At 43.6% G+C, this 72089-nt stretch overlaps 1 protein-coding gene across 1 annotated transcript; it reads left to right on the top strand.

Moving 5' to 3' along the window:
- The first annotated feature begins 26708 nt into the window (after nt 1-26708).
- On the top strand, nt 26709-65133 carry LOC124777156 (hexamerin-like). The gene is made up of 11 exons (XM_047252458.1): nt 26709-26738; nt 55778-55970; nt 57780-57913; nt 58001-58159; nt 58919-59096; nt 61905-62212; nt 62309-62467; nt 62553-62717; nt 62807-62935; nt 63024-63339; nt 64619-65133. The coding sequence occupies exons 1-11, from the start codon at nt 26724-26726 to the stop codon at nt 65014-65016; spliced, it is 2154 nt and encodes a 717-aa protein (XP_047108414.1). The 5' UTR covers nt 26709-26723; the 3' UTR covers nt 65017-65133.
- Nucleotides 65134-72089: the final 6956 nt, after the last annotated feature.

Below are 72089 nucleotides of genomic sequence, written 5' to 3'. Positions count from 1 at the left end.
ATATTCACAGTGCATTGCAACTGTTTTTACGTCCACCCCCATCCCTACAAGACGTATGTGCTTCTTAACCACAAAGTGCATCTTTCGAAATTGCAAGTGATGCATTTGTCAAGATTGTTTGAAATAGACTCAGAAGTTTAGGAGCAGATGTTTCACATGGGTACTTATAACCATCAACAACGGCACTACGTATGATATGGCGCAAATTTCATCCTTTCTATGTCCGCATGATGAGTGTCCAGGATAATTTACGACCCAGTTAGAATAACTTCAATCTGATCACATACTTTATGATCTTATTAGCATAATTTATTCATATTCATCTCTGAACTAGAGTAATTTATGATCCTGTTAGCATAATTTGATTCTTATATCTGAATTGTTATCTTCATTAACATAAAAATTTATTCCCTCTCCACCACCTCCATAACCCCCTCGCACAACGTTAAAGGGCCAGTCGGATGGTGGACCTACTATCTCATAATGACAAGTGGTGGATCCGAGACGCGGAAAGCCAAAAGATCACCAAGATGTTGGGTACATAAAGTGAGTCCAGGTCTACGACATCATGGTTCCTTGAAGGTTTGAAGCGTCCATGCTCTCTCCCCAAAAAGAAATCTGATGTGTTGCCGGCCGAAGTGGCCGAGCGGTTAAAGGCGCTACAGTCTGGAACCGCACGACTGCTACGGTCGCAGGTTCGAATCCTGCCTCGGGCGTGGATGAGTGTGATGTCCTTAGGTTAGTTAGGTTTAAGTAGTTCTAAGTTCTAGGGGACTGATGACCACAGCAGTTGAGTCCCATAGTGCTCAGAGCCATTTGAACCATTTCTGATGTGTTTTTTTGCATGAGTAAATAGGGAAGTCACCCCGTGGACGTGGGTCTATGTTATTATTTATAATGTCAGGAAGGATAGGGCCATTTTCATGTACAAGATCGCTCAGATATCTTTCAACAGAAGTACGCCGTGACTCATGGAGGTTAGTACACTGATTGTATGGAGGACAGACTTTTCCTTATGTGTTCGGGTATGGCAGTACCGATTCTGAGGATGATTTACAAGACTGCTTAGTGACTTCTTAAACATACTGAATTGTATTTCATTTTATTTACATAGTAATTACATTTCAAAAACAAAGACACCGGCTCTTTATCCTGCACCTGATTTACTATTACATGAAAAACTGGGAGAGGATATCTAGAACACTAGTAGGGTAATTTACAAGACCACTTGTATATGTGACTTTTTTTATTGCAGTTTCACAGTGATTCATTACAGTTACGGGACAACTACAGTGCATATGCAAAATACAACGGGTCTATTTCTGAAGGCCGGGTGATAGGACGTTTTTATTGTGCAGCATACAGTGCTCACCAAATAGTAATAGGTGTTATCAGTACGAGCTGCAGAAATGTAACGTAAGTACTTGATACAAACGGGTTGTGACACCATATATATATACTTCAATAAAGATACGACTCAAAAAATCTCCTCTGTGTTCTGTAAAGGTAGAAGACAGAGCTCGATAGCAATAATCTGTCAAGATGTTGGAATACTTCTTAAAAAAAAATTCTTTCACCTCAGATCGCACTCGAAATCGGTGTCTTTGCGTCGAAAGCAATGAATTCTGTGTTAAAGACGATTCGTGGACCAGAGTCTTTAATAATTTCCGATAGCATTCTCGGATACTGATAGGTGAACAGAATTACGATTTACTGCAGGAAAACAACCGGAACAATCAACTCTGTTGGCAGCAATAATCTTAGTTTGAACACCATTGGGTAGTCGTGTAGAATACTATTACAATCGCGCTGTAGTATTTGTATGGAAACTGCATTGGTACCATCTAATTCTTTGTAGCAACAAATAATTCGAACTTGCGGTTTGTGTTATTAACATACATAATATTTCGAGTATACTCTCTCTCTTTCTCTATCTCTCTCTCTCTCTCTCTCTCTCTCTCTCTCTCACACACACACACACACACACATTTCGATACTGTCTTAAAACAAAAAATTACGTGAATGACATATTGGCACTACTGATAAAATTATGTTACTTTATTGACTGGTTATGAGATAGTCCCGAAGCAGTATGAAGATGGGTAATACAGAAATACATAGGTAGCTAGGGGCTTATGCCGTTTCAATGCTCCTCCGTTATATTCAGCTGCCGGTTTTTCGTACAGGTCAGTGTAAGTGATGTCGACAAGGCATGATTTATGGATAAATAGTAATTATTGCAGATGACCAAGTTATGTCTTACTGGGAAAGTAAAGGCACGTTGGTGCTTAGTTTCAGAAATGTTTAATATACTGATAAAAAAATCGTTTTTTGTCCTGGATGAATGGACTCGTCTGTGTGATACACTAATGTAAACAACGTTACAAGGTACCCCGTGGTATGTGAAAAGTAAAAGTGGCCGGAAATTCAAAATGGCCCACTTGCGATAGGTAAAAATCTAGAAGCTGACGATAGTTTATTTGTAAAAACTATAGTAAATGCAGGCATCTTGTGTTCCCCATTTGTTTCTGTATTAATAGTCATATACTATGCTGAAAGTTGAAAGTTCCTTGTCTTGTGGTTAAACTGTGAATTAATCCCAGCATATGGCCGACTTACACTTCTGAGGGAAGTAGATTCAACCCTCCCTAGTTAATAAAATCCAATCCTAGTTGTAGCCCCTACAAGACGAGTGAGTGCAATGCTCGTTGCTGTAAAAAAAAGAGTAACTTATCCTTTTACTTGGCCACTGCGCACAAGGACAACGCAACAACTGGAAAGTTCATCAATTAAGTGTACAGCAAGTTATATTCATTTTCAGTGGGTTATCTAAGCAGGAAAATGTGTAGGACAAGTTAAAAGTCTACCGATAACTGGAGTTTCTTTGCTCTGTATGCTTTATGAAATTAACAATAAATTTACACAGAGCAAAGTTATCTGGTAAAGAATTATGTTTACGTTGTGCGAGGTACCAAAATTTAGGAAGACCACCCATATCCTTATCTCTGCACATCGCTCAACCAAAGTTAAACGATAAAAATTACATTTAACAATAAATTAAATCAGGAGGATAAGTTGCGAATTAAAAGATACCAGTAACAGAGTTACTCAGAATATACAGTCATGCTCGTAAATTAAGGATAATCCCGAGGAGGAGGAGGAGGAGATTAGTGTTTAACGTCCCGTCGACAACGAGGTCATTAGAGACGGAGCGCAAGCTCGGGTTAGGGAAGGATGGGGAAGGAAATCGGCCGTGCCCTTTCAAAGGAACCATCCCGGCATTTGCCTGAAAGGATTTAGGGAAATCACGGAAAACCTAGATCAGGATGGCCGGAGACGGGATTGAGCCGTCGTCCTCCCGAATGCGAGTCCAGTGTGCTTACCACTGCGCCACCTCGCTCGGTGATAAACCCGATACATAGTGAAACAACGCTCTGGTGGGCGGTTCGTGGGCTTAAACCACCTCAGGGTATGACCATGCGGTGCATTGGACCTGCGGTCGTCGCACGGTGGCGCTGACAGCAGTCCACATATGGAGAGGTGTGCTGGTGCATGTCAGAGTACGGTGCAGCGAGTAAGTGTGCAGACGTTTTCAGACGTGCTAATGGTGACTGTGTGTGGAAAATGGATCAACGAACACCTATTGATGACGTTATGAGGGGTAGAATACTGGGGTGATTGGAGGCTGGTCAAACACAGCAGGTCGTTGCACGGGCCCTACGAGTGCCACAAAGTGTGAACTCAAGATTATGGCAACGATTCCAGCAGATAGGAAACGTGTTCAGGCGCTACAGTACGGGACGTCCACAGTGTACAGCACCACAAGAAGCCGGATATCTCAACATCAGTGCCCACAGATGGCCATGGAGTACTGCAGGTAGCCTTGCTCGGGACCTTACCGCAGCCACTGGAACAATTGTCTCCAGACACACAGTCTGCAGACGACTGAACAGTCATGGTTTATTCGCCTGGAGACCTGCAAGGTGCATTCCACTGACACCTGGTGACAGGAGAGCCCGCAAATCCTGGTGTCAAGAACACAGTACATGGTCATTGGAACAGGGTCCCAGGTTACGTTCATGGACGAGTCCAGGTATAGTGTGAACAGTGATTCCCGCCGGGGTTTCATCTGGTGTGAACCAGGAACCAGATACCAACCGCTTAATGTCCTTAAAAGGGACCTGTATGGGGGTCGTGGTTTGGTAGTGTGGGGGTGGGATTATGATTAGTGCACGTACACCTCTAAATGTCTTTGAAAGAGGAACTGTAACAGGTCAGGTGTATGTAGACGTCATTTGGCACTAGTATGTCCGCCTTTTCACGGGTTCAGTGGGTCCCACCTTCCTCCTGATGGATGATATCGCACGGCCACACCGAGCTGCCATCGTGGAGGAGTGCCTCGAAACAGAAGATATCAGACGAATGCCTGCCTGTTCTCGAAACCCAAACCCCATCGAGCACATCTGGTATGCTCTCGGTCGACGTAACGCTGCACCTCTTCAAACCCCTACGACACTTCAGGAGCTCCGACAGGCACTGGTGCAAGAATGGGAGGCTCTACCCCAGCAGCTGCTCGACCACCTGATCCAGACTATGCTAACTCGTTGTACGACCTGTGTACGTGTGCATGGTGCTCATATTACATATTGATGTCGGGGTACAGGAGAAGGAAGCAGAAACAGTGGCGTTATGTAGCACATGTGTTTTGGGGCGGTTTTCTCCACTTATCACCAATACCGTGGACTTATAGATCTGTGTGTTGTGTGTTCCCTACGTGCCTATGATATTAGCGCAAGTTTTATGTAGTGCCACGTTCAAAATAACCCTCCAGATGATAGCCGGCCACTGACTGATTCTAACCTCACTCACCTTCCCAACTCCCCACTACAAAAAACTCTACGTGGGTGGCAAGGCTCTATCCTGTTTCCAATGTCTAGGCGACAACTATTGCTAAATTCATGATACAGCTGGGAAAAGCAAAAGCAGCTTCCCTCATTTTGTGTACAATACACACATTTTTAAACACGACGTTGGTACTGTGCCGAAGCAGTATCTTCACGATTGGTCAGCCTTGCAGACCAAGAACACTGTCTAGAGGAACTCAATTCTACCAGCTGAACCAAATTTTTAGAGCGAACACAACTGGCTCCACCATACTTACCAGACGTTGCCGCAGTGTATAGCCCTTTGATGCTCACGAAGACTGGCAAAAGTATCATACTCAATTATTCTCTGGGAACTTAAGGCCTGCCAAAGCTGTTACTGGCCACACGAGGTGCAAGTGCCAACCTTTGAAAACTAAGGGAGCAGGTCGCTAGCTAACTTCCACGAAAACTGCCCCTATCTCCAAAGGAGATTCACAACTTGCCGTCTGCCAACAAAAGGGGCAACAGGGACGAGTCTGGCGACACACCACACCATCATGGAGGACGCAAAGCTACTTTTTCAAACACAGCTCCGGTATTTTCACTAAAATTTCCACAAAGCAGTGGCAGAAAATAATATCGCATATGGATAAGTGACAGTAACAACACAAAGCCTTGCTTACACATATAAAAGGATATCTTCTACTGTGAGTACAGTGTGTGGCATTCATGGCAGCATTCATCTGCGGTAATTGTTTCCACAAATACACAATTTTATCAGTATTTTTGGCTTTGATTTCTTCCAATTTTCCTCATTAACTACACGTAAGAGGTAATTACTTCAACAGAGACCGGCCTTAGTCTATTCAGTACATTGGTTCTTCTTTTTAAGATCTGTGGTATAAAGTTATTTGTGGGGACAGTAACAGTTTATGATACTTTTTTCTCTTAAGAAGTAAGGAACAACAAAATGGAAAAAGTCAACGCCACCGCATATTAAGGGATTTTGATTTTTAAGGGTACGCAAATGGGGATGGAGGCCAAAATTTGTAAGGTAAACAGGGTTGTCAGAAACTGTCAGAAAAGCTTGTAAGCGTGTTGACTGGTAGTGTTTGCTAAGATACGGATACAATTATTGTCAAGTGTTCTCATAGTGTAAATGATAGCATCACTCTTTGACTTCGGTTCGATCGTTACAATTATCCTATGTGCAATTTCTGTATCGTGCTCTTGTTTGGTTTCAGGAAATCAAACGAATGACACTTTTGGTGACGCCTTCTCTTCAGGACTGCACGTATTTGCGTACGCAACGGCCTGGTTGGCTAACTTCGATGTCAATTAAACCTGACACGGCGCAACGTACAGAATTATTTGTCAGTACAACGTACCCTGCAACACCCTTAAAATGTTTGCAGACAGTTTTACCACCCTCATATGTAATACCTGAGTACAAGGAAAGTGTAGTTTGGAAACAAGTGATACGAAAATATGACTCAGTTCTCAAAATTATTGCTTTCCGTCATATGATCATGATGCCACTTGTTTTTACACCATCTAAATACACTTCTACTTGCAATTCAATTGCAAACACATAACCAAATTGGATGTTTTCTAAAATACCGTTCAATACCAACCACTGCAGATCCGTCATTCTCCTCCAAAATCACTAAATTTTTTTATCGAAATCAGCCAGTTTTGTGTGAAATCAGTCAATTTTATGTCGAAAGCAGCGAATTTCCCACCATTGTTGCTGCTAGGGAGAATAACTGAAAAAATTCTTAAGATTCTTATAGTTGATTTCGAATACAGTAAACGCCAAGCAATATATTTAGCTGTAATCGATGTCATAGGGATGCATTTAGACAAAATGTGTATGGGCATTACAGCCTAACCAGTTAGGGGTGGTGGTAACCATTTTTCTTTTATGAACTGATTTTAATCCATTACCTTCAAGTGTATTGTAATGGAGGTAATCTATTGTTTGTTTAATAATCTAGCAACTTAGAGGTTGAGCCGTAACTCCCACACAGGTGTACAGCCCCTATAAGCGGGTTTTCTCTCCACAGATGTGGAGGCGACTATTATGTGGTCACCAGCATCTAGTTTCGTTATTCACCCAACACACACAGGATGCCAGATCTCGCAGAGATGACATTGTAGTATTTAGCACTTAGTTACACTTCCAGACATGGATTGGATTCTATAACATGCATCCATGATACAAATTCCCCATCCAGCCAGCGTATCTACAAAGTTCTTACAGAAGCATCTCTTCTCCCTCCTCTAAATGTCTACGCAGGAAACCTTCTGCAAATACGCAATATGAAAGGCCAAAGCCAGTTGTTATATACACTAAAAGGCATAGAATGTGATGAAGATGGGAGTGCGTTTGTTAGTTGGGGCATGATAGATAAGAGTGTGGACTTTAACTATCTTACTGACCTTACAAAATACAGCTCCATGACCGTCTGAGAAATTTACAAATCTCGAAATTGGTCAACTGCAACAGTCAAAGCTTCGTGTATACTTCAGAGCTCGAAGATTTGGGTAACAGATGGAAATATGGTTTGTGGATCTGACTTATCTGTTTGTAAACTCCTAGCACAGCTGTGTTCTGCTATGCTGTGTTGTGTGTGTGTGTGTGTGTGTGTGTGTGTGTGTGTGTGTGTATTTCCGTGTGAATGTGTGCGCACTTTGGTGTGTGTGTTTGTGTGTGTGTGTGTGTGTGTGTGTGTGTGTGTGTATCTAAGTACGAGCTTTTGTGTGTTTGTGTGTGTGTGTGTGTGTGTGTGTGTGTGTGTGTGTGTGTGTGTGCGTGTGAGTGTGTAACTGGGTGCCATAGGCAAACCCAGACCATATCCCAAGTGGATCCACATCAGAACACTACTAGACCTATCGTAGGTGGATCCACCTGTGGCCCCAACCAGGACCTAGGGCTGTTGGATTCACCTCCGGATCCTACCTCAGACCCAGGGGGAAACTGTGATGCACACACACATACAAGCATACGAAAACTGAGCTAGACGTTTACAATTGTAAAAGTCAGTTTCTCGAATTTAATTTCCATTTGTTACATACATGGAGTACTTATAAAGCTTTGACTGTTGCAGTTTATCACTATTCCACATTATCAACATATGAAGATATAAAATGGGTATGGCTTTTGTCACATGGTCATGGAAAGAGTGGGCATAAAGCTGTATTTAAGATACCTAAATCAACACGCTCACCTACAATGCACTAACAATGTAATGTACTCCTTCTACACCATAATCCATGTGTTTTAGCACATATGAGATCCAGTAATTTTTCAAACACAGCCTGCAACCACGTCAGAGAAAGAAGCGACGAGACGTTTGCATCATTCGCCCATCATTTCGCAGGGCAATGATCGGGTGCTAATTATGATTGCTTCGTTCAATAGATGGTGCTGGGAAGTGCTGTACCATTCACCACACTCGCTGGACTTAAGCTCTTGCAACTTAAACTACATTCCTAAGAAGAAGGAAACACTTCACGGCATTCGTTTCCAGTATGTTGCAGAGATCTGTCGGGCAACAGACCGCACCACAGAACCAGCGCTGCTAAGGGTATTGTACGACTGCTGTATCGCTCGCAGCGCGTTATATACAATGCTGATGACTACTCTGAAGAAAAGAAAAAGTTTGAAACATGTATCTATTTTGTACAAGTCATAAATAAATAGTTGCCACCATTAAAGTTCCAGCCTTCATAGATGATTTCACTGGTCCTCCGTGAGGCAACGGAGGTAACTCTCCGCATTCGGGTGGTGCTGTCACATCCTTTTCATTACGATGAGCATCGAAGGCAGCGCTTCGCACCCAAGCATCGTGTTCATTGATCGGGCCTTCAGAGTCCTTGAACGATAAGCCCCCATCGTCGATCTGTTCCTCAGGGCTGTAGTAGGGCTTCATACAGAGGACCTGGGAGACATCTCTTCGCTTATGTTTCTTGATGAAAGATCAGGATCCTTCATAAGTGACTTCCGAGAAGCAACTATGGATACAGTACAAGGCCTTACAATGGCCAGTGCTTGGTGTTATGGGTTTCTCGATTGGCCTCCTCCAAGACCAAGGTCCTTATGAAGGCCAGATGCTTTGCTTCTACAGTCTTGTTGATGCGGTGTTTCACCTAGTCATCCTGAGTATCGCCTATTTGAAACGCGAGCAGTGTGTCCATTTTCTTTTCGGTCTTGTTACTGTGGAGCGGAATGAACGATATGAAGCCTGTAGTGTATTGCCTCTCTGTGTTCTATGCAAACGTAGCAATATTGTATACCAATCTCTGTGTTTGACATCAACCTAGATCGACAGCATATTTTCCAACGTCCCAGTAAAGCGTTCTGTGAGCTCATTCGCCTGTAGCTGATGGACAGTTGTCATACTGTGAATGATTTCACAGCGTGAAATGACCTCTGATACTACCCTCGGCTGGAAAACTTTCGCGCTATCAGAGAGCGACATAACAGTCATGTCTTCTTCAACGAACCATGCAGTTTCCAGAGTTTCAGCAGTCGACACAGCTTTAGTGACAGCGCAGCGGGAGAGGTGTTCTATTATCCATCGAACGCTGTTTGTTGATTTCGGGAACTTTCTCAGGAGGCCGATTCCAATGGCTCTGCTACAGGTGAACGTCGTATCAGATGCCCCAGAGATAATTATGCCACATGCTTTAGTCGCTGGTATTTTTACAGTGACTCATACAGTGTCATACCGATCGACAGAGACCTGGAACCGTGATTCCTACATCTGATTCGGTCTAGAGTCTTCGCGAATTCTAGGTGACTAGATGATGAAGAGTCATGGAAATTGTGAATGAAACACAGGCCACGCTGGTATAATATTCTACAATATTTATTATTTGTTACACGTACCGGTTTTCGTCTGTTACGCCATCATCAGGTATAATGATGTATAAAATAATGTATAATATATAAAATATTCTACCAAGAACCGACGGAATAGTCAATCAATTCAAGATACACTACTGGCCATTAAAATTGCTACATCAAGAAGAAATGCAGATGAAAAACGGGTATTCGTTGGACAAATATGATTAAATTTTCACTCAATTAGGGTGCATAGATCCTGAGAAATCAGTACCCAGAACTACCACCTCTGGTCGTAATAACGGCCTTGATACGTCAAACAGAGCTTGGATGGAGTGTACAGGTACAGCTGCCCATGCAGCTTCAACACGATACCACACAGTTCATATAGTGACTGGCGTATTGTGACGAGCCAGTTGCTCGGCCACCATTAACCAGATGTTTTCAATTGGTGAGAGATCTGGAGAATGTGCTGGCCAGGGCAGCAGTCGAACATTTTCTGTATCCAGAAGGCCCGTACAGGACCTGCAACATGCGGTCGTGCATTATCCTGCTGAAATGTAGGGTTTCGCAGGGATTGAATGAAGAGTAGAGCCACGGGTCGTAACACATCTAAAATGTAACGTCCACTGTTCAAAGTGACGTCAGTGGGAACAAGAGGTGACCGAGACGTGTAACCAATGGCACCCCATACCATCACGCCGGGTGATACGTCAGCATGGCGATGACGAATACACGCTTCCAATGTGCGTTCACTGCGATGTCGCCAAACTCGGATGCGACCATCATGATCCTGTAAACAGAACCTGGATTCATCCGAGAAGATGACCTTTTGCCATTCGTGCACCCAGGTTCGTCGCTGAATACACCATCGCAGGCGCTCCTGTCTGTGATGCAGCGTCAAGGGTAACCGCAGCCATGGTCTCCGAGCTGATAGTCCAGGCTGCTACAAACGTAGTCGAACTGTTCGTGCAGATGTTTGTTGTCTTGCAAACGTCCCCATCTGTTGACTCAGGGATCGAGACGTGTTTGCACGATCCGTTACAACCATGCGGATAAGGTGCCTGTCATCTCGACTGCTAGTGATACGAGGCCGTTGGGATCCAGCACGGCGATCCGTATTACCCTCCTGAACCCACCGATTCCATATTCTGCTAACAGTCATTGGATCTCGACCAACGCGAGCAGCAATGTCGCGATACGATAAACCACAATCGTGATAGGCTACATTCCGACCTTTATCAAAGTCGAAAACGTGATGGTACGCATTTCTCCTCCTTACACGAGGCATCACAACAACGTTTCACCAGGCAACGCCGGTCAGCTGCTGTTTGTGTATGAGAAATCGGTTGGAAACTTTCCTCATGTCATCACGTTGTAGGTCTCACTACCGGCGCCAACCTTGCGTGAATGCTCTGAATTTGCATATCACAGCATATCCCTCCTGTCGGTTAAATTTCGCGTCTGTAGCACGTCATCTTCGCTGTGTAACAATTGTAATGGCCAGTAGTGTAATTAGCAGTAGATCAAATGGGAAGACTATGAACCATTTCTGCACTATTGGATCATAGTTAATATTGTACAATGTTCCGTGTATTAACTGTGATTCTCCTTTGGTCGGTCCCCCCTCCTCCAATGTACCTACGTTTTTCAGCAGTGTCTGTTCAGTAGCAATGTCATTTAATGCTGCGATGACTGAGACTTAGTCCACAGTGATGTGTTCAACTGCACGATTCCTTGAAAGACAGTCGGTATCCTTGTGTTTGCTTTCTTTTTCAATACTATTGTGACATCGTATTCCTTAGGCTTCAGTGACCACCCCACCAGGCTCCTCAAGAGAACCTTCCGGCTATTCAACCAGTATTCTAGTGGTCTGTCGCAATAGTAAGTGCTGTAGCAAAGAATGCACTGTGGCAACTGGGTATAACGTGCATGGTGGAGCCCGGGCTAAGCAAAGGATCTCAGTTTATTTTCTGCAGGATACATTTTGAGACCACAGGAGCTTCTGCGCCAAAATATACTGGCAACTATTTATTGCCATCCGGCAGTTTGCCCGAAATTTCATAAAACAATCTTGGTGATTGCCGTCCATGAAGGATTTTCATTTGTGGCGGCCTCTCCTCCATAGGTGATTGCTTGTCTTAGCTTCTTAAATTGGGCATCTTGGCGAGTAGCTGGTACCTCTGCCCTGCGACGTGGTGCGACAACGGCATGTTTGGGAGCGACATCTGGCGCACGGCAGTGGCCTTCGTCCCACAGGCCGACTGCAATGATTTGCAGGTGAGTGTCGTGAATAGGAGAGTTGTGAAAGTCGACGCCTTGGGGCGTAATAGTCATCGAACACACTTCTTTTTTCTCTGCAGTAGCGTACAATGTGTCGAGGTCGTACACAATGGAAACGTCCTTCAGGTGTATGTTCTTACCACCGGAGATATAGTTGACAGATGATTTGTTGTTTCTCGGTGGAGGCAAATGTTGCTAAAGACCGAATATCTCTTCTTCGACATTCGGTATTACCCTCTGATGTATGGGGTTGACATTCATGGCAGCTATCTCTTGCGTACCGGGCACGACATCTACGACTACCAAAAACTGCTGTATAACTTCTCATACTACCTGGCTTATGAGGCAAGATCATGGCGAATTTCCACAATGGCCAAAGGGACTACATTCGGGAGTCGATTTCCTCGATGCGTTGGCACTACCTGATAAACTCCGTTGTTGATGTGACATCGTTTACAGGAGAGCCCGGTATCGTCTTTTGCGACTCTTTGCGTATTTGTGAGATTTTCTCCGATTCTGTCATATCGGTATTCACAATGTCGAAACATTGTGTTTCTGAGGCTGTGTCGTTTCCCCATGACGCTGGGCGCTGTTCTTGAATAGCTTCCGACTTGCTGCTGATTGTCACAAAATGTTTTCTTGAGATCGGCCTGGAATTTGTCCCAGCTATAGAGCATTTCTTCGTTGTCTCGAATCACTGCTGGGCTGTGCCATCCAGGTAGAAGAACGCGTTTCCCAGACATATCATTTCATCCCACCTGTTGTGTTTGGCGACTGGGTCGAAACCTGTCACTTATATCCCCAAGCTGTGAACAGCATCTCCGGAAAACACTGATGGAACCAGATGTGCCGCTGACGTACTACTGGGTTGAAATCCATTAGTTTCCTAACTATACGGACTTTGGGAATAGCGTATACCAACGGGCGGAACGATACTAAGGCTTAGAGCTATTGATTTCTGGCGTGGACTGATACCGCGTCCCTGCACTATTGGCTGTACGTTCCAAGTACATCGTAAGTACTTGTCTTTGGTGACCTGTGTGGAAGACTGCCGGTAAACTGTCGTCCTAGTTTCGCCTGGTGCGTAAGCAGGCCCGGTAACTACTCGTGGCTGCCGGGTAGACTATGCGCTAGGGACTAGGAGGTCGTGCGGGTCACAATAACAGCACTTAGCCTTGAAAACACGTTTATTTCAGTGACCAACGTACATGCAGAAAAGCGCTGCCTCTTGGAGGGAGAGTGCCGCTTATTATACAAAAATTGAACGTTCCACAATATTTAAACAATTCAAACATTAGAGACTTAGAAAACCCTCTTGATATGATAAGTACTAAGTAAAGAATATTTCCTGGTGACCCGCAGTACGACAGTCAGTCATAATGCTTGCAGGGTAACTTGCTGCGATACTGTTATAGATTAGCAGGCCAACTGTCTTCACGTTGACAGAAGTCGGTTAGTCATTAGTTTAATACGAGCAGTCAGTTTATTAGAGCGGAAGGTAGTGACACATGGAAGGCAGTGGATGTATGAAGTTATATTATTCAAGTGGACTTTGTTAGAAATGAATTTAGAAGTCTTTCATGAACATTGTGTTCAACGGTGAACAATATTGGTTTAGCATACTGTATCCCTATTATTCTACACGAGCAATGACCTATCATGCCATCTCTTATCAGGCTCTTTAACTGCATCTGTCAGAATATGTTGGTACTCTGAGAAGATGCAACACTTCTCAGCACTTTCTGTTTCAAACTGTCTTCTTATAAACCAAACTATTTGCAAAAACAAGTTACATTTTCCAATACAGATATCGCACAGCAGCTGCTGAATCAACAATTTTTAACTGTATACACGACCTGTTCCGGAATGCTTAAAGTTGCATCAGCTGCTGTAAACCGTAACACAGAAAGTCGGACGTAAGGTACAATCGACTCCCGAATGTGGTCCCCTCGGCCGTTGTGGAAATTCGCCATGATCTTGCCTCCCACATAGGGCAGGTAGTAAGAGAAGCTATACAGCAGTTTTTGGTAAATGTCGGGCCCAGTACACAAGAGATAGCTGCCATGAATGTCAGCCGCATACGTCAAAGGGTAATAGCGAATGTTGAAGAAGAGATATTTCGGTTTTTAGCACCATTTGCCTCCACAGTCAAACAACAACCCAACATCAGACTAATACCGGTAAAACAACCGTAACAAAACCGTGAGGTCTTCGAAAAGGATTCTTTCTCCTATCCTGGTGACTATCGTACAAGCTAGTTGTGTAAGAGGATATACATTGTCCAGACAGGTAGGAAAGATAGGAACTTTCACACGATATTTAAAGAATGTTCCGGCCTAAAGCCAAGCGCCGGAACGCCAGTCGGAAACGAGCGACTTCAGAGGGCTGTGAAGAAAGCCAATTGCACGCTGACAGACCCTTCTCCAGGACGACAACGCGATAGCAGTGGCCTCTATGTCAAGCGCCGCTTCGGACTGGTCGCGGCCTACTTCTACAGCAGCATCAAGATTAGGCACTTCAAGACCAGCGGCTTATGAATTGTATATACCGTAGAACATTGTTTATTTGCATGTCGCCCTTTGCTTTCGACACTTGAAGTTAATTATTGTCAATGTTCAGTTCGTAATAAAACTCATTAGCACGATTTGTTTGATTGTTGTCTAGCTATCCGAGAAGGCAGGCTTCCTAGATTCCACATATCTGACGTCAAGGCAGGATTCAACAAAGAAGACGTAGATTCGGCCAATTTCAGGTCAGCTTTGACAATAAATGTGACTGACAACCAGTATCAGCTGCAGTTATCTTGCACAATGCGGTGAAAGGTCAGACACTCAATATTCGGGAAGAAATTGAAATCTTAAGAAGTCTTCATCCCCCTCCTCTCGATACAATTAAAGAACACACTGACCTGTATCACAAAAATATTTTAGTTAATTATGACGTTATTCAGCCAGTTTAAGGTGTGCATATAACGCAATATTTTTCGTTTTTTTCCCCAGATGTACAGGTTCTCTTCCCTCCTAATGTTGTGATGGTTACGTCCCCTTTCTACTGTTAGTTCCCGCTTTTCTGCGTTAAACGGTACACCATTATAACATCTGTTTCATACTGCGCCTGCGCTACGGGTCGTGTATGTTCACCGTACTTCCGGCTAATGTTTACTATCACATAGCTTTCCTGTTAGCGTTCCTGGTCGCGCATGTCGGGGGAACGGTTCTTATGACATTCATGTATTTCCACACAGTATGTGGCTTAAATTCCCCTCTTTATTTCATCGTACATGTTTCATGATTCTGGTGCCTTTTGGTATCCGGCCCTGACGTCCGAGTTCTCGAATTTTTCTAGGTCCCTCCTCCTCCCCATTATCCTTTTCACGCGATACTTTTGTTCGATGACAACATTGGGGATTTAGAATGAGCCCAGATATTTAAGTGATTTTATTTATAAGAAGCGTTTTGTTCTTTCTTTTAATTCGTTTTAGGTAGTTTCAGAAACATTAACCACATAATATCTTATCTGACATTTCGAACCTGAGGATCACTTTTTATTGCCTTGTAACATAATATTTTCATTACTACAGTTTACACCAGATGATCGAATTTTAAGTGATCCGAAACCGGTCGTGCATACAGTGAAAGATTGTTGATTCAGCAACTGCTGTGTAGTTTCTTCATTTTACAAAATAGACTTATAAATTTACGGCTGCCCATAGGAAAAACTGATTGTACTTCTACTTAGTAAGTTACAGATGGTTCACGCAATTTGACCACGTGTCTCCTGTTTATCGAACTCCTAATGTTTATTTAATATTCTTCTTGATATACGTAACGATTCCTTTACCTCAGCCACCAGAAATATCTTTTTGTCCAGAAGCAGAACGTATCAAGTAAATATTGTTTAACTAACAGCGCGACATTAACAAATATGATTGCGTTGCGGCAACACCACTCCACGCGGACTTCGCAACTCGTGAGAAGGGGGGCGCCGACAGTGGAAACGTGACGCCGTGTTATTCTCCGTCCTTCAAATATACGTTTTTATGAGAGGCTTTATACTTAACGGAGAATTTTGTTGTAACTCTGTTGGTCGGATGCTGTGTTGTCATTTGATGGGTGGGTCTTAAGTACCAGTTAGCCGAGAGCATTATTCATTGTGCGTTCTACTGGTGGCGGTAAATGATGCTAAAGATCGAAATATCCGACATTATGCGTTAAATCCTTGTAATATCTCAGATTTATATTGGTGTATTTTCATGTAATTTAGTTTTACTTGTGAAATTGGCTGAAGAGTGGGTTGATGGTACCCCTGAAGCAAGCTAGCTGCCTGTGGAATCCAACTGCAGGGGCCAGAATATTGCTGGAACTGCAAGGTGCAAGACTCCAGTCCCTCGCAATGTGGGGCTGCATCTTCTCATTCTGCCCTACCTTGGTCCCCTGTGTTACAGGGGGTGTGGCCCTGTCTGACAAATTTGGGCAGAGGCAGTAATGCATAATTAGCCAGGTGCAGTGCCACTGAGAAAGGACGGCTGATAGTTCAGCAGTGAACACGGAAGTTATTGTGACATACTGAATGGGCTAGGAAAACCTAAGCTGGATGCTGTAACAACTATTCTGCATGCTGACCCTTTAGAATTTACCAGCTACAACTCCTGAAAAGTGGAGCTAGAACACCTTTCAGCACCTGTCCCAAATGATGTCAGTGACACCTCACAGTAGCAGACCAGATGCCACCTGTCTTCATGGAGAGGGTGGGGGGGGGGGGGTCCTGCTGCTGGTGCCCAGCCCCACTCCTGCGCTAGACTTCCATACTGTCGTCTCTCTCTTCTCGACTGAGCACATTACTTCTCTGCACGACTTCACATACTCTGAGCAGAGCTGGCAGATGCCTTATCTCTGTGTGGTCTATGACGAGCTAATGGGAGCCCTGGCCATCATCTCCGAGAAGCCTCACCTGGCACGGACACGGCACTATAGGAAGAAATGTAAGGTCGCTGGACTCATGTCGTCGGTGTAGCTGAGTCGATGCACCACCTGACGTGTCTCAAATTCTGACCTGTGCATTCCATGGCGGAACACCACCACTGATCCCGCCAGCACTGGCTGCCTTTATGTCGCTATCTCAACTGTGGTATTCTTAGAACAACAAATTTTTTATGTTTCCATAACGAAATCGGACAACAGCCAAGCATCTATCTCCTGAGACAGCATGATCCACATGCTTAGGTAGTCAATCGACGACCTCTTTACCTGGCGTCGTTGCCCACCACAGCGTGCTAACCGCAGGGCACTACATCTCAAAGAACTGTCAAATGACCTGAACTCATTTTCACCCGTACAAACTACTCCTCCCCACTTACCCATCCACCACCCACCCACTTACACACACACACACACACACACACACACACTCACACACACACACACACACACACACACACACACACATCATGTTCTATGTAGATTAAAATAATGTTCACCAAAACATTCCCAGCCATAAATTTTCGATTTAAGAAAAATTTATACATTAAGTTCCCTATGGTTGAATTTGATACATTGTGAATGAAACATGACTGTAACACAAAACACAGAAAAATCACAAAAACACAAGCATGTGTTTATAAAACTTTTGTCTGTTTTCAAATTCGTGAATACGTTTCTTAAAACATGAGAAGATATATAATTTTCCTGTTATTTGATGGAAAAAATTTAAAAGACCCACTGATGATAGTGTAATAACAGTGGCCAGCCGGAGTGGCCGTGCGGTTATAGGAGCTACAGTCTGGAGCCGAGCGACCGCTCCGGTCGCAGGTGCGAAACCTGCCTCGGCCATGGATGTGTGTGATGTCCTTAGGTTAGTTAAGTTTAATTAGTTCTAAGTTCTAGGCGACTGATGACCTCAGAAGTCGCATAGTGCACAGAACCATTTGAGCCATTTGTAACCCCAGTGACACATTTCTGGGAAAAAAGAAGAAAAAAATATGTTCAGTCATGTAGAATCATATCCTTAAACGAATTTACTTGTAAGCAAACAGAGACACAAGAGTGAGCTTCAACCTCAACATGATTATTTTTGAAGATGTAGAATACAGGGCTCGGTACCTGATACGAATTGTTGTAATCTTACCTGTCTCACCTGGAATGCTGCAATCTTCCGATCTTTTGCATTAGTCCTCCACCAAAACTGCACAAATAAAAAAAGCATCACTACGGTTCACAGAGCTCCGGAACCTCTATAGAAAATTGGAATAGTGATCAACATTAACATCATTTCTGCCCTTTCTATTGCTCATGAAAACCACACATTGCATGTTGCACCACCACAAAGCGACACTTTCAGAGGTGGTGGTCCAGATTGCTGTACACTCCGGTACCTCTAATACCGAGCAGTATTGGCACTTGCATTGATGCATACCTGTATTCATCGTGGCATACGGTCCACAAGACCACCACACAGCGACACTTTCAGAGGTGGTGTCCAGAATGCTGTACACACCGGTACCTCTATTACCCAGTAGCATTTGCACTTGCATTGATGCACACCTGTATTCGTCATAGCATACTGTCCACAAGACCACCACACAGCGACACTTTCAGAGGTGGTGGTCCAGATTTCTGTACACACCGGTACCTCTAATACCCAGTAGCGTTTGCACTTGCATTGATGCATACCTGTATTCGTCATGGCATACTGTCCACAAGACCACCACACAGCGACACTTTCAGAGGTGGTGGTCCAGATTGCTGTACACACCGGTACCTCTAATACCCAGTAGCATTGGCACTTACATTGATGCATACCTGTATTTGTCGTGGCATACTGTCCACAAGACCACCACACAGCGACACTTTCAGAGGTGGTGTCCGGATTGCTGTACACACCAGTACCTCTAATACCCACTAGCATTTGCTCATGCATTGATGCATACCTTTATTCATCATGGCATACTGTCCACAAGACCACCACACAGCGACACTTTCAGAGGTGGTGGTCCAGATTGCTGTACACACCGGTACCTCTAATACCCAGTAGCATTGGCACTTGCATTGATGCATACCTGTATTCGTCATGGCATACTGTCCACAAGACCACCACACAGCGACACTTTCTGAGGTGGTGGTCAAGATTGCTGTACACAACGGTACCGTTAATACCCAGTAGCATTTGCACTTGCATTGATGCATACCTGTATTCGTCATGGCATACTGCCCACAAGACCACCACACAGCGACACTTTCATAGGTGGTGGTCCAGATTGCTGTACACACCGGTACCTCTAATACCCAGTAGCATTAGCACTTGCATTGATGCCTGCATCTCGTGGTCGTGCGGTAGCGTTCTCGCTTCCCACGCCCGGGTTCCCGGGTTCGATTCCCGGCGGGGTCAGGGATTTGCTCTGCCTCGTGATGGCTGGGCGTTGTGTGCTGTCCTTAGGTTAGTTAGGTTTAAGTAGTTCTAAGTTCTAGGGGACTGATGACCATCGATGTTAAGTCCCATAGTGCTCAGAGCCATTTTAACCAACTTGCATTGATGCTTACCTGTATTCGTTATGGCATACTGTCCACAAGACCACCACACAGCGACACTTTCAGAGGTGGTGGTCCATATTGCTGTACACACCGGTACCTCTAATACCCAGTAGCATTGGCACTTGTATTGATGCATACCTGCATTCGTCGTGGCATACTGTCCACAAGACCACCACACAGCGGCACTTTCAGAGGTGGTGTCCAGATTGCTGTACATACCGGTACCTCTAATACCCAGTAGCATTTGCACTTGCATTGATGCATACCTGTATTCGTCATAGCATACTGTCCACAAGACCACCACACAGTGACACTTTCAGAGGTGGTGGTCCAGATTTCTGTACACACCGGTACCTCTAATACCCAGTAGCATTTGCACTTGCATTGATACATACCTGTATTCGTCATGGCATACTGTCCACAAGACCACCACACAGCGACACTTTCTGAGGTGGTGGTCAAGATTGCTGTACACAACGGTACCGTTAATACCCAGTAGCATTTGCACTTGCATTGATGCATACCTGTATTCGTCATGGCATACTGCCCACAAGACCACCACACAGCGACACTTTCATAGGTGGTGGTCCAGATTGCTGTACACACCGGTACCTCTAATACCCAGTAGCATTAGCACTTGCATTGATGCCTGCATCTCGTGGTCGTGCGGTAGCGTTCTCGCTTCCCACGCCCGGGTTCCCGGGTTCGATTCCCAGCGGGGTCAGGGATTTGCTCTGCCTCGTGATGGCTGGGCGTTGTGTGCTGTCCTTAGGTTAGTTAGGTTTAAGTAGTTCTAAGTTCTAGGGGACTGATGACCATCGATGTTAAGTCCCATAGTGCTCAGAGCCATTTTAACCAACTTGCATTGATGCTTACCTGTATTCGTTATGGCATACTGTCCACAAGACCACCACACAGCGACACTTTCAGAGGTGGTGGTCCATATTGCTGTACACACCGGTACCTCTAATACCCAGTAGCATTGGCACTTGTATTGATGCATACCTGCATTCGTCGTGGCATACTGTCCACAAGACCACCACACAGCGGCACTTTCAGAGGTGGTGTCCAGATTGCTGTACATACCGGTACCTCTAATACCCAGTAGCATTTGCACTTGCATTGATGCATACCTGTATTCGTCATAGCATACTGTCCACAAGACCACCACACAGTGACACTTTCAGAGGTGGTGGTCCAGATTTCTGTACACACCGGTACCTCTAATACCCAGTAGCATTTGCACTTGCATTGATACATACCTGTATTCGTCATGGCATACTGTCCACAAGACCACCACACAGCGACACTTTCTGAGGTGGTGGTCAAGATTGCTGTACACAACGGTACCGTTAATACCCAGTAGCATTTGCACTTGCATTGATGCATACCTGTATTCGTCATGGCATACTGCCCACAAGACCACCACACAGCGACACTTTCATAGGTGGTGGTCCAGATTGCTGTACACACCGGTACCTCTAATACCCAGCAGCATTTGCACTTGCATTTATGCATACCTGTATTCGTCATGGCATACTGTCCACAAGACCACCACACAGCGACACTTTCAGAGGTGGTGGTCCAGATTGCTGTACATACCGGTACCTCTAATACCCAGTAGCATTTTGACTTGCATTGATGCACTCCTGTATTCGTCATGGCATACTGTCCACAAGACCACCACACAGTGACACTTTCAGAGGTGGTGGTCCAGATTGCTGTACACACCGGTACCTCTAATACCCAGTAGCATTTCCACTTGCATTGATGCATACCTGTATTTGTCATGGCATACTGTCCACAAGACAACCACACAGCGACACTTTCAGAGGTGGTGGTCCAGATTGCTGTACACTCCGGTACCTCTAATACCCAGTAGCATTGGCACTTGCATTGATGCATACCTGTATTCGTCATGGCATACTGTCCACAAGACCACCACACAGCGACACTTTCAGAGGTGGTGGTCCAGATTGCTGTACATACCGGTACCTCTAATACCCAGTAGCATTTTGACTTGCATTGATGCACTCCTGTATTCGTCATGGCATACTGTCCACAAGACCACCACACAGTGACACTTTCAGAGGTGGTGGTCCAGATTGCTGTACACACCGGTACCTCTAATACCCAGTAGCATTTCCACTTGCATTGATGCATACCTGTATTTGTCATGGCATACTGTCCACAAGACCACCACACAGCGACACTTTCAGAGGTGGTGGTCCAGATTGCTGTACACACCGGTACCTCTAATACCCAGTAGCATTGGCACTTACATTGATGCATACCTGTATTTGTCGTGGCATACTGTCCACAAGACCACCACACAGCGACACTTTCAGAGGTGGTGTCCGGATTGCTGTACACACCAGTACCTCTAATACCCAGTAGCATTTGCTCGTGCATTGATGCATACCTGTATTCGTCATGGCATACTGTCCACAAGACCACCACACAGCGACACTTTCAGAGGTGGTGGTCCAGATTGCTGTACACACCGGTACCTCTAATGACCAGTAGCATTTGCACTTGCATTGATGCTCTCCTGCATTCGTCATGGCATACTGTCCACAAGACCACCACACAGCGACACTTTCAGAGGTGGTGGTCCAGATTGCTGTACACGCCGGAACTTCTAATACCCAGTAGCATTAGCACTTGCATTGATGCCCGCATCTCGTGGTCGTGCGGTAGCATTCTCGCTTCCCACGCCCGGGTTCCCGGGTTCGATTCCCGACGGGGTCAGGGATTTTCTCTGCCTCGTGATGGCTGGGTGTTGTGTGCTGTGCTTAGGTTAGTTAGGTTTAAGTAGTTCTAAGTTCTAGGGGACTGATGACCATCGATGTTAAGTCCCATAGTGCTCAGAGCCATTTTAACCAACTTGCATTGATGCTTACCTGTATTCGTTATGGCATACTGTCCACAAGACCACCACACAGCGACACTTTCAGAGGTGGTGGTCCAGATTGCTGTACACACGGGTACCTCTAATACCCAGTAGCATTGGCACTTGCATTGATGCATACCTGCATTCGTCGTGGCATACTGTCCACAAGACCACCACACAGCGGCACTTTCAGAGGTGGTGTCCAGATTGCTGTACATACCGGTACCTCTAATACCCAGTAGCATTTACACTTGCATTGATGCATACCTGTATTCGTCATAGCATACTGTCCTCAAGACCACCACACAGTGACACTTTCAGAGGTGGTGGTCCAGATTTCTGTTCACACCGGTACCTCTAATACCCAGTAGCATTTGCACTTGCATTGATGCATACCTGTATTCGTCATGGCATACTGTCCACAAGACCACCACACAGCGACACTTTCTGAGGTGGTGGTCAAGATTGCTGTACACAACGGTACCGTTAATACCCAGTAGCATTTGCACTTGCATTGATGCATACCTGTATTCGTCATGGCATACTGCCCACAAGACCACCACACAGCGACACTTTCATAGGTGGTGGTCCATATTGCTGTACACACCGGTACCTCTAATACCCAGCAGCATTTGCACTTGCATTTATGCATACCTGTATTCGTCATGGCATACTGTCCACAAGACCACCACACAGCGACACTTTCAGAGGTGGTGTCCAGATTGCTGTACATACCGGTACCTCTAATACCCAGTAGCATTTTGACTTGCATTGATGCACTCCTGTATTCGTCATGGCATACTGTCGACAAGACCAGCACACAGTGACACTTTCAGAGGTGGTGGTCCAGATTGCTGTACACACCGGTACCGCTAATACCCAGTAGCATTTGCACTTGCATTGATGCATACCTGTATTTGTCATGGCATACTGTCCACAAGACAACCACACAGCGACACTTTCAGAGGTGGTGGTCCAGATTGCTGTACACTCCGGTACCTCTAATACCCAGTAGCATTGGCACTTGCATTGATGCATACCTGTATTTGTCATGGCATACAGTCCACAAGACCACCACACAGTGACACTTTCAGAGGTGGTGGTCCAGATTGCTGTACACACGGGTACCTCTAATACCCAGTAGCATTTGCACTTGCATTGATGCATACCTGTATTCGTCATGGCATGCTGTCCACAAAACCACCACACAGCGACACTTTCAGAGGTGGTGTCCAGATTGCTGTACATACCGGTACCTCTAATACCCTGTAGCATTTTCACTTGCATTGATGCATACCTGTATTCGTCATGGCATACTGTCCACAAGACCACCACGCAGCGACACTTACAGAGGTGGTGGTCCCGATTGCTGTACACACTGGTACCTCTAATACCCAGTAGCGTTTGCACTTGCATTGATGCATACCTGTATTCGTCGTGGCATACTGTCTACAAGACCACCACACAGCGACACTTTCAGAGGTGGTGGTCCAGATTGCTGTACACACCGGTACCTCTAATACCCAGTAGCATTTGCACTTGCATTGATGCATACCTGTATTTGTCATGGCATACTGTCCACAAGACAACCACACAGCGACACTTTCAGAGGTGGTGGTCCAGATTGCTGTACACACTGGTACCTCTAATACCCAGTAGCATTGGCACTTGCATTGATACATACCTGTATTCGTCGTGGTATACTGCCCACAAGTTGGTCTAGATTGTCCCACTGCTCAATGGCGATTCGCTGTAGATCCCTCAGAGCGGTTGGTGGTTCGCATCGTCCATAAACAGGCCTTTTCAATCTACCCCAAGCATGTTCGGAAGGATTCATGTCTGGAGAACGTGCTGGCCACTCTAGTCGAGCGATGTCGTCCAGAAGGAAGTCATTTACAAGATGTGCACGATGGGGGCGCGAATTGTCGTTCATGAAGACCAATATGCTGACGATATGGTTGCACTATCGGTCGGAGGATGGCATTCACGTATCGTACAGCCGTTACGGCTCCTTCTATGACCACCAGCGGCGTACGTCGGCCCCACATAATGCCACAACAAAACAGCAGGGATCCTCCACGTTGCTGCAGTCGCTGGACAGTGCGTCTAAGGCGTTCAGCCTGACCGGGTTGCCTCCAAACACGTCTCCGGCACGAATCACATGTTTATGACATATCTATCACGCACTCCATAGACAAAATGTCGTTTTTTCCAAAAACGTCTCCGACGATTGTCTAGTTGAAAGCATATGCGACCCTCATCGGTGAAGAGAACGTAATGTCAATCTTGAGCGGTCGATTCTGCAAGTTGTTGGTCCCATCGGTACCGCGCTGCATGGTGTCGTTGTTGCAAAGATGGACCTCGCCATGGACGTCGGGAGTGGAGTTGCGCATTATGCAGCCTATTGCGCACAGTTTGAGTCGTAACACGACGTCCTGTGGCTGCATGAAAAGCACTATTCAACATGGTCGTGGTGCTATCAGAGTTTCTCCGAGCCACAGGTAGCGGTCTTTCACTGCAGTAGTAGCCCTTGGACGGCCTGAGCGAGGCTTGTCATCGACAGTTCCTGTCTCATGACCGAGCACCATCGCTCTGGTTCACTCCGAGACGCCTCGACACTTCCCTTGTTAAGAGTCCTCCCTGGCACAAAGTAACAATGCAGACGCGACCGAACCGCGGTATTGACCGTCTTGGCGTGGATGAACTGTAGACAACAAGAGCAGTTTGCCTCCTTCCTGTTGGAATGACTGGAACTAATCGGCTGTCTGATTCCCTCCGTCTAATAAGCGCTGCTCATGCATGGTTGTTTACATCTTTGGGCGGGTTTTGTGACATATATGAGCAGTCAAAGGGACTGTGTCTGTGATAAAATATCCACAGTCAACATCTATCTTCAGGAGTTCTGGGAACCGGGGTAATGCAAAACTTTTTTTTTTATTTTTTGTATGTGGTCTTTAAATCTTTGCGTCTTCTTTTCTTATAAAGTTTCCTTTTTGCGAAAACTCTTCTTCAGCGAAAAGATTAAAGTCATATTACTCCTCTAAACTTTGTTTTTTAGTGCAACAGCTGCTAAGACCGCTTTCTGTAAACTTCTGGGTTCAAATCAACCCTCCTTGTTCAAACTGTTTTGTCCGCCAAAGACTACCCTCTAATTTTCCCCGCAAGGGAAACTGCGACTTTTCTCGAATTTACCATTCTTTTCGCTTAATTAACAATACGTTCCAGCAGTCATTGCATTACTGCGTCTCTGCACCGATTCACTCCTTTCATTTGTCACGTCCTCGTTAGTTAAAATTTAGCACATATAAATCTGTACCTATTGGACCAAAGCATATTCCTTACGAATAAAATGCACACAAAGTTAAGTGATGTTTTACAACCTGTTTGTATGGTACACTAGCTTTCATTTACACTTAAATAACAAAAGAAAAACAAGGAGTCAACGATGTACAAAAACACAGAGTGGTTAGAAACAGTCTGACAGCTTTGCAAGGACGTTACAGGGTGGTTTGTGGTCAGAAATAATTGTTAAGAAAAAAATTTGATACGTTTCACATTTTCTGAGTTAGTTATTGATGAAGTTAGCCAATAAGGCTATTACACATGTAAATTCGAATGGCCCACCAGATACAATACTGTCAGCTGTTCGCACAGCGTAGACGATGACGCACGAGACTGCTAAGTCATTAGCTCCTGCTCGATCATCACTCCCGTCCCATGTCCAATTTTAGGAAACCAAATGAAGAATAAGTTTGGCGACCCCGTCTGTGACGAGCTGCTTGAATCTGCACGCACTGTGGCGTGATTTGCTGACTTTAATGCTAATTAACATAGAAACTCGACGCACAAGTAGCCGAAGTGGCGTCAGATCGAAAGACTTGCACCTGGCGAACGGTCTACCCGACGGAAGGCCCTAGTCACATGACATTTACATTTTGTTTAACTCAGAAACGGCGCAACGTACCCAATTTGTATAAACCATTTCGCAGTACATTCTACCTTACAACGTCCTTAAAAGCTTTACAGACTGCTTCCGACCACCCTACATATATAGTTGCATGCGTATTTAATCATTGAAAATGTGAGAGAAAATATCTGTTACAGAGTCTCGAAGGTGTCTTGGGTTCGGGTACCGCACGCCATTGCGTCATGCACCTGGCCGGCTGCCAGAGCAGAGAATAGTCCAGCACATGCGCGCTTGCTGTCTGCTGATACCTGACCGGTCTGTGACGTCATCGCACGTAGTCTATCGTCTACCTTGGCGCACGAAGTCAAAAATTCGTGAAGAAACCGATCTGAGCTCTCAAATGGTTTTTGGAACGGTAGCATTTCCTTATTGAAATGACATGATTGTTTTAGCCGACTGTCACTTATTTCTGAGTGTTTTTAAATGACTTTGTAACAAAATGTAACATGTTTATTTACTTGACGACCTTCATGACTATGGCTCTGAGCACTGTGGGACTTAACTTCTATGGTCATCAGTCCCCTAGAACTTAGAACTACTTAAACCTAACTAACCTAAGGACATCACACAACACCCAGCCATCACGAGGCAGAGAAAATCCCTGACCCCGCCGGGAATCGAACCCGGGAACCCGGGCGTGGGAAGCGAGAACGCTACCGCACGACCACGAGATGCGGGCGACGACCTTCAGCAGCAGCTGTTATAGAACAATTATTATTGTTTTTCCCTTCTTAAGCTTATCTCAGTTTGAGATGTTTACCACGAGACCATAAAACTCACAGATATCCCCAAGGCTACAGCGTCACGAATTCACTAGAGAGATAGTTTTCTCCACATATATGTATCCCTCTAATAATTCCAGAACATACATGTCTTTTCGTTCCAATTACTTCGTATTAAATTCTCTCTCTCTCTCTCTCTCTCTCTCTCTCTCTCTCTCTCTCTCTCTCACACACACACACACACACACACACACAATGCTACCATAAATGAACGTAATACAGCCAGCACAGGTAAATTACTGAAAGTAGTGGGTTTATGAAACTAATACCGGTGAGACACTTCAGTGTCGCTGTGTTTCAACTATTATTTCATAGACAATAACTTAGTTCGGATACAAAAACGGACAGTGTCAGGGTGCCTAAATCACTGCCACCTATGTGCTGCATATTAGCAGAAAGATAGGCACACCGTGGTTTTCAAGCGATTTCATTGTGTATTTATGAGGAGAATGTTGGCCGGTTTCATGTATCTGCAATTCCAGACCCAGAAATTCAAACAATTTGCAGGATGAACTGATAAGATATACCTGCAACTATTTTACCCATCTGTATGTTTACAGATTTTTCATTTTTGTATCTGCTGAAGTACTATAAATCCCCGAAATCCAACAAATCTCTTGTCGTTCCATTTGCTACATTCATCAACCCTTGCAGCCGGCCGAAGTGGCCGTGCGGTTAAAGGCGCTGCAGTCTGGAACCGCAAGACCGCTACGGTCGCAGGTTCGAATCCTGCCTCGGCCATGGATGTTTGTGATGTCCTTAGGTTAGTTAGGTTTAACTAGTTCTAAGTTCTAGGGGACTAATGACCTCAGCAGTTGAGTCCCATAGGGCTCAGAGCCAACCCTTGCATTTTCATATGTTGATAAATAATATCTATACTGTTAAAGAAGCATCTTTTACCCAGAGAGTATGCTCTGAATTACCAACTGGGGTTCTGAACCTCGGGTTCCTACGTACAGTTTATTAGACATGCACTGATAAAGTAGCACTCTTTTAATCACGTTTTCAATTACTGGGTAGGAGGACACGAATTTTCTTGTCGTTTTTCTGCAGGCTGGCAACTGAAAGTTTTGACAGAAGAAAAAAGAAGTGCATGTTATAGCTATTCTGTGTTGAATTCACTTATAATCAGTATGTACATCACACTTCACTAGAAACCGTTTAGCATTATTTGCAAAGAGAAAATGTAGTAGAGCGTGAATGTAATAGAGCCAGTTTTCTGCAATGCCCAGTTAATTCTCGGTAACCATCTTTTCCTCACCCTTTATTTCTCCGAAAAATTAAATATAGTAACTCTTGGGCATCCATCATAATTTTCTCCACAGTTCTGCACAGAACTAAGAGACTGCATATTGTTGGTATCAAACAAGATCACAGTTTGATCGAACACATAGAAATCGTCCAATCTAGAGCACCGAAACTAATAAAAAGAAAAAAATTCACTTTAGTCATCGTAGTAACTGCACTCTAGAAGGCACTACATAGCGATACGTGCCGTGTAACGTAAATGCCTACAATACTAAAGATATACGCTATGTACAACGCCATATTTTGACGTCAAGCAGTCAATGTGTAGGCTGTGCTTTTAGGCAGTGCCGCCACTAACCGCTGTCACTATGATGGGGCAGCGGTCCTGCACGGCGTAACGCGGAAATGGATCCAAACACCGTTACCTTGTACGATGCTGAAGCAGCTGCCGCAGCCTGATGGACTGTTTAAGCAAGCTAATTGCCGCCATCCACCAATGGACTGCCTTACTGAATAAGGAATCCATTTAACTAAATTGGAATTCATTGGATGCATGTGTGCACAGCGGCCATTAAATATTGAGGTTTAAGGAAGGACGCAAATTAGCAGCAAAATCTGTAATCTATTGCAGATTTATGTTTCGGTTGTAAAATAGTCATCACAGGTGCTAAAACCCAAAAAACAGGTGTAATTAGAACAGGTACAGAATAAATATATAACACAGTTATACAAATCGATATAAGTGGAAACATAGCAAAATCATACCATTACTAACAGTCATACACGTCAAACACGTCAGAGCATAAACTTGTGAAAAATGGCACTGGCCTTTACACAGCAGAAACGAAACTGCGACCGTTTCTTACAACCAGCGCAGACGGCATGATTATTCGTCATCAAGAACCTGTAGTGCCATCTATTGGAGTATACATCCAAGAAAGTATATTTTCATTTAAATGAAGACCATAACTGGTAAATGAATCTAAAAATTTACACAATGAATACATAAATGCATAAACACAAGCTACGGAGTTTACATACAAATAAAGTCGTGGAGGACACGTTTCATCCCCTACGGGACTACATACTGACAAAAGCATTTTCAAATTCGAAAATTGTTCAAATGGCTCTAAGCACTATGGGACTTAACATCTGAGGTCATCAGTCCCCTAGACTTCGAACTACTTAAACCTAACTAACCTAACGACATCACACACATCCATGACCGAGGCAGGATTCGAACCTGCGACCGTAGTAGCAGCGCGGTTCCGGACTGAAGCGCCTAGAACCGCTTGGCTACAACGGCCGGCCAAAAGCATTTTCTATTTTACAATAGTTTTAATAGATTAAGATCCATTTACGGGAGGTTTGTACAACATATTTCATTAATGTGTGTGTCAAAGAGTGTAAAGTGATACTGTGAATAAACCTGGAGAATCTATGGTAAAATAAAATAACATAAAATCGTACCATAGCCATCATGTGGCCTCCACTCTGGAATTATGCAGATATGAATGTGGTTGTAACCTAAAGATCTTTATGTTAAACAACCAAAAATTTGGTCTACTATTAATTTACACACTTTCACAGTGTCGTCTTTTGTAAAAGCTGCCATTACAAACTTTTAAAAGTATATTGCTGTGGCATAAAAATATATAAATAAGAGACAAAAGAGCTAGAGCATTTTACATATCAGATAAAACTCCATCTGCCTGCAGCATAATATCAAATCGTCTACAAATATGTAAAAACATAACCATTAAATCAAATATTAAAAAAAAGTTACAGTGCTACCCTACCAACTGGTTAAAACCAGCAAAGAGTGCCATGGAACAACTATTTTGGAGGACAAACACAAACTGAAACAAATACAAGCAGCACACTCGTACGATAAACTGCCAATCTGTTGATTAACGGACGGTGATTAAAATCAAGGAATTCCTCAACCACGTCGACCGCACCTTTTCAAACTATATCATTGCCGTTGACCTCAATATTGGTAGTAGATCCCCTGCAGAACACCCACGGTGTCGTCAGTTCGCAGACTGGCCCAAAGTTTGAATTTCATCCCATCTATGTTCTATAAGTACCGTCAGATCTTGGAATGCCATGCACTTCACCTCGCTTTCTGCATCTGTTTACCTTCCCCCACAAGGATCCTTTACCACCTCATCAAATTACGGCGTCTCCTCAACTCATACTGAACCTCTCCGAACCACCTGCACAATCTCTGAAACCGAGCGAGGTGGCACAGTGGTTAGCACACTGGACTCGCATTCAGGAGGACGACGGTTCAAACCCGCGTCCGGCTATCCTGATTTAGGTTTTCCGTGATATCCCTAAATCGCTTCAGAGAAATGCCGGGATGGCTCCTTTGAATGGGCACGGCCGGGTTCCTTCCCGATCCTTCCGTAAGCCTATGGGACCGACGACCTCGCAGTTTGGTCCCCTTCTCCAAACCAAGCAATCAACTATCTGCGAACTCGACTCCAATAGTACTACAGCTTAAACCGCGTGCGATGCCACACTTCTACCACCACAATCCTGCACCCAAAGAAATTTCAACGGTCTCTCCCTCACAGATCATTAACTCCACCCCGAAATTTACCCATCCTACTAAATTTAGATTCACCCCACTTATTCCACATTATCAGAACACCCTCTCCCTCCCCTCTCGTCATTTGCATGCAGTCTTTTCTCCACTTCCTCCCTATTTCTCTACCCCTGAAAATTTTAGCCTCACTAATATTCCCATCTGAAGATTGTGTTGATTTTTCCGCTGAAAGATACCACCACCTCCTGCGCATATGGGTCGAGTCGGAATGAAATAATAAAAAAATTTAATGAACTACACGAGAAAATAAATTTCACATGTGAGGTGGAAAATGATGGTTCTTTTTAAATTCCTGATTTAAATGCCAGTAATGTGAATGATAAACATTGCTTTGGGATTTTCCGCAAGAAAACCTTCTTGGACTGTATTGTCAACTACGATTCAAATCATGCAATTCAACACAAATATTTATTCTTTAATTTTGCTTTCAACCATTTAATTAAACTTCCATTGTCTCATAAAGAGCAAAAGTTGGAAAGGAACACAATTAACTACACTGGCAAAACGAGTAACTACCAACCAAATGATGTACTTAAAATTAGTAATAAATTTTCTAGAAAATACAAGAATGACAGAGCACTGAGTGAGAACACTAGAACAACATAATAATAAGAAATATATCTCCATGCCATATTACGAAACATTTAGAGAGGATCGCTGCGATCTTTAAAAAACGTAAAATTAACATTTCCTTTTCTATAATAAACAACTACAGCTGATTTTCGCTAATGGTGTCGACAAAAGTAATGTATATTTCATGAGTCTGGCGTATATAAAATCCAGTGCCCAGTCTGCCCAGGCGTAGAAAAGAAGTTCGCTTTGGCGAACACGTAGCTCTGGAGAGAAGGGATATTGCGGGTAAATCTGATTTTGCCGCCCACCATGATGGGAGCAGATACGGGGCTCCATCTACCTCGTCACATGTGAAGTTGCTGCATCGATCCGGAAGGGGATGGTTAGTGGACATTCTGGAGTAAGTGAGATATTTTGCCATCGCAAATCCTCTGGCGTCCATCTGTTTAATAAGCAGGTGCTAGTAAAAAATACCCATTTTTGGGAGCTTTTTGAAGACCCCCGTGTCAAAAAACAAATGGCGTCTCGACCCATAAGGGACATGTACAACGTCTCTTTCTTTCTTTACTGCTATTGTATTCTCTTTGCCCCGCATGGGCGGGGCGTGCGCTGCCAGCGGTACAATACCCCGCTCTTCAGCCTAGAGAAGTTTCAAAAATTAACGGCGACACGAAAAAACATATTTACGGACGCAAAAATGTAAAAGGATTTTAAAATAGAATATAGATGCCATTAAAGAGACAGCTTTAAATAAACAGACTTTAACTGACATTTAAAACTTTAAAATGAAAATGAAATGGCAACGTTCGTTAAAATGAGGTACGGTACTTTCATTAAAGAGCTGGAGGATCTGAGCTGGCTGAAGAAGCTGTGGGCGGGGTGACGCGTTTGGATGATGGCGAGTATTAATTTAAATCCGTTGAGTTGTATTTGTAGAAAGAGGGAAGTTAGAAAGGTTTGTATTTGTAAAAACGAAAAAGAAGGATGAATCTAGTGGACAGACAGGGCCGCGGTATCAGAGGAGGAAGGAGGGAGTGAAAGAGAGAGAGAAGAGGGAGGGGGAGCACTGATGTGTCGTGGAAATAGGGGGAAAAGCTGTGGTGTATAAATATCGGAGTCGATTTCATTGTCTGGGAGATGGGGTCGGTTGAAGTTGTGTTGGGAAACGATATGGAGTGACTGTATGACTGTAGGTGTGGGGGGACGGTGTTATTTGATCAAAGGGAGATAATGGGGTTATTGGAACTAGTCTTCGGATACTGTAGGAGATGGGGAGGTGTTCAGTGAAGGTGAGAAGAGGTGGAAATATGATAAGATGCTAGAGGATCCATACGAGAAAAGGTAAAATGATCCAGAAAGCGAGATGGAGTGCATAGCTATCGAGGATCTGGAGGGACTTACTTACATAACTTTGGTTGGTGGAGCTCTAGGTAAGATTTGCATAGTAGAGAATGGCTCAGATCAGGATTTTTCAGATGTGAAGAATGCCGAAGGGGTGTAATCCCCTTGTTTGGTCTGTGTGTAATTTTAGTAGTTTTACTCTATCACGCTCATTCCTTTGGATACTTAGTAGGTGGCGTTTCCACCTTAGCTTCCGGTCGAGGGTTAGTCCAAGGTATTTGAGTTACTAGGTGGTCTGAGAAAGTTCCTTTCACACACAATTTTTAACGCCGTATCTACGTGTAGCCGCACGTAGAAATGGCGTTTTATGTTAATACCTGATGAGGGATAAATTCCGAAAAGCTTCATATGAGCAATAAAGTTGTCCTTTGCCCTATGTTTGACTTTTACCATTGCGACCCAGTCAACTTGAATGCAGAACTACAGATTATTGTCGTAATTCGCCTGCCTCCTCTATGATTTTATGTCAGATTTATAATATTTTAGTGTGTTAGTTAACTGGACAGGATGATCTTAAATGGTGTGGTAGAAGTCATGGGCACGAAAGGTGTGTGTTGTTCGTACTATGATTATTGTCCAGGTTTTAAAGAGGTCGATCTTGTGGAGCCCTTAACCAGGAGGTAAACTGATTGAGGTGAATTTGGAAGGATCGTTGGGATTTCTGGATATTAGGGAAGAGGGCGAGGAAGGCGATACCAAAGGACGTGTACTGGTGCGGTTGGTTCGGGTATATCAGCAGTGTAATGGAGATAAATTAAGAGGATGGAGGACGGAGCTTTGGGGCACTCTGGCAGTAGCATGGAAGGTAAGGAAATGTGTATTGTTCATAGTGACAATGGAGGGGTGATAACATAGGAAGGATGCAATAAGGTGTACATAATTAACTGAATGTGCGTATGTCTGGAGTTTGAAATGGGGATCAGAATGCCTTACGCTGTCGTAGGCTTTCTCTATGTCGAGTGAGACAAAAATAGCGGATTTACAGGAGTTGATTTGGTGGGACGGAAGATAGGTGTAGGAACTGCTCATCAGAGGAGAAATCGAGACTGAACCCACTTTGGTTAATGGGAAGGAGATGGTGTTGGTTCTGGTGTTGGTGGATGCGTCGAGTGGGTCTGAATTAGAAGACCTTCCTTAACACTGAGGTGAGGCAAAGAGGGCGGTAGGAGGAGGAATCTGTAGAAGATTTCTGTGGTTTGAGAGAAAGGAGAGTTTTGAGGTTTAGATGAATGAGAATAATAACCGGTGGAGAGGGTAGTGGTATGAACCGTTGCAAGGGTGACTAGAAAGGAGAGGGGGCATTCTTTAAGGTGTCGATAAGTAATGCAGCTTGATGTCGTATGCTGTGATTGTTGTATGTAATTCTGTTTTTAGGATTACATCCAAGGACTCGAAGCTGAGAGGTAGAGATGGGACAGCAATATTTGTACGTTCGAGAACGGTAGGGAACACTGAGTAATCAAAATGAGGGTCATTAGGTATGCAGAAGATGTCGGAGAGATAGGATACCAAGTAGTCAGCTTTGCTCACATTGTCAGGCAAGGGATGGTTGTTGTGGAGGAGCAGGTAGTGCGGTTTGGGGTTAATGCCAGTGAGTCGATGAAATACTTTCCAGTACTTAGAAGAGTTAATGGGAAGCATAGTGTAGAGTCTGGTAAAAGTCTGATGTCAGTCCCGATATATTTTTTGTTGTTGTATATAATGAATTACTGATGTTTCTCTGCATTTTCCAGTGGTGTTTGCATGTATACCGGTCACGAGTTCACAAGCAGAAGGGGATGTACAACGTCTGCGTAGACCGTCCCTTGTTCGACAGAGCGGCAGCTAACTATACGAAGGCGCTGCTTGTGTTTATTTCAGTTCTGTTTTTGTCTTCGAGATGATTGTTGCCTGGTATCATTACTAGTTTTTACGTTAGTCTGTATGATAACAATACAAGTGAACATTAATAAAACCGACAAACTGAAGGACGAATTTCTGACTGGGAATAGAGGGAGAAAGGCCCTATGAAAATGTGTCCTTAAACGGACGGCGTGCGTGCAAAGACAACAACTCGTCCAGGAATACACCACGTTATAACGGATGTTCAAAGTGACCACCATGATAGGGATGGTGGTGGTTGTTATGCAAGACTTTGGCTTACACCATGTTAGCGAGCCACTTGCCTGGAACTTGCACTAGGGTTCGTCTCAACATCCTGCACAACCTGGTCCTTCAAATCTGGTGTAAGCACAGTCCGCCGCCTCCGTGCACGTTCGTCTGTCTGAAAGGACCCACGATCATACAAGCGCCCAAAAAGGGCTTGAATTGTTATGTGATGTGGTTAGTGTCTGAAGGGAACTTGTTTTGGTATAGCCCTGCTGCCTCTCGACCGTTGCTGTCTGCTTGGCCGTACGCAACACCCCCTCTACTTTTTCGTTACACGAATACAGGACAGTTCTGCTGATTCAGTACGCTGCGCCAATCACACTGCCTGCAACAGACAAAGAACAGATGACAAGTGATCAGAGGAACTGTCATTCATCAACGCCCTCTACCGTGGCAACTATACATTTGCGGACACATGTTCATACGAACTTGGCTCCTCCATTTCCAGTCAGGAACCCATCCCTATTGTTTGTCGGTTTTACTAAGGTTCACCCTGTACAGCTTCTACAAGAGAGCCACAGTCAGTTTTTTGAAACTAATGTGTAAAAATAGAACCATTGAATGATGGTTCTGCCTTTACATTTTTACATTTTAGTAGACGATTTGATATTATCACACTGGGCACTCAGATCTGTATCAGATATGGATAATGCCTTAGATTTTTGTCTGTGATTCACATACTGTCATTCCACGACAATATACTTAAGAAAATAACGACTTGATATTATGCCACCAGGCAGACAGATGCATATCAGATATGGAAAATACCTTTGTTTTTTCTCTGATTCATATATTGTCATCCCACAACAATACACTTACGAAAATAAGTTTTAAAAGATTCTAATGGCTGCTTTTGTTATAAACAGGAATATGAAAGGAATATTAGTCCGAATTTTTAATTCTTTGATACAAAGCTGCCTTTTCACTCAAATGCACGTAATTCCAGAGAATGCCTCATGACGTTTATGGCACGATTTTAAGTATTTTTTTTACTGTCAAATTTTCAAGCTTTCTTCACAATATCTCTTTATTTGCTTTTACACACGTTAATATGTTTTATAAAGCTTTTGTAAATGGCTTTTATTCCATTAGTTTCATTATAAAATTCAAAATGCTTTTACTGCAATGTATTCCCATAGAAGACGCAATACGTACGAATAAGTGGAAAAAAAATCAGTCAACGCTTCGTGTCGAAGGATATACGCGTTCGTCAAGCGTAAAGCATGAGCAAGTGCGTACCGCAACTGTCGCTTGGAATCGTCAACTGTACAATCCCCGTCCGCGTCTCGACAGGCGCGAACCGCCATCGTTCGTGGATCGGACTATAGGAAGTTGTTTTTTTACACTCACTGTCTGTAAGTTGGTACTATACAGTCTGTCTGCTCCCTCAACAGCTATTACCGTTCAGAACATTTAACCTGCGTAAACAATGGTGCTTGAGAGAGCAGAAAGGTCTCTTAAATTCACGTTCATGTGAAAGTGACGCCACACGAACTCCAAGATAGGGTTGCTGACGATAAAACCGATATATTGACATATTTCCAATAAATATCGATATATATCGGCACTATTTCTTCTCCCGGTACGTCGACATCAAAATGGCAATAACGAGTGCCAAAATTTTTATTTTATATTTTATCACAATTTGGGTAAATACTTCAAATTGTTCTTTTGAAATTGTAGTAGAACATAATTGTACTTTCACTGTGTGGAAGAGTCTTACTGCTTGTTGAGCTTTCATCACGTGCACTCTTTTTCTCTGAATATGTGAAGCAAGTTTAGGTGGAACAAAAGAAAAGTCTGATTGTACTGGGGGTGACGGTGTGAATGGAATAGTACAAAAGTTGCGTTAAAAATTATTTTTAACGCAATCAGTGTGCTACTTCTTCATTATGGCGATCTTGAAAAACAGTTACTGAAAATGACGAACAAAATTCTGAATGACAGGATTGGTCTTTGCAGTGGGTGGAGACGTGTGAGGCTTAATGCAGACGTAATGGCCGCAACGTTTACCTCCACCACGCTATTTTGGCACTACAACTGCTGGGTCACTGACGTTGGCAGAAATGAAAAAAAAAAAAAAACCAGAAAGTCGACATGAAATGTTCAGGGCAAATTCGATATGTGACGAAACCGAACAACGGACACGACGGACACCTTTTGTTGTGCCACTTACATTAATTACACTGTTAGCAAAGTGGCTTTCGCCAAACGTGAACGTGCATTGTTTTTCTTTCAAATCTTACTCTATGGGGGATAAGCAGACGCTAACTTGCTGATGTACAGAATATCTAACAACAATCAATACTTAAATATGCAGCTCCGGCTAATCCTGGCCGGCCCAATGTGTGGAGTTATAGTGTTTGTAGTTCAGTTTTGTAGTTGGAGAAATACTCCACTTCCAGCGCATTATTAAATCAATCTGCAGTAATTTTCCTTACTTGGAAAGCTGCCAGAAAATAGTAAAGTTGATCTGAAGTGAAAAAGATTATAAATTGTTGCATTTAAGTACTTTGATCAGAATCACAAAATTTTATAGGCTAGTTAATGAAGCAAAGCAAAGGCTCCTTCAGAGCCAGTGTAGTTCGATTTGCATTTTGTTTAACTGCTTCAAACCGATTTTAACAATGAAATATTTACCATATTAGGTTCCTAATGCAAGTTAGTTATTGCACAGGCATAGAGACCATGTACTAAGCAATGATTTTATAGAGCATGGTCATTAATAGACCCTCTGATTGAAATCCCTTTTTAGTATTGCTATTAGTTTCATGTCTGTTAATGATTGGTTCTATAAACTGCTGCATATAGTACATTTAAGGTACGTGTTTTCGAGAGGCATTTGTTACCGTTTGCTGTCTCGCTGGCCATTTATTTGTCTCATTTCCAAGTTACTAGTACAGTTATCTGCAAGGTTACATCACTGTGTTGTAGGGTGAACAGATATTAAGAAAGAGTTAAGTGTGTGTGTGACAAGGAAGGCTAGGCTAGCCTTAGCACTGCCTTCTCCTATATTATATTGCTTGACACGAGAATGCCTAATTAGGCTAGCAACCGATATTAGTACGTAACGTTACAACTTGCTTTTGTGCTGGGACAACGTCTGTTCCTGACCCACCTGTTTACTGTTCGTTATACTCTGCTGAAAAAGATATCACAGTCTACCGTTCACAAAAAACTTGACGTTATTAAAATTGTTACAAACGATTGACCGTGACTCTTCCGTATTAACACGTAGCTGGGGTAACGTAAGTCGTACATTTGTTGGTGTTGAGAGGAAATAAATGGAAACGCAAGGAAAATGAACACCAGCCATCACATTCTGTTACCTTATAATTACTATAGCTAAGTGGCATATCTACCTTCTGACTGCCGGTCCTAGAGCTCTAATGCAATACGATGTGCCCATAAATTATATTTACAACTTGAGACAATTCCTTTAAAACTATACTACTTAAATTCAAATGGTTTCCTCACTCATATACATCAACGTGTGCATCCTTAGTGACACGAACAATATGTAGTCGGAAGCACATTCTCTCCATGTTCGATTCAAGGTCTCCACGATGACATGTTCAAATACATTGAAAGTGCGTGCCTTCAAGTTCTGTAAGTCCCTAAACTTGGTCTGGTGCACCACAGCATTTACAGGAAGAAGTGTAGTTGTGTGAAGTCGGGGTATCGTGGCTGTCATCGAATTGGAACGTCTCGTCCAATCCATCTATCCGGGAACTTTTCATTTAGAAATTGCCAGGCTTTTAGAGACCAGTGTGGAATATGACATCAGGTTCCAATTCTGGCTGAAGAAATTCTTGTAACATGTTCAGGTAAACACCATCGATGACGGCAGACTCGATGAAAAAGAATGGACCAATGATGCAATTGTGCATCACTCCGCACCAGAAACTGACCTTGAGACTCTTTCCACTTCACTTGTAAGATGAGGACCATGCAAATCCTATGTACTAACGTTATAACCAATCAGTTTGCGGGATACATGACATGTTGCCTCATCGGACAAACAAATCTTTTCCAAAAAGTCATTGTTTGCATCAGTGTTGCCTAACATAGCCACCGGAAACTGTGCTGATGTTTGTCTGTAGGCTTTAACACTAGCAATACCAACGCATTATCGGCAACAAGTAATACCAATGGGGAGAGGGGGGCGGGGATACCATGTGCCCACCGCCAAAAAAAGCTAAAAACAAGATACAAATTCCGTTAAGTGTGTTCATCTTTTATTAACAACGCAATTTTAAAATGGTTATTGATGTATAAGTAGAGTGCTAAATCTGAAAATATCTTTTAGCACAAACTTATTAATACGAACGTATTTTCCGTAATGTTTATTCCAAGTGGAGAGGTGCTTTAGGACCACAACAATTTTTTTTTAATTCAAATTGTGTTAATATTGGCGTTGATTTTTATTCACAACATACTTTTGAAAGTTATGTACGTATGTAAGAGGGGCCATGAACCTGAAAATATGAATATGACATTTGTTGCGAAAAGTCGCATTTATAACTAAAACTCAAATTTTTGGATTAAGTTTCACTGACAAATCTAAAACTGTTACATAATCTGATATAACGAATAATTAAAAACATTTTTTTTTAATTTTGAAACATAAAGTACCAGACTAGATTACGATTTTTTCAAAATGTAGGTACACAGTTCCCCCCCCCCCCCTTGCCCACCCCCCCCTCCACCCCTCCTCCACGATATTGCGAGGGTTAATGTGGGAAGCAGCTGCACCTTGTAGGGATATAGCCATAGCGTTTTGTGCAACATATTGTGCACTGTTGACCATCTAATTCCCACACGCACCACTTTTTTCGGACTCCTTGCTAACGCCTGCCGTACCTTGTCCACATTGGCGTCTGAAACAGATGAGCGAACCGCCCACATTTTCCATAAACGACGTATACCAAGCCTGTATGGTTGGTCGGTTAGTATCGGATGTCGTCTGTTTGAACTACGTCACACAATAAGCTTTCTCCTGTGGCGTCCACATTTTATCAGGTTTTTAAGTTCAGACCGAGTGACGTGTGCAGTGGCTAACACGCTGGACTCGGATTCGGGAGGACGACGGTTCAAACGCTCGTCCTGCCATCCTGATTTAGGTTTTCCGTGATTTCCGTAAATCGCTTCAGGCAAAATGCCGGGATTGTCCCTTTGAGCCGGCACGGTCGACTTCCTTCCCCATCCTGCGCTAATCTGATGGGACAGATGACGCCACTGCTTGGTCTCCCTCCCCCAAAGCAACCAATCAACCAAGATCAGTTTTGCGTCACGTGGAAGGCAAGGAAACTTTTTGGGTTATCTTATCACATACTGAAAACCATTTGTTAATATCTAGCGTAGGTTTAAGATTGTTAGAGTTGTTGCACAGATAATTTATGAACAGCCTGTAGTTTCGCCACGGTGGTCGTAGCGGTCGGTCACGTGGTATTCACGTACGTGCGCTGCAGCCAATGTTTACAAGTTACCCGCTATTTGTGTCGTCTTCGCGTAGCGTCTGTTACAGAGCTGCATTATACGGAGAGTCTTTACACTCTTTTATGTCGAACAACAGCAACCTACCTACGGAAGAACACTGTGAAACTGGAATTCGCCAAGGACAACGAGAGGCCGAATGCTCTCGAAATTCAAAACTGGCTAACTACCTGCATGAACTAACAAGATATCGAGCGCACAGCGTGCAATTTAATACTAACGAGTCAGTCTACTATTTCAGACTTTGCTCTGAACTGGGCCGAGTAATCCTTTAGTGTTCTGGTGACTTAAGAGTCTATTTTAACAACAGGCTATATCACTAAGTTTATCGTTAGTCGAGTCGAAGGCCACTTGACAAATGTATCTGTCTTAAACATTTTCAGGGAAGTTCTAAACACATCAATAAGTTTCAAACTGCAGACTTGTGGAAGCGTTCGTACAACTCGGAACGAGACCTGAGCGGATTTTTTTCGTTCCCTTTCCCAAGTAAGACCTATCAAAATGGAAGTTCAAAAACTGATCACGTTCACAGTGAGTTTGAATGACAATCAGGCATACGTTACAAACATGTAGTAGTACCCAGCATGCTTCATGTGTAATGAAACAGACTACGTTAAACAGTGCTGTCACAGACGAATATTCCGTCTTCAACTCAACGTAACCAAACGTAAAATTTTATTTCCTGATCTCGGAGTAGGAATACACGGAGAACAGTTAGCAAACGGTGCCACTTAGGATGAAAGTCATTCAGTTTCTGTTAATGGTCTCAAGGCGGTAGGTAACTGGCCTGAACACAGTAGTGATGTCCAAAATATTTTAAACGAATGTGCATGTACGCTTTTAGGCGCATATGAAAATAGTCAGAATGATATACGAGTGTTGCCCAGAAAGTAATGCACGACATTTTTTTTCTCAGCCGAAAACAGTGCTACGAATGCGAAACGTTACATATGTGTTATTTGAAGTCTCCTAAGTGAGCGCGCCAAGTTTCCGACACTTCCGACAGGTAGCGTAGCTGCAGAACAGTTTCAAAATGGTGTCTGTAGGCGATGTACGTTACAAGCAACGTGCCATCATTTAATTTATCATTGCAGAGGAAGAAACTTGGGAAATATTCACAAACGCTTGTGCAAAGTCTATGGAGCATCTGCAGTCGACAGAAGTACAGTTAGTCGCCGAGCACGGAGGGCGAGGTCATCAGAAGGCGGTTCGGCGGAACTCAACGATTTGCTGCGGTAGGAGAGACCATCCACGGCTGTCACACCTGAAGGCGATGAGGCGGTGATTCATACAGCATAGCACTGGCTCCTCCACCATGACAAGGATTGGTGCCAACAGGGCATACGCGCTCTTGTTTCGCGCTGGAGAAAGACCATATAACGCGATGGAGATTACGTGGAAAAATAGGGTGTGTAGATACAACGCCATTTTTTCGTGTGTGTAATTCTCATTATGTTCAAGAAACAATTGTTGAAGAAAAAAAACTATGGTGCATTACTTTCTGGGCAACCCTCTTACCAATGCGGAATACTGAAGCATTATACAACTCTCAGCAACATGTTAGTAGCGTGGCTGGATATAATAGCACAAGCAATGTACAAGGGGGCACCCAAAAGCGAGAATTATTTTTTAAAAGCTATATAGTTTCAAATTGTTTACAAAGAAACCTTATCCTCTTCAGAAGACCCTCCATTACAACTAATACTTTTACCCTAAAAGTGCTTCCAATGTTCGAAACATTTTTTTGTAGTCATCTTTAGAAAGGGCTGACAGTTCCTTCTCCGTTTGCTTTTCTTGACTTCTTCAACGTTGTCAAACTGCTGTCCTTTCATGGCCCTTTTCATGCGTGGAAATAAGAAAAATTCGCACGGAGCCAGGTCACGCGAGTAAGGTACGTTGTGCATCGGAACCATGACACTTTTAGCCAAAAACTGTCTAACAGAAGTGGCTGTTTGAGCAAGTACATTGTTGTGACGGAAGAACCAGTCTTCTGTGTGCCACGAATTGGGTCTTTTTTGATGAACACTGTTGCACAATCTTCTTAAAACTTACAAATAAGAGGTCTGGTTGACGGTCTGACCTAGGAAACAAACTCTGAATGAACAACGCCCTTGGCAAATCAGCGTTGTTTTGATGTTTGATTTGACTTAACGACATTTTTTTGGACGGAGTGACTATGGTGTCTTTCATTGCCTTTATCTGTTGGTTCCTTTCTGAGTCGTAGCCATAGCACCGTGACTCATTACTAGTAGTGACCTTTGACAGAAAATCTCGATCAGTTTTAAGCTGTTGTTTCAGAGTGGGACATGTTTCAACTCAACGTTCCTTTTGATAGAGCCCAAGGAACAAACTTAGCAGCAACCCTTTTCATTCCCAAATCATCAGTTAAAATTCGCTGAACAAGAACTCCAACTTATCTCTGACAGTCAATCATTTGTCTGTAAACGGTCTGTGAGCACAAGCTCACGGATCTTTTCAATATTTTCGTCGATGCGGGCAGTTGATGGACATCCAGAATGAGGTTTGTGATCAATCGACATGCTACTATTTTCAAATGGAGAAAACCATACGTACACTTGAGTTTTACCCATAGCGTCATCTTGGTAAGCTGGTTTCAACATGTAACCAGTTTTGGCAGCATTTTTGCCGGTTGGAAAGCAAAATTTCACAGCAGCACGTTGTTCTCTTGAATTGTTGTTGTTGTCGTCTTCAGTCCTGAGACTGGTTTGATGCAGCTCTCCATGCTACTCTATCCTGTGCCAGCTTCTTCATCTCCCAGTACCTACTGCAACCTACATCCTTCTGAATCTGCTTAGTGTATTCATCTCTTGGTCTCCCTCTCCGATTTTTACCCTCCACGCTGCCCTCCAATACTAAATTAGTGATCCCTTGATGCCTCCGAACATGTCCTACCAACCGATCCTATTTAATTTACCCAAGAGGACGCTATCAGCATTTAATCATACAGTAAAGCTGCATGCCCTCGGGAAAAATTACGGCCGTAGTTTCCCCTTGCTTTCAGCCGTTCGCTGTACCAGCACAGAAAGGCCGTTTTGGTTATTGTTACAAGGCCAGATCAGTCAATCATCCAGACTGTTGCCCTTGCAACTACTGAAAAGGCTGCTGCCCCTCTTCAGGAACCACACGTTTGTCTGGCCTCTCAACAGATACCTCTCCGTTGTGGTTGCACCTACGGTACAGCTATCTGTATCGCTGAGACACGCAAGCCTCCCCACCAACGGCAAGGTCCATGGTTCATGGGGGGAGGTCTCTTAAATTATCCATCATGAAAAACGAAACAGGAATAGGCCGCGTGGTTCTAGGCGCTACAGTCTGGAGCTGAGCGAGCGTTACGGTCGCAGGCTCGAATCCGTGTTCAGGCATGGATGTGTGTGATGTCCTTAAGTTAGTTAGGTTTAATTAGTTATAAGTTCTAGGCGACTGATGACCTCAGAAGTTAGGTCGCATAGTGCTCAGAGCCATTTGAACTATTTTGAAACAAGAACAAAACAGTGGTAGCAAAAACAATTACTGCAGATGAACAGAACAAGCCAGGTTCGACAACACAATCGGCACTGAACTGGCAAAGAGTTGTGATATATAGGCCTAGCGGCAGAATTGCTTACTAGACAAGCCCAAAAAGGAAAAAAAAATGGTTCAAAGGGCTCTGAGCACTATGTGAACTGCCTCGTAGAGACACCAGACGGTAAATGAGATGAAGTGACATTAAAATCACGTGTGGACAGTATACAATAATCATCTCGGAAAAGTCCGTTGTAGAGTTCGTTCAGGATTAAGTTATGGGCGATCAGTCGTACATCCAATAGAACCACGTGCGGGTTCACTTTCTGAAACAATAGAACGATAACAGACAGACATAGGTGAGCTTAAAAATTTTCGCAACCCTTCAGGCTGGCTGGTACAGCAACCGCATAAATATTACAGGGTGTTTCAAAAAGGACTTCACAACTTGGAAAATCCATATAAATAAATACATAGTACCTGCAGAGGTGATTGTAGTGTAGGGAAATATATCAAGATCCTTCTCGTGTGGTTTTCTAGTGCCGAATCGCTCCATAAGGAGCCCGAGCGGCAGCTGCGTTAAAGATGGCTGCCTTCACTGGACCCGAGTGTGCTAGCGTAATTTCCGTACCAAGTACGCTAAATATCCTCCTAGTAGGCCTACAATTTATAAGTGTCATAAGTGTTCAGTAGAAACGGGGTGCTCGTTAAGACATGGGAAATCATCACGTCGCCCAAGCACATCTGACGACGACGTTGAGCGAGTGAGACAACGTTTTGTCAACAGCCCTACAAAAACGAGTCGGCGTGCATCTCGCAAACTGCAAATCCCACATACGACTGTATGATGTGTGTTGAGAAACCATTTGCATTTGAAACCGTACATATTGACGATCGTACAAGCAACAAAAGACACTGATAAAATTGCTCGCAAGAACTTATGTGTGGATATGTTAAATCTATTGCATGAGGATGAACATTTCTTGGGCAAAATCATTTTTTGTGACGTGTCGACTTTTCACTTAAGTGGTAAGGTTAACACACATAACTGTTGGATTTGGGGCAGTGAAAATCCACATTAAATATAGCGACGTGTTTGTGATAGCCCTGAACTGAACGTTTTTTATGTATTGAACAACAGCAAAGTGTACTGCTCCCTTTTTTCCGTGAGAGAACCAGCAACGGGATAGTGTACCTGGATATGTTACAACAAAGTTTTATATCACTGATCGATGAGGATGACCAAGAACGAAATGTTTACTTCATTCAAGTTGGTCCACCACCCCACTACCTGGCGGACGTCCGGGTTTTCTCAGTGACCGCTTTCAAGGTCAGTGGATTGGCCGTGATGCTCCAAAAGCATGACCCCCACGTTCCGCAGACCTGACACCACACGACTTTTCTTTATATAGAGATTCAGCAAGGATATCATGTTTGTACCACCCGCCGGCTTCTCTGTCTGACCTTAGAGCAAGAATTAACGCCGCCATTGAGCAAATTACACCTGCAATGCTACAGCGAGTTTGGGAAGAAATTGACTTCCGCCGGCCGCGGTGGTCTAGCTGTTCTAGGCGCTCGGTCCGGAACCGCGCGACTGCTACGGTCGCAGGTTCGAATCCTGCCTCGGGCATGGATGTGTGTGATGTCCTTAGGTTAGTTAGGTTTAAGTAGTTCTAAGTTCTAGGGGACTGATGACCACAGGTATTAAGTCCCATAGTGCTCAGAGCCATTTTGAATTGACTTTCGATGGGATGTGTGCATGCTAACCAACGGATGCAACATACATTATCTTTAGCTTAAGGTAAGAAAACTTGATGTCTTTCCCTACAAAATAACATTAAATCCAGCTCTTTGTCTTCTTTTAATAAATTTATATGAATTTTTAAAGCTGTAAATCCCTTTTGAAACACCCTGTATTTTGAAGAAAGGCAGTCTTGGTTGCGAAAATTATTGTTTAATGACACATTCTACGTGATGTTCGCCTAAAAAGGCGAAACGCGTCACTAAACAATAATTTTGGCAAATTTTTTTATTTTCTTCAAAATAAAAAAAACAACCTAGTCTGCTGTTTCTCAAAAGCGTAGGAGGTAAATTTGTGCAAAAAAGACTAAGTTTGCTGGTTTTGAAAAATGTATGAGGAAAATTTCTGCGAGTAGAAACGAAGACGGACAGAATGATTTAAACAAAGAGCCTTCGATACCTCCAATACTGACCAAGGGCAAAGTGAGGTGGATTATATAACAACTGTAGACAGACGAGCTGTCCTAAGCGGCGGGACATGGATATCTGCTACGAATTCTGCAAAACACGCAGGCCCCGTCTGGCCGTGAGTTGAGGCACGCTGACCTTCAGACCGTTCGTTATCATCAGTTCTCTGAACTGCCGATCCCGCCACTGCAGCCGGCTACACACGTTCGTAAAGTCCACGACTTTTCCCGTGGTTTCCACGTACAGCGCCTTTTAGTTGCCACTCGTATAATGAAATAATGGATAAATGCTCACATCGAAAAGCTTATACAACTGTAACGAAAAACATCTTACTTATGGAAACTGACACATGAACACATTACAAGAAGAAAAATTAAAAAAAAAAAAACAAAGTGTACAAGGAGATGATTAAAACATTTCTACACAGTATTCCAATTGTGGGCCAAAGTGGAACAAAGTATAAGCTACAAATTCTGAAATGAAGTTTCAGAAAAGATATTCTTCGTTTGCGTTGACATATTGTCCGTAACTCCTATACGGTTCTTGAAGGTTTTTTAAATCAATCTTTGCAACTACAAGGAAGTGCGTATTTTTGTCAGCAAATGCGTTTCGTTTCACTGAAGTAAATCATCATCAGCGGTCTGCAATGTAACATATTCACAATTTCGCTTGCTATCTAGATTTAAGAACAGTTCGTTCCAAAAGACGTTGATTTTACTTGTGTTTTTTATGTTCAAAGTTTAGTTCAGATGGCTCTAAGCACTATGGAACTTTTAATATCTGAGGTCATCAGTCCCCTAGACTTAGAACTACTTAAACCTAACTAACCTAAGGACGTCACACACAGCCATGACGGAGGCAGGATTCGAACCTGCAACCGTAGCAGCAGCGCGGCCCCGAGATTGCTCGCATCGCGAAACGCGACTTTCCTGCACTTTTTTGAGGCGTTCCCTCATTTGGAACTGTTGTTTTCCATCTTGTGTGAAACACGTCATGTTTCTCATCAGTTACTGTACTTTAGAAAGCAGATGGAGTTCCCTGATGTGAGCGAAAATCGAATATTAAAATATTGTAAGTAAAAACCAACATCTTTTCTAACGAACTGCTTTTAGATCTAGAAAGCAAGCCAAATTTAATTACATATCACTAAAGGCCACTGACCACGTTTTATAGCAATAAAACGAAATGCATATCTTCTTGTAGTTGTCAAGACACATATCAAATACGATAACTGTGGCCGGCCACTGTGGCCCAGTAGTTCCAGGGGCTTCAGTCTGTAACCGCGCTGCTGCTACTGTCGCAGGTTCGAATCCTGCTTCGGGCAAGGATTTGTGTGATGTCCCTAGGTTAGTTAGGTTTAAGTAATTCTAAGTCTAGGAGACTAATGGCCTCAGATGTTGAGACCCACAGTGCTTGGAGCCATTTGATTTGAACCATAACAGTCTTAGGTCCATCATTTTCAGGTGTTACGAATTAATATACCTAGAATCAAGAGTGCCCTATTCCTATCACATCAAACCCTGAAGATTCTCAAGGAATGTTCACTATTCCGAATCAAATCCATATGTCTCGAATATAACCTTTCGGCAATCCATTTTTAAACCTTTTTCACGCGATGATTGTAAACCATACAAATCACAGGCGAATGCCAGCGTTTGCTTTCTAATATCGCCCACACTAACTTCCTGTCGACCATATAAACTATTTTTAAAAGCGAAAAATGTAGTACAATAAATGCCCAGAAACTGCCTCACAATTACTACGGAACGGAGAAACGGAGACATTGTTAGATGGGAGTAATCAAAGGCCATGGTGGACGACATGAAACACAGTACACATCTAACAGAGATGGAGTGGTGCACTAATAACCAAAAATGGTACAGATTTGACAAGGTGAGAAAGCAGGATAACAGACATAAATAATGTATGTATTTGACACAGGTCGGCCTCCCAACATAGAGGTCGACATCGGACGAATAGTAAGGAATATGCCCTCCTCGGCTATTAATGGACATTTTGCACCTTTTGTCGATACTGGCAACCAACTGTTGAGGAGTCTATGGAGACAGTGTCCCGTTCCTCTCTCAAACCTGTTTTCAGTTCTTCCACGGTTCGACGGGAGGGAGTTCGTTGAGAAACACGTCTGCCAAGAGTATCCCAAGTTTGCTCTCTGCAGTTTAGCTCCGAAGGGTACCCATGTCATTCAACACGCTCGATATCTTCACTTTCCAGTGTGTCCGACACCTCAGTGGTCCTATGTGGGCAGGCATCGTCATACGTAAAGAGAAGCTCGGCTCCTACCACACCCCTAAAGAGACGGACATGTTACAGAACAATCTCCCTGCAATACCACTGTCCTTTAAGTTACGCAGTGCAAAGACAGGCAGTAATGTTCGGCAACTGAGTGTAATTCCTTCCACACCATGACGCCCAGGCCATGCCGATGACTTTATGAACATTCTGTATTGTGTAACGTGTTCCCCCCTCTCTCCACACAACCTGGTGGCCAGAACCACTTGCTACAGTGAAGCGGAATTCGTCGGAGAAGTCAGTCCGGACCGCTACTGCCGACCCCAACCCAACCAACATTCTCCCTACACCAACGAACTCTTTCTTGACGATGGTGCTGTTGAAGTTGGATGCATTTAACAGGCTCCCGAGCTTACAGACCAGACTGATTTAATCGCCGGGCAAAGGTTCTGGCAGAAACACGTGTACAATTAGCGGTTGCAAGGTCTGCAGCGATTTGCCTAGGAGTGAGATTGTTCCTTTTCTCAGTTAGAGCTACGAATCGATCATCTTGCGTTGTGTTGGTCCATCAGTGACCACCAGCATGCTTTGGCATAGCATTTCCACCTTCAGCGGTCCTTTACTAATCGTGGGATGACACATTTGGACGCACACTTTACTACGCCAACAGTAGTGACACGTTGACCTCCTCCGAGGTGTCTCGAATACGATCATAAATACTCGTATGGAGCCTTGCAGACCGGTTGCCGTACCAAACAGAATCTTGTACTAATCGATTTCACAAAACCTTCGTCGAACATCGTATTGCATGAACGGTCGAAAGCATTCAGAACGCCCGGGCACAGGTTTCGCTGTACTTACCACGTCCCGCCCTCTAGATTTACTTTTACTATCATTGGTCGGGTTTATCCGCAATTCAGTTACATTGTTGTTTATTTTGGTAGTACTGTCGTTTTACGTCGATGACGCAAGCTTTGTTTATTTGTTGTTATATCTTTGCAATTTTCAAGCTGCTAGGTTAGTTTCATTAGCTCTGCCTTGCTGTTAATCATGGCTGCTCCGCAATTTGCACCAAAGAAGAGCAACGTTCAACGATCCGTTCTTTGTGGTCGGAAGGCATATCAGGGCCGAAATTCATGGATACTTTCGATACAATACGGAAACAGTGATTTGCCATAACGGAGTGTCTACGAATGGATAGAAATATTCCGAAATGGTCGCACAAGTGTTACGCACGATGAAGGAGCCGGACGACCGTTTACCGACACAAACGAAGAAACCACTGAGCGTTCACGTGAAATGATTCTATTGGACAGACGATTAACTACTGACGAAGTGGCACATCTTCTGTAAATTAGTCACGGTTCTGCCTACGAAATCATCTACAACAGACTTGGGCTTCATAAAGTTTGTGCAAGATGGGTCCCAAAACAAATCACACAGTTGCATAAAACAAACTCAATTCGACATCTGCAAAAAACATTTGGATCGCTACGGTAACGAAGGGGACAACTTCTTAGACAGGTTCATTACTGGTGACGGAACATGCATCCACCATTACGAGCCGGAGAGTAAACGGCAGAGTATGGAATGGAAACATCCAAATTCGCCGTGCAAGAAAAAGTTCAAGACCCACAGTCAGCAGGAAAACTGATGCTTACAGTTTTTTGGGACGCGCAAGGTCCAGTACTGGAACATTTTGTGGAAAGGAGTACAACAATAAACAGTGTACGTTACAGTGAGATGCTTACTGCCAGGCTAAAGCCTGCAATTCGAAGCAAACGTCGAGGATTGCTGTCAAAAAGTGTTGTGTTGTTGCGCGACAATGCCCGTCCGCATATTGCTGCCCACACTGCTGAAACGCTTCACAAACTCAAATTTTAGGTACTGGATCATCCTTCATGTAGTCCCGATCTTGCCCCTTCTGACTATCACTTGTTTGAGCCACTCAAACAGGCATTACGGAGCCGTCGATTTGCCTCCGACAAAGCACTCAAGGAAGCGGTGCATACCTGGTTCGTAGCTCAACCAAGAACCTTCTTTTATGAGAGCATCAGGAAGCTTCTCCTGCGATGGACGAAGTGCGTTGAAACGCAAGGAGACTATGTCGAAAAATGATGCTATTGTAAGTTTCCTATTTGATTACAATAAAACTTTATAACTACTTTGCGGATAATAATTGACTTACCCTCGCATAACCAAGCGGAAATATAGGAAAACACAGGCGAAGCCTTATCTGAATACAAAATTCTGGCTTATTTCAAGAAAAAAACTTACACTGATTTGCCATAATATTATGACCACTGCACTCCGCGACGTTGGATGCCATCAGGTGCCGTTGCGGGCAGGTGACGCGGAAACCAAAGTACTTAAGCGGAGCAGACACTGACGGGGGATAACCCTAGCGAACATATGGGCTGCAAATGGGAAAAATCCATTGACATAAGAGACTTTGACAAAGGACAGTTTATTATTACGCTGAGCCTGTGAACGAGTGAAGCTGATCGAATGTTCACGTGCTCCTGTTCTGAGCATCTATGAAAAGAGATAGAATGACAGTGAAACTACCACTAGGCGACAAATGGTTGGATGGCCATGGCTCTTCACAGAATGTGGGGTTCGGAGGCTTGCCTGCTCTGCAGAGTAGGATAGATGGTGATCTGCGGTATCTCTGCTGAAAAAGCGCAGTGCTGGTACACGCACAAGTGTTTCGGAGCACACCGTCCATCGTACATTGTTGAACATGGAGCTCCGCAGCAGACCACCCCTATGCGTTCACATGCTGACGCAACATCGGCAGTTACATATGCAGTGGGCACGGGAACATCGGTGCTCGAGCGTCGATCAATTAACGTGTCGGCTCTTCGGGTGAATCACATTTTTGCTACATTAGGTCGATGGTCTGGCGATATACGATCTGACTTTCGGAAAAGCATCATCCACACAATTCCGAAGACGGCAAGAGCTGACAAGTGCGAGAATTATCGCACAATCAGCTTAACAGCTCATGCATCGAAGCTGCTTACAAGAATAATACACAGAAGAATGGAAAAGAAAATTGAGAATGCGCTAGGTGACGATCAGTTTGGCTTTAGGAAAAGTAAAGGGACGGGAGAGGCAATTCTGACGTTACGGGTAATAATGGAAGCAAGGCTAAAGAAAAATCAAGACACTTTCATAGGATTCGTCGACCTGGAAAAAGCGTTCGACAATATAAAATGGTGCAAGCTGTTCGAGATTCTGAAAAAAGTAGGGGTAAGCTATAGGGAGAGACGGGTCATATACAATATGTACAACAAGCAAGAGGGAATTATAAGAGTGGACGATCAGGAACGAAGTGCTCGTATTAAGAAGGGTGTAAGACAAGGCTGTAGCCTTTCGCCCCTACTCTTCAATCTGTACATCGAGGAAGCAATGATGGAAGTAAAACAAAGGTTCAGGAGTGGAATTAAAATACAAGGTGAAAGGATATCAATGATACGATTCGCTGATGACATTGCTATACTGAGTGAAAGTGAAGAAGAATTAAATGATCTGCTGAACGGAATGAACAGTCTAATGAGTACACAGTATGGTTTGAGAGTAAATCGGAGAAAGGCGAAGGTAACGAGAAGTAGTAGAAATGAGAACAGCGAGAAACTTAACATCAGGATTGATGGTCACGAAGTCAATGAAGTTAAGGAATTCTGCTACCTAGGCAGTAAAATAACCAATGACGGACGGAGCAAGGAGGACATCAAAAGCAGACTCGCTATGGCAAAAAAGGCATTTCTGGCCAAAAGAAGTCTACTAATATCAAATACCGGCCTTAATTTGAGGAAGAAATTTCTGAGGATGTACGTCTGAAGTACAGCATTGTATGGTAGTGAAACTTGGACCGTGGGAAAACCGGAACAGAAGAGGATCGAAGCATTTGAGATGTGGTGCTATAGACGAATGTTGAAAATTAGGTGGACTGATAAGGTAAGGAATGAGAATCGGAGAGGAAAGGAATATGTGGAAAACACTGATAAGGAGAAGGGACAGGATGATAGGACATCTGCTAAGACATGAGGGAATGACTTCCATGGTACTAGAGGGAGCTGTAGAGGTCAAAAACTGTAGAGGAAGCCAGAGATTGGAATAGGTCAAGCAAATAATTGAGGACGTAGGTTGCAAGTGCTACTCTGAGATGAAGAGGTTAGGACAGCAAAAGGAATTCGTGACGGGCCGCATCAAACCAGTCAGTAGACTGACGACCAAAAAAAAAGGTCGTCTCCGTGAACCCAGTTATCGAGGTGAACGGCGGCTCGAAAAGTGCAGCGCGCCACAGACGCAGGTTGAAGGGAGAAATATAATGCAAAGGGAGACACTCTCCTGCACTTGCATGCGACCTGTGGTAGTAATCGAAGATACGCTGACAACTGAGCACCACCTGCAACCGTTCATGAGTGATGTCTTCCGCGACGGCTATGTCATGTCAGCAGTACAGTTGTTCATGTCCCGGAGCCAGAACGGCGCTACAGTGGTTTGAGGAGCATTATAGTGAACTCACGTTGGTGTCTGGGTGACCAAATTCGCCCGACGTAAATCCCATGCCGGGCGCCATCGCATCGTATGCAAATCAGCAGCCTGTTATTTAAGCGAATTACCGGGTGATCAAAAAGTCAGTATAAATTTGAAAACTTAATAAACCACGGAATAATGTAGATAGAGAGGTAAAAATTGACACACGTGCTTGGAACGACATGGGTTTTTATTAAAAAAAAAAAAAAAAAAAAAAAAGTTCGACAAATGGCGCTGGACAGCAAATCGTCAGTGACTGCGCATGACAATCGTGTTACAGAATCTCATCATCCCCATCATGGCTGATAAACACCTGCTGGAACGTACGATGTTTATGCAGGATGGCGCTCCACCCCATATTGCTAGACGCGTGAAAGATCTCAGGCGCGCGTCGTTTGGTGATGATCATGTGCGCAGCCGCCACTTTCGTCGTGCTTGGCCTCCCAGGTCCCCAGACCTCAGTCCGTGCGATTATTGGCTTTGGGGTTACCTGAAGTCGCAAGTGTATCGTGATCGACCGACATCTCTTGGGATGCTGAAAGACAACATCCGACGCCAATGCCTCACCATAACTCCAGACATGCTTTACAGGGCTGTTCACAACATTATTCCTCGACTACCGCTATTGTTGAGGAATGATGGTGGACATATTGAGCATTTCCTGTAAAGAACATCACCTTTGCTTTGTGTTACTTTGTCATGCTAATTCAAATGGTTCAAATGGCTCTGAGCACTATGGGACTTAACTTCTAAGGTCATCAGTCCCGTAGAACTTAGAACTACTTAGCTAACCTAAGAACATCACACACATACATGCCCGAGGCAGGATTCGAACCTGCGACCGTAGCGGTCGCGCGGTTCCAGACTGTAGCTTCTAGAACCGCTCGGCCACCCCGGCTGGCTGGTATGCTAATTATTGCTATTCTGATCAGATGAAGCGCCATCTGTCAGACATTTTTTTAACTTTTTTTCGGTTCTAATAAAACCCCGTGTCATTCCAAGCATGTGTGTCAATTTGTACCTCTCTATCTACATTATTCCGTGATATATTCAGTTTTCAAATTTATACCGACTTTTTGATCACGCGGTATATCTAATGCCAGATACCTCCACAAAACTACCACCAAACCGTCGGATCCCTGATACGCACAATCAATTATATATTTCGTTCCAAAGATGGACAGACAAGGTATTAAGCAGGTGCTCATAATGTTTTGGCTTATAGTGTATTGCGCAAACGTGTCCTCTACCATGTTGCTCTAACAGTCACAGACACATGAACGAAGCAAGAACCAGGTCAGAGAGATAGGAGAGACGTCAGATAACATCAGTTGATTCGACTTAAACAATTCCATCCCCCCCCTCCCCCCCCCCCCCCACACCCCGGCCACATCACGACTATCCTGTTGCGGCTACCTAGCAAACATGTTTACAAACCACTGTAGCAGGGGTATGGTACGTTTCCCGGCATGCTTTCCTATTCAAAATATTATGTACTCATTCACGTTTGTCGGCCGGAGTGGCCACGCGGTTATAGGCGCTACAGTCTGGAACAGCGTGACCGCTACGGTTGCAGGTTCGAATCCTACCTCGGGCATGGATGTGTGTGATGTCCTTATGTTAGTTAGGTTTAAGTAGTTCTAAGGGACTGATGAATTCAGAAGCTAAGTCCCATAGTGCTCAGAGCCATTAGAATCATTCACGTTTGTAACGGGTATTTCCGAACGCGTGAAGGAGACATATTACACAATCATTATTACATAAAACGTGTTCTTGAGCAAATTTCGAAACTCGCGAGACAAACGTGCCCTGCTCTCCTCTCGTCTTCCCTCGCCGTCAACTTCCCGCGAAGAGGAGGGCCATGGTTGTCACTCTGCCGCACAATGTTGTATGCTTCGGAGTTCAGCGGCTGCAGTGAGTCGGACCGAGCGACAAACTGGTCAGCGCGAAAGTATTTTCAGATCATAACTGCCTACTATCAAAATTGCAGCCAAAATTTTCGCGAGGGGTCGATTTTTAGTGCCGATATTTTACGATAGTCCTTTCTTCTCCTTAAAAATTGTTGAGAGTAAGCAAATCTACGAAGAGCAAAAATAGCTGAGCTTAATTGTTTGAGCAGTTGAGTAATATTCTTTTTACAGTTGTAATTTTCATCGACATGTTCACATAAACTTTTAAAGCAGTCTGCCTTGTTGTCACACTCATGTCCAAGTGCTGCATCTTTAGACAGTATGATTTTATTTGTTGTAAAAACAGAATATAGAGCGTTTGCTCAAAATTAAGAGTCACTACATTTTTAGAGAATCACTCAAGAATTCTTTGAAAACCGTCATTAACAATGTCTTATGTATTATGATAATTATTATAACACTAGAATTGAATGCAAAGAGAAACAATTCTGCTTGTCTTTGCGTCAGGATTCTACTGTAACACCGTTAAAGTCTGTGAGATAGGAACTGGATGATCGTGTTGGTATTTTAACCCCGCACCTCTGTGTAGCCAGTCTGTGCCCTGACCACTGGGCTACCAAAAGCGATAGCAGGGGGCAGGGAACTGTAATGTCGGTTGTTACATAAGCCGCATCTCCGGGAGTTTTACCGTTTGCAGGTCGCGGGGTCGCTGCCTCCCCCACCAAGTGCGCAGATACGCCAGCTAATCGCACACCTCATCCGCTATAAGAAGCCCGCCAGCCGGCACACAATTCGTACATCCTCTGCGAGCAACATGAGGACTGCGACCGTTGTCGTCCTGTCACTGTTGGCAGCCCTTGCGGCCGCCGCGGTTGTACCGCACAGCGAGGGTAAGTCAGTCGCTCTTTCTACCACTGTTATTTGTTCTCAATGATTTTAACCATGACAGCCGAATTCTGGGAAGCCAGAAGTCGGTAGAACTCAGTTGATGTCAGTCCGCTAATACTCTTGAGCCCAGATGGTGCCAACATTGGCGAGCTAAAATACAGTAGCCATGTGTACTGCAGGCGTTACGAGGCGCCAAACCTGTCAGCACATGCATAATGTCAGCACTGCGCGATTGTAGCGCGGGTTATTCCCCCGCACTGCCTGTCCAACCTCGGCTTCAAACGTGCTGGAAATCAGTGGGTGGAGCTTGCTTTCTCCGTTCCCCACTTCGCCCTACGAATTCTTTCGGGTCGTTGTGAGCGGACTATACTTTCGCCATACGTCGTCACTCTGCTACTTGTTCACAGCCTCTACGTAAGTGGTGAACCGACACTTGCGTAAGCGGTAGAGAGTTTAGTACTACGCAGATGTAGGTACTGGTTGACTCAATTTGGCGAAAATCAATCCTTCATGGCCGGTTTTGCATTACGTGTTATAGAGAGGTTTCCTGGTGCTATTCTGAGTTCGAAAAAGAGGCGGGCATAATATTACTTCGTGCCACACATGAATCGCAAAGGACCACTACGAGAAAAAGAGAGCATAGCCAAGACGGACGGTATTGACGACGGCCCCTGAAGTACCCTGCGCCACATACACACGCAGTAGGTAGCTTGCAGAGAACGCATGTAGACGAATACTGGACCTCTCAGTGTGAGGAACAGGGCGGTATGGCAAGCTACATCCGCATCTACATGTCTAGTCTCAGTCCACACTGAAGAGCCGCGCAGAGGGTTGTTTTGAACCATTCCACTCTCTAACAGCGCTTGGAAAAAATTAACATCTAAATCTTTCCGTAGGTGATCTGATTTCTCTCATTTTATTACGATGATCATATCTCCCTACACAAGGTAGTCAGCAATAATCTATTTTCGCCTTCATAAGAAAAAATGAAAAGAGCGTATGTCATAGTTAGCCGAAAGGCGCCATCCGGGGAGGTTCGGCCGCCAACTGCAAGTCTTATTGCAGTTGACACCAAGTTGGGTGACTGGTCTGCCGACGATGAGAATGAAATGACGATTAGGACAACACAACACCCAGTCTACGAGCGGAGAAAATCCCCATCCTCGACGGGAATAGAACCCGGGCCCGTTGCATGGGAGGCAGGCATATTGCCACAAAGATAAGCAAGCGGACGCGTTCAGAGGAGAAAGTGTTGCTAATATTTCGTGAAACGAAAGCGAAAAACACTTCGTGCTAATGATTGCCAGTCCAGCTCTCGTATTATATACGTGACAAATTCGCCTCTGTTTCGGGATACTAAAAAACGAGCTGTCCTTCTTTAGTTTTTTCGTTGAGACACCTGTGAACTTTGCATCCAGCAAACCTCGTATGCGTATTGGTATAAACGGAACTACGCTGTTCTGCAAGTGCCTATGTAAGCAGATAGGAATCGAAATGATGAATAAAAATGCATTAAGGCTCAAATGGCTCTGAGCACTATGGGACTTAACATCTATGGTCACCAGTCCCCTAGAACTTAGAACTACTTAAACCTAACTAACCTAAGGACAGCACACAACACCCAGCCATCACGAGGCAGAGAAAATCCCTGACCCTGCCGGGAATCGAACCCGGGAACCCGGGCGTGGGAAGCGAGAACGCTACCGCATGACCACGAGATGCGGGCAAAATGCATTAAGGAAAGAGAAAATTTCCTGTATGTTGGAGTGACGTTCCTATTGTATCTAATGTTTTGTTTATTGTTATTCCAGCCGGTAAGGAACTTCTGGAGAAACAGAACAAGATTTTGGCGCTCTTCTACCACGTACAGCAGCCATCACTCATCAAAGAAGAACAGGAAATTGCAAAGACCTACAAACCTATTGAACACGTCGACAGCTACCAGGTATAAATACGTGACGTTACAAACCAGGATCCGATTTCTTGGACGGCCAGACAACTGTAGCGAACATCCGTTTTTTTATCTTTACAGTTCAAGGAGAAGGTCGAAGTTTTCTGGAAGTACTACGTCGACGTTGGCTTCCTGCCCAAAGGGGAAGTGTTCTCCATCTACTACCAGAAGCACTACTACCAGGCCCGGGCATTGTTTGAGCTGTTCTACTACGCCAAGGACTTTGAGACGTTCATCAAGGTACGAGCGCTTCGACACAAAATACTACTCAGTTATGATTTTTTCATTTTGCTTGAACCAGCAAGTTATTAGCAAACATTCCTCTTAATTTTTGATCATACCTATGTATCTGCAAATAATGACATACCTTCAATTTTTTTTCGTTGGCAATTTTTTCTTTGGCTTATTTCCGTAACACCGACGTGAAGCAGCTTATCGAATAATATCCGTTCACCACTATGTCCAACTTTAATAAGTGGGCGCACATTTAAGGCATGTTCAGCACACAATATGTACAATGTCCTCCATCTGGTGCTCCAACATAGGCAGTCCTCATAAAGATGCCAAACATCTGGGACGTTCACCCAAACCAAATTCCACAGATCTCAAAGTTCTTAATGAATCCAGAGCAAACGAAGTATCTTCTGTTAGCATTGGGAGGAAGTGCATACATAATTTTTTACAACTGAGACATGAAAATTGTCATTGGCAAATCTGTCCTAAATCCGCCTACTCCCCATCAAACTGCATGAAACTCACAAATAATCCGCAGAAATTAGAGCTCCGCGTTCCTGAGCAAGACTCATCTATATTCCAGGCAAGGGTTACATCGTTATGAAGGAATGCGCAGTGTGAAGTCAGATTATACACGAAGGTACTGGTCAAATTGTGTCTTCATCTAAATTGTCACCCGTGTCTGGACACTAGGAAGTAATGCGTAGCTAGCACTGCATCTCCCCGAAACATTCCTCTGTATAACGAGTGTCCTTTTGATTCCAGACGGCCATTTGGGCGCGGGAACACCTGAACGAGGCACTGTTCGTCTACTCACTGACTGTCGCTGTGCTGCATCGCGAGGATACCAAGGACGTCACCCTGCCAGCTCCGTACGAGATCTACCCGCAACTCTTCGTCAATGCAGAGGTCATCCAGAAGGCATATGACGCCCAGCTACAAGGTGTGTACAAACAAACTACGCGCACGTGTCATTTCCGGAGCCACCACCAACTGTGCAAAGTAAATCGACAACCAGATTAACTATAAGAAAAATATTTTCTATACAACAATCGTTGTTACCCACTTCATCAATGGCTGAATGTCAGAAGGATTCTTAATGTGTACTGTGTCTAAGAATCGAACTTAAATACTTATCCACTAGTTTGTTGAGCACATATCCGCCCGTATAGGACTCATGTAGTTGTTGTCCTTGTCATCGTGGTGGTGGTCTTCCATGCGATGACAGGAATGATGCAGCTCTCCACCCTACTCTGTCCTCTGCAAACCTCTCCATTTCTGCAGAACTACTGCAACCTACATCCATACAAACCTTGGTCTCACTCAACAATTTTTACTTCTCCCCACTCCCCTCCCTAACATTCCCCACCACCTATCAACTGCTTCACTCTTTATATCTAGTTCTGGCCAAAAATATCATTTCTCCCATATTCGATCTGTCAATCTAATAATCGGCATTCTCTTCTTGTGCGAACTCTTTACAGTCCACAGTACACACCAGTAAAAATCCACGGCCAAGAGAAATACGTTTCAGAAATGATTCTCTCGTTGTTTTTGTCAGTATTTTCTATGCTTCATGCTTCGCGCATCATCAACTACTTTTCAGCCCAGATAGCACAAATCATCTACTTACTTTTAGTGTCTCCTTTCGTTATGTAGATTCCTCAACATCTACTGCTGTAACTGACCACATACCATTACCGTTGTTTTATTTTTTTTTCTTCGTCTAATAAGTTCGTTTCAAGACACTATCCATTCCAAGCCAGTTGACGTGTCATACAAAATTTGTACGTTAACAGTATACCTCACAACTTTCGTCTCTTCTTTCTGAATTTTAATTCCCTTTCCATATTTCTCTTTGATGTTATTCACAACATGATCAATACATCCACTGAACTCCTCCTGCGCCCACGTGAACTACAAGTACCCTTTCGGCCTCACTTCTCTCTCAACCACTGTTATACTACCAAATAGCGCTGCAGATCGTTATTGCTTCATGTGCAGCGAAGCCCCTTGTAGCTCAAATAGACTTTTAAGTGGATGTGATCGCGTAATCACGTTGTTGTATAAATCAAAGTTTCGCCCCCAGCTGCAAACGACCCTCATGGTGATGTAAATGTAATGATGTAAATGTAATACTAATGAAGTGGCCAATACGTTGCTCTGTATAGTAACAAAATCGCATGGTCACGTATTCGGAGAATTTATGTTGTTTTATGTGGGGTGACATAAAATTGCCTAAAATAATTGCCCCCGTTTACATGAAACTATTGAAGTCATGGTTCCTTCATAACAAAAAGTACTTCAGCTAAACGTACACCGGGTGGTTATAATTAAAGTCTGCATCACACAGTGGTCCTCTGTGCCTTTTAACAGTTGTATGGTAGTGAAACTTAGTGCACATTGTGATGCGTTAATGAGGAAACTATTTTTGCAGGATAATTATTAGTTCCAACTTTCGCCACCAGGTGCGAATCTGCCGCTGTGAATGCAAGAAAGACGTTTAGCAATGTTTCTTGTAACGGCTTACGAATGAGACGTTGGCATAACATCTACATCTACATCTACATGGATACTCTGTAACGCACATTTAACTGCTTGGCGAAGAGTTCATCGATCCACCTTCACAATTATCTAGTATCCCGATCTCGTATAGCGCGCGGATAAGATCGAACACCTATATTTTCCATACGATCTCTGAATTCATTATTTTATCTTGGTGATCATTTCTCCCTATGTAGGTCGGTGTCAACAAAATATTTTCGCATTCGGAGGAGAAAGTTTGTGATTGGAATTTCGTGAGAAGATTCCGTCGCAACGAATAACGCCTTTTTTTTAAGCTGTCCAGCCCAAACCCTGTATCATTTCAGCGACGCCGTCTCCCCTATTTCGCCATAATACAAAACGTGCTGCCCTTCTTTGAACTTTTTCGATGTACTCCGTCAGTCCTATCTGGTAAGGATCCCACACCGCGCAGCAGTATTCTAAAAGATGGCGGTCGAGCGTAGTGTAGGTAGTCTCCTTGCTAGATCTGTTACATTTTCTAAGTGTCCTGCCAATAAAAGGCAGTCTTTGGTTAGCCTTCCCCACTACATTTTCTATGTGTTCCTTCCAATTTAAGTTGTTCGTAATTGTAATTCCTAGGTCTCTAGTTGAATTTACGACCATTATATTAGACTGATTTACCGTGTAACCGAACGAATATCGTTTAGCACTCATGTGAATGACCTTACACTTTTTGTTATTTAGGGTCAACTGCCAATCTTCGCATCGTTCAGATATCTTTTATAAATCGTTTTGCAATTTGTTTTGATCTTCTGATGACTTTATTAGTCGATAAATGACAGCGTCATCTGCAAACAACCTACGACGGCTGCTCAGATTGTCTCCCAAAACGTTTATATAGATAAGTAACAACAAAGGAGCTATAACACTACCTTGGGGAACGCCAAACAACTGAGATAGGCATAATGTTGATTTTATTATCAACAGCTGCCTACACAATTTGTTCAACAGGAGCACCGAAAAAGTCGCCGAGGTATTGTACAGCACCAGATTTGCACTAGGTGGCCGAAATTGGAACTAAGCTTTCTTTCAGCGTTCAGAAATAACGTGTTAGCATATGTACCAAATTTCGGTGCCATACGACAATTACAACCCACAATGGACATCAACAAGTAGCTGCACTTTAATTATAACAACACGTTACATCACACAATCGCTAATCAAAACTACGTGTTCCGTTCTGCAGGTCAAGTCAGCTCTAAGGAGGCTCCTTACATATTCTACTCCAACCACAGCGGCTACCCCGTGCCGAGCAACCCCGAGCAGCTGGTTTCCTACTTTACCGAAGACGTCGGCCTCAACTCCTTCTACGCATACCTGAGCTACAAGTACCCCTTCTGGCTGAACCCTGCCAACTACAGCCTTCCCGAGTACAAGTACCGCGGCGAGAGCTTCTTCTTCGTCCTGCAGCAGCTCCTGGCTCGCTACTACCTGGAGAGGCTGTCCAACCACTTGCCTGACGTCAAGGCCATCGACTACAACCACCCTGTGCTGGTACGTCCCATTTCGGCACCTGTATCACTTTCCTGCAACGACAGTGGAGAATCCACCTTCCGAACGACGACACTAAATTGTGTATTACGTTTGCAGGTCGGCTACTACCCTGAGCTGAGGCTGCAGAACGGACTCGAAGCCCCAGCGCGCCCAGAGGGAGTCTTCCCCCGCAACGTCGACATTCTGTACGTGGAAGAGATCAAGAACTACGAGAGGAGGATCCGCGACGGAATCGACTACGGCTACCTGTCAGGCGTAAGTGTGTTCTCGCAGATTTGTCTCTAATACGATTTTATACGAAATGCGTCCATCATTACTGCTTATGTTTCTAAAACAACAGTACAACTACGAGAAGTACAACCTGAGAGAGAAGGACCTCACCAACATCCTTGGAAACATCGTCGAGGGCAACTACGAGAACATCAACTGGGAGTACTACGGCGCATACTTCAGGAACCTCATCTCCCTCTTCGGCCACATTGTCGACCCTGTTCACCGATACGGAGTATGTCCACATGATGTCTACTCTCTCTGACGTTACACTGGTCTTATTTGTATTTGGATGCGGGGGTACATTACTTACTTCCGTTTTAGGTTCCTGCTAGCGTCCTTGAACTACCAGAAACCCAGCTGAGGGACCCACTCTTCTACAGGATCGCGAAGCGCGTTCTTTCCATCTTCTACCACTACAAGAACCTTCTGAAGCCTTACACTCACGAGGAGGTAAGTAATGAAACCTCTGATATAAAAATATACCGTTTCTCGTAGAGTACTACATGAGTCGTGAACTAAACTGAATCTTGTATTTCAGCTGCTCCTGCCAGGCGTAACCGTTGAAGATATCACCTTCGACAAACTCGTCACATACTTCGACAGCTTCGACTTTGACATCAGCAACGCTCTGACCTTCTCCAAGCCTGAAGACGGTGAAAAGTTCAAATTTGTGGCTCGCCAGGGTCGCCTGAACCACAAGCCGTTCTTCTACCACATCAAGGTTAAGAGCGACAAGGAAGTCGACTCCGTCGTCCGTGTCTTCATTGGTCCCAAGTACGACGTCCTCGGCCGCGAACTCAGCCTGGAGGAGAGGAAGCAGTACTACGTTCTCCTGGACATCTTCAACCAGAAGCGTAAGTGATGACTGGAATAAATCTTACTAGCAACTGAATCCGTATTCCTTTTAAGCAGATCTACGAAAGATAGAGCCAGATTAGGCGAGATTGTTGTCGATGGCATACCAGTCGCCCATGTCAGCTTCGACGCATACTGTTATGAACATGTGGCATGTGACTTCATAATGTGCAAACAGAGGGATAACAGAGCACTGACATTATACAGGGTTTAATGGGTCTAAAGGTAGATATTTCTGTTAGTAACCGAGGTCGGCACCTGAACAATATTAGATCGGTATTTACATCATTTGCTGACACGTAATTATAGCTATTAACTAACTGCATGTTTTTAGGTTGGTTAGTATCTTCAATCACGTGTGGCAAGAGCAAGGTAGTAATGCTTATTTTTCCCTGGGCAGCAAGTCATGTGTTGAAGGGTGGATGCATTGGCACAAAACGTTTAGTCTATACTGACAGTTGAAGTCTACTTAGGGGGGCAGTTACGATCATGCAGAAAACATCAGGTCGTAAAGTTTGTGATGTGTTTGTAGGCGGACAGTTCGACACAGGGAGAGAAAAAAAAACAATACACAGATTTTTGTGTGTATTAATCCGCCACACTTCAAAATACCTGCACTTATACGGGTTACACTCTGTATAATATATGAAATGTTGGGTATGACACTTTGTATATTATTTTTTTGGAATGTAGGTTTGTGGTGGTATATTCATCTATAGTATATCCCAAGGTCTACGTGATGCTGTAACGTGACAGTTTGGTTGTGAGTTATCACAGTATCACAGTCAACGAATGTGAAAACAAATTCTTCGAGGAACTTACCTAGTGATCTGTAGAGTGGCCAAAGATCTAGGTTGGCATGAAATGTGACATTTTTGGTTCTTAGATGTCAAAATTAATCCGAATGCTTCAGCTAGTCCCACTTTCTTCCCTAAATACCGAGAAAAAACACGAAAGGTTTGATCCTTACGTCATTACACTCTGCAGCAATGGGCATCCAGTCCAGTTTCCTGCCCAGTGGGGCCAACACATTAATATTTACTCTTAGACGATGCATATTCTTGACTGGATCGCTATGTGAAGAGATCTGTAGTCGATTCCTGGCTGGCTAGGAGATTTCTCTGATCAGGGTCCATTGTCCTTGTGTTCATATCCTAGTAACTGACATTCCGTTATTGAGATGGCTGAATAGTTCCCTCCCCAAAGCCAATAACATGAAGCTTGCCCTATTAGAATCAGTTGATAACTGGTGCTGACAGTACCCTTCGCCTTTTGCAGTGTCCGTTGGTGAGAACGACATCAAGCGCAGCTCCCGAGACTTCTCGCTGTACGGCAAGGAGGCGCCGAGCTACTCTGACCTGCACCAGTCGACCCTCGCCGCCATCAAGGGCGAGAGCAAGTTCTTCCTGGACGAGTTCCGCTCGCACTTCGGCTTCCCCCAGCGACTGGCGCTGCCCCGCGGGACCCGCAGTGGGCTGCCACTCAGCGTCTTCGCCATCGTCACCCCTGCCGTCTCACAGGAGAAGCACCCCATCCTGGAGCACGGCGACAACCACCCTGCCGGATTCCCGTTCGACAGGCGCGTCGTCGAGTTCGAGTTCGACGTGCCCAACGCGCACTTCGACGAGACGTTCGTCGTGCACCGCCGCGAGGAGGACATCAACACCACCGCCTGAACTGGCAGAGTTCCTCGAGCATCTCCATCAGACTGACCTACTTGCTCATCGACTATCACTCGCTCTTTTACATGCCTTTTTTACTTTTTCGCAAAAAATAAAAATTTTAACCTAAAACACTATGTCTATGCTCTTTTACGTTCTCACTCAATTACCAAGGAGAAGAATGTACTGTGTGATAACTGTAAGTTGGCCAATTGGATGAATGGACGGAGGGCAACAGAGGAAGTACACCCAGAACCAATATTGGGTGAAAAGCCGTGGCTATCGCCTGCAGGATAGGACGTTAACCAGTGGTTTATGCGTCCACGAGAGCAGAAATCATGCACAGAGCTAAAAATCGCTAGACATTTTTCGTAATTAAAACTGACATCGTCTTACATATAATCATGTAAATTAATATACTCATCACAAGAAAATAAAGCCGTATCAAATGGAGTGGAGTACAGAACTGTAATACAACAAACAAAAAGGGGTACCTCACAGAAGAGTGTTCTTTGGATACCGGCGGCTGCATCCAAAGGCAAATGACTATCAGCCGATTCAGGTGATGGGTGTTGGTCGCCCAGCAGAGAGTTAAGAATCCATATAGAAGGGAACATCTTTCAATTAATGTAGTCAATAATCAGTCTCTAATCATAGAAGAAACCATCCAAAAGCCTCCCCTGTGGCATCCACCTACCTATAGCTGCTTTGTTAACCTCACTAAATAATAGAATACTATGGACAGACACTTGGGTAAGTTTTTCTTCTTGCCTATGGCTCAAATTAGAAGTATATTCGCTGGTGGGACGATATCCAAAAACGTCTCAATTAACACAAAGCAAGAGACTGAGAATGTGTACCCCTTCGAAGAAAAATTACAAAAATGCTAATTACCTACTCTTTCTACAAATTGTCTGAATATCTAGATTCAAGGACTGAAAAGCTCTGCTAGGTCAAGGGCAAGTATCAGTCTTCGTTGTAAAACTGCGTGATGATAATGTGCTGTATATAGGACTCATTATTCGCAGATGTAGGTAAATTTTCTCTGTGCAAAATACTTATCTAAGTAAATTTTAAACTAATAATAGCAGATAAAAAGCAGATATCTACTATAACTGAGGACACAGCAGCTTTCTTTGTGACTGGCTTGATAAAAGTCGTCTGGTGTAAGACTAAATAGCACCGGGGAACACAGTGACTCTTTATTATTAGCACATTACAGGTCACCGGGCGAGTTGGCGCAGTTGTTAGCACACTGGACTCACATTCGGCTTAACGACGGTTCAAACCCGAGTCTGGACATCCTGCTCTAGATTTTCCATGATTTCTCTAAGTTGCTTGAGGCAAATGCCAGGATGGTTCCTTTGAAGGGGTATCGACGACTTCCTTGCCCATCCTTCCCTACTCTGATGGGCCAAATGACTTCATTGCTTCGTCCGCTCCACCCAAATCAACCAACCAATTATTTGGTGTCACTGGCAGTACCGATGTCGCCCAATATGACAATACACATTACGTATGTCCGATCCCATTTCCTGTCATCAACGCATATTTTTACCAGTATGATGGAAAACCTGTTAGGAATCTCCAGCTACTACCCGTCAAACATAAGTCTACTCTGCGACAGATCATAACACATGTCCATCCCATTTTCACCATTCCTCAGCTAGCTCGGTACACCCCTCCTCGCTAGCATCACCACGTCACGTTGCTTTCCATACCCACCTCTCTATATCTCACAGCAAGGAGTTACCCATCCTCGAAAACTCCAACCTGCTGCCCCATATATATCAACATATCCTACACTAGGCAATCAAGGCTAACCTAACCTACCCACCCCTTCCCAGCTGAAGGCTCCAATCATTCTTCCTGTTGCGTACCTGGAATCCGACTCACTCAGTGACGTCCTTGTCCTGTTTCTTCCTAGCGCCATACACATTCTTCGTATATAATATTCGTTTCTGTTTTTATCTATGGATATCAAAAAATCTCTATTACCCTTCATTACAGAGCACGCATTGTCATCTTAATAATCAGTATCTTATCATCAGCGTCTCATCATATGCACTGAACAGGTATGTGTGAATGACATAAGAGCTGTTGTTGGTACGACTGCTGCGATGGCGCCACCAATAAGGGTAAACCAATTCAGTGTGCCTGGGAAATGGAGAACAGGGCATTTTTGGCACTGTAGGTCATGGTAAAACTAAGTCCTTTATTCAGTGCTTTAATTTTAGTTTTGATAAGCCCACCATTTTCGATGTCGACGACACATTGTCCTCAGAGTGCACCCAGCACCAGACGCCATCCAGAACTTCAACTAGCTTAACCACTGTGGCGTCGGTAGAAGCGGTGACGTTAATTCCAGAGTGACTGAGATTTGAAGACAAACGCAGGGCACAATCGACATTGCTGTGAAACAAAGGTCTGAACAAGTGATGTGATCTACAGACCGCCTTCAAGTTCGTTCTCCCTCCGACTATCAGCAATACTGCCTGAAAACCTACTTAAAACACACCAAATAACAAGATACAGACAACAAACAGTTTATGGATTGGATGAACAATATATTGACTGATGTCAGTTAATTGAGCACCTAAAAGGAAGTAAACTTGCGACATGAATGAATATTGAAAGACATGGCAAACAACACACTTCAAGTCGACATATTACATAATGTATAATGCAGACTGAAGAGATGAATGAAAATTTGTACCAAGGCCAGGAATTAAACCTGGGTCTCCTACTCACTATGTAAGTGGGCTGCCTCTGTGTTGGCAGCACTGTGTAGCGCTTTGCATTGGATCTCTGACAGCCCTTTCTTTGTAAGAGACTCTGCGGCTGGTTGGACTCGTTGTTGTAAGTTAATCGCCAGTAGTGTTGGGCAGTTGGAAGTTAGTCGCCAGCAGTAATGGCAGTACTGTTGGGCAGTTGGATGTGAACAGCCAGCAGTGATAGATGTCAGATGTGAGAATTTACACTGATGAAGGGTCTGAAGTGTTAGCATAGGCTAACGATCTGGAAGTATCTGACAAGGTGATTCTATAATATTCAATGATTATATAGCTTTGTACTGGACGTCAATGAAGATTTATTTTCGTGTTTGAGCTAGATGAGACATTATTAAGGTAAAAAAATACGTTATTTGGTTTGCAACAATATCTTTCCTTTGCTAACCATATACCTATCAGCAGTTAGTGACTTTAGCACTTAGAATCTTCGGTCTCTCTTCATTATACGTGTCAGAGGTACACTAAAATGAACACATATTCAATACATACAAAGAAAACTATATAGTATGGACCCAGAATTGGGCAACATTGATAGCATTGGGTCCTGCAGACGTTAAGTCTGTTAGTAGAATGTTTAGGTTTTTATGTTGGTAACGCCACATAGCGCTTTATATGAAAATCACTGACTGTGCTGTGTGAAGTATGTGGGTGGTTTGCATTGTTGGAATATTTGCTACTGTGTTGTTGGGCAACTGAATGTGAACAGAGCATAGCGTTGGCAGTTGGAGGTGAGCCGCCAGCAGTGGTGGATGTGGGGAGAGAGATGGCAGAATTTTGAGAGCGGACAATCTGGACGTGTGTTCATCAGAAAGAGTGAATTTGTAACACTGGATATAATGAACTGATATGTATATGATGACTTTTGAACATCATTAGGGTAAATACATTGTTTGTTCTCTATCAAAATCTTTCATTTGCTAACTATGCCTATCAGTAGTTAGTGCCTTCAGTAGTTAGAACCTTTTATTTAGCTGGCAGTATTGGCGCTCGCTGTATTGCAGTAGTTCGAGTAACAAAGATTTTTGTGAGGTAAGTGAGTCATGGAAGTTATAGGTTATTATTAGTCAGGACCATTCTTTTGTATGGATTAATTAAAGTCAAATTGAGTTGCGCTAAAAATATTGTGTGTCAGTTTAATGTTGAGCAGAATAAGTAAGGAGCGCAATGTCTGAGTACGTTTAGTTTCGCTCAGATGTTTGCGGTTTCCCAGCACAGTCATTCAAAATTTTTTTAAAGGGGAGCTTTCATATGGCGACCTTGCCGGGATTTGAACCTGGAATCTTCTGATTTTTTTTTGTAGTTTGTGCAATTAGTGTAGCTATTGTTTATTGCTAGAGTGCAAATGTAGACAGAATTCCCTTTTTAGTTGTAGTTTTTCATTGTTGTACAGTAAAACAGTTGTGGCATGCATGTAGATTTGCACCAAGTATTTCGCAGCTGCACTTGCTATTAACTAGATATTATTTTCAGTGCTATGTTAACGTGTTTTCTTATTTTTGCTCTTCAAATTGTGATTTTCTTTTTATCACGTGAAATACATGATAGTTATGGCGTGTGAAAAACGTAACACTAGGCTCCAAAGGAAACTGAGACATGATGGTGACGAGGAGCATAGCCTATCAGCACCACCGTGTAATGAATTAACAGACATTCAAAGTAGTAATTCGGTAATTGTGCATAGGGAAGTGGAGCGGGCGGCAAATAATGGTGTAGACAGTGAAACAATTACTGAACAGGGAAGCATTATCGATGATCGGTTGGCAACAGCTCGCCTCAGGAATCCGAAATGACAGGACACAATCTTGTCACACACACATTTTCTGCTTTTCTAAATGCGAATATTGCCGGTTCAAATGCACTGCCGAATAGCACTGAGGAACATGTTTCACACACCAGTGCATTGTTATTACAGTTAATGCAACAAATGGGACAAAGGCTTCAAAAGTTAGACACAACGGTTGAACAAAATCATAAACAAATGGGACAAAAGCTTCTAAAGTTAGACAGAATGGAACAAAATCTTCAAAAGTTAGACACCATGCTTGAACAAACGTGTGAAGGTTTAACTGCTGAGTTACTTAAAACCGAATCGAAATGTCAAAATTTCTGTTATGACGTAAAAACATAAAGTTACAGAATCACGAAGCAGCCATAAAGGAACTGAAAACTATTGTTCATGATAATCATGATACGTTGCAAGCTGAAATTGACGCAGTTGCATCTATCGGTTACGCAACTTGCAAAAACTGAAGAAAACTTAAAGGACACAGTTGATACGTTTTCAACACAAATGGACACTCTGAAACTTGGTTCAGAAAAACACACTGAGGAAATTAGTTCATTATCGGAGAAAGTAGCCGAACTTTCGGATCAGTTCACTAACTTATCTGCAAAGGTAGATGATGATCTAAATCACACAAGACCCGTAGCCTTCACTGACACAGAAGAGTACGAACAAATTTAGAAATTTAAACAAAATCAAAATGGAATTAATACTCAACACAAAAGAGAAATCCGGGAAGTAAAAGATGAGTTGGCACAAGTAATACAAGAATTACATATTTCAGAGGACCCTCGCGATCCAACACGGGAAGAGGGACTTAGGAATACGGAAAAGCCACAAAACAATAACACAAGGCATTTCGGAAATTATGAGAGAAATTGGCAAGGTGCACTGAATTTTGAGATGGACCTGCCGACACGACGTAACAGTGACCGATATGCGACTCGCTGACACGATGACTTTGACTATAAGCTGTTCATTACTACACATAAATTCAAAACATTTAAGAATTCGGGCAACTATATTGATCCACAAGCATGGCTTCATCAATTCTCTCATTGTTTTCCTCCCCATTCGTAATTAAGAGCACAGATTAGAATCTATGTGTGGCTACTTAGAGAATGAACCAGCTGTAAGTATGCGATCGGTCATTCGCGACTGTCACAGTGAAGGAGAATTTTATCATGCCTTCCTCTCAGCATATTGGTCTCAAGCTACGCAAGATCGAGTACAACATAGTATCATAATGGTGAAACATTTCGAACAATCTGAATTTTCCAGTATTGTGAAATATTTTGAAGACATGTTGCATAATAATCAGTATCCGCAAACCCATACAGCCCCTCAGAACTCATCCACATTTCCTTAATCAAATGGTCTGAACATTTACGATATATTATTTTGGCAGGACGTTGCAAAGACGACATCGAAGCTTTTCAGGGACTGTTACAAGAATTGGGAATTGACACTGTCGATCGCGGGACGCGAAAACGGGAACACAATTACAGGTCACATCCGTCAGAATTCCGCGATGATAGAAATAATAACTGGACATGACAAGGCTATTCTTACAACGCAAATCGTTACCAAAACAGACACCACCCGTATGACAACCGTTGGCAGAGTAAAAATAATTACAGAGAAAGATCGCATTTCCATAGTAATGAATGTGACGGAGACAACCATAGATACAGACAATATGGGAACCAAAACAATTATTATCCAGGGAGACAGAATAACTTCAGACGCAACAGTTCAGCATGCAGTTATGACTCAGGGAGAAGTGCTCTACGACGTGACTGACAAGAAAGAAATTTCAGAAATTACCGACATTATGACTGACGATATAATCATAACGCAACAACTGAATTTCATCAGAACTGGCGAGATTCAAACAGGGAAGGGCCCTCTCGACACGGTGAATTTGTTGAAGTTAGGTCTCCTAATCCTAATAACGACACACACCAACAAAGAGACAGACAATCACTCGCACCGCAGGCAGCCACGTGCGCCGGATGGCAAAGAGAAAAATTACATAGACGCCAACCTTGAGAAAAATTTTAGCATTTCTTACCGACGTATACAACATGATAATTGCTTTGAAGTTGAAACTCTGCACACTAGAAAGGGTAAAAGGTTTACACCACATGTCACATGTAAAACCGTTTAGTCTTTAATATAAAATTTTTCACTTCACGTTACTAGTACGCCCTGTCACACATAGAAACTGTCAACATGGAACAATGTTTTGAAGTTAACTATCCAGTTTAGAACGTACGGAACATATTTAGACAGTAATTAAGAATGCAATGTTACAGTGAACAGACGACACAGTGTTGTTGTTTGTACATTCTTGCTTGTTAGTTGCACGATTACGTAACGACTATAAGGCATACATACTTGGAACATATACTGCTAATGATATTTTGATGTAACATTTTGGTTTACTTGAAAAGACATTCTTTATCTAAAGTACTTTCTGTGAGATTAAAGGTGACTTAGTATTTTGGTTT

Source organism: Schistocerca piceifrons, chromosome 2 (genome assembly GCF_021461385.2).
Source record: "Schistocerca piceifrons isolate TAMUIC-IGC-003096 chromosome 2, iqSchPice1.1, whole genome shotgun sequence".
NCBI lineage: Eukaryota > Metazoa > Arthropoda > Insecta > Orthoptera > Acrididae > Schistocerca > Schistocerca piceifrons.
Note: the sequence above shows the minus strand (reverse complement) of the source record. Positions and strands in the feature narration are given on the sequence as shown.

Coding starts and splice junctions, on each gene's coding strand:
- LOC124777156 (XM_047252458.1), top strand. Junction 55,971..57,779: donor GGTTGTACCGCACAGCGAGG/GTAAGTCAGTCG, acceptor TTGTTATTCCAG/CCGGTAAGGAACTTCTGGAG. Junction 62,936..63,023: donor AGCCTTACACTCACGAGGAG/GTAAGTAATGAA, acceptor CTTGTATTTCAG/CTGCTCCTGCCAGGCGTAAC.